Source organism: Salarias fasciatus, chromosome 22, assembly GCF_902148845.1.
Source record: "Salarias fasciatus chromosome 22, fSalaFa1.1, whole genome shotgun sequence".
Taxonomy (NCBI): domain Eukaryota; kingdom Metazoa; phylum Chordata; class Actinopteri; order Blenniiformes; family Blenniidae; genus Salarias; species Salarias fasciatus.
This window is the reverse complement of record NC_043765.1, coordinates 3,871,691-3,927,215: the sequence shown is the minus strand read 5'-3', so window position 1 is coordinate 3,927,215 and position 55,525 is coordinate 3,871,691. Positions and strand designations below refer to the sequence as shown.

General features: G+C 44.1%; 2 protein-coding genes across 2 annotated transcripts; both read left to right on the top strand.

Annotated features, from left to right (window-relative positions):
• The first annotated feature begins 373 nt into the window (after positions 1-373).
• On the top strand, positions 374-8,719 carry slc30a8 (solute carrier family 30 member 8). The gene is made up of 8 exons (XM_030120752.1): positions 374-518; positions 2,000-2,146; positions 3,340-3,493; positions 5,573-5,742; positions 6,155-6,267; positions 6,431-6,536; positions 6,637-6,771; positions 8,574-8,719. Exons 1-8 carry the CDS (start codon positions 500-502, stop codon positions 8,717-8,719), a joined length of 990 nt encoding a protein of 329 aa, XP_029976612.1. The 5' UTR covers positions 374-499.
• A 3,833-nt stretch (positions 8,720-12,552) lies between these two features.
• med30 (mediator complex subunit 30) lies at positions 12,553-54,485 on the top strand. Its single transcript, XM_030121183.1, has 5 exons — positions 12,553-12,650; positions 13,930-14,218; positions 16,876-17,034; positions 23,611-23,718; positions 53,876-54,485. The coding sequence occupies exons 2-5, from the start codon at positions 14,021-14,023 to the stop codon at positions 53,969-53,971; spliced, it is 561 nt and encodes a 186-aa protein (XP_029977043.1). The 5' UTR covers positions 12,553-12,650; positions 13,930-14,020; the 3' UTR covers positions 53,972-54,485.
• The last annotated feature ends 1,040 nt before the right edge of the window (positions 54,486-55,525 follow it).

Sequence of the window (55,525 nt, the reverse complement as noted above, 5' to 3'; positions counted from 1 at the left end):
CAAGCAAATGGTATTTTTTTATTCTTTTTTTTAATTATTGTTGAACAAGTTTATTCGAGTAACCAACGCACCCCTGAGCCCAAGCTGAGATATCAGTGATGATGTTATGAAAGCTGGTTGCTTTCAGTGCAGAATGCAGCATCTAGAGGAGCAGCTTTTTGGATATTTCACTGTGTTTTTCACCACGTTTAATTTAAATTGTTGCGATTGTAGTGATTTTCAGATGTAATTGTTTGATTTTATAAAAATTGTAGATATTTGTATCACTTATACTCTTGTGCCACAACTGAGAACAATGTTGACGTTTAAATTTAAAGGTCATTTTAGCACTATGAGTCCAGATGATTCTTTTTTTTTTTTGGGGTCCAGTGTACCTAAAGATGGCGGCGCCAGTGTGAAGCACTGCCATGACAACAGCCGGGCGCAGGAGGACCGGGAGCGGGAGAAGAAGGTGGCCAGGAAGAGGCTGTACGTGGTTTCTGCCATCTGCCTGGTTTTCATGATTGGAGAGACCCTAGGTGAGTCTCACATCTGTTTTTCTCACTTCAGAACCCTTTCCCATCACTTTTTTATGTCCTCGTCTCCTCTCACTTCCTCTTGCTCAAGTTTCTTCCTCAAGTTTAAACTAAACGAAGAACAAAGACAATCACAGTGGAAGGTAAAGACCATTAGAAAATTATTAAAACATAAATACTAAATACAAAACAGGCTACAAATAAAAAGCACAGACATGCAAATACTTCTTCACTTATATAAACATAGAAGGTTCTGAGCAGTACTCCAGTTCAGCAGGAGAGAAAACCTTTGTCATTATTGTCAAACACATTATGGTCATTAATGTAGTGTTTATCAGTGTGGATGCAGCAGCTCAATTGTCAACACTGAAGCAGATCATGAATCAACTCCTGTCGCTTTGAATCAAAAATGAAATACTTTATATAAATGTTCATTTGTGTTCTCGTATGTTGCGTAAAAGTAAAAAGTAGTGGAAAACAAAACTCAGTTAGAACTGGAATAGATAGAAAAACAAAAGATGTTTTAATCACCTGCAAATTGGAGAGTGGAAGTTGAAGCCAGCCAGTCTCAGGCCTGCAGCTCCACTTCCTGCAGCAACCAACAGCGCCCACTCGTGGCCCAGCAGGCTAACTACATCATTTTTTGACATTTCTGCAACTTCTAGTGAACAGACACTGTTTTCAAAGAGTTTTTTAAAGCTGCTGTAGGCAGGATTTTGCTAGTCAATGCTAATTTTTCTGTGTTTTCTTTGGATTAAATGTCAGAGTATCCATTGATAATCCTTTAGGAGTGTAGCATAATTGCACTACCGCGAGGGCACAGCGTTTCCATCTGTCTCTGTTCTGAGCTGAAAAGGAATCTTGACCGCTCCCGGTATCTTTGACCAATCAGAAGAGCCCCTGAGGCTCTAACCATGATTGGTCGAGGGGCGTTCGTCGCATGTTCTTGTGGGAGGGGCTTAACTTGCGTAAGGGCGTAATGTCAGAGAAAACAGGACAGGATTGGCTGTGCTGGGTTTCAAATCGCCATCTTAGATGGGTCAAATCGCCGGCGGAGATGCCGAATCCTGCCTACGGCACCTTTAAAGTAAAACGCAAGAACTCACTTGAACCCTCCAGTAAACAGGGTCTTGGAAACAGGAACGTTCCAAACAGACGCATCGGGGAGTTTTCCAGGTGTGTTTCAGGTTTCAGTACAGAACTGAACATTTTCCTGCTTTATCTTTAAAATCGCAAAGCAGGCAAAGCCCTGAGCCCCCCCCAAAGGTCTCTGGTGCCCTCCCAGTGGGGTCCTGGACCACAGGTTGAGAACTTTATTACCTCAGACCTTTATTTTCTGAGTTTAATCCTTTGTTTTGTTGTGCAGCTATTATCTTCTGTCTTCTAATATCTGCCGTTTTTACACAGAGCTGAAGCTTCCTGTGTGCTCAGTGAATTTGTGTGTGCGTGCGTGTCTGTGTGTGCGTGTGTGTGTGTGTGCGCAGGTGGGTATTTTGCAGGCAGCCTGGCGGTGATGACAGATGCTGCTCACCTGCTGGTGGACCTGACCAGCTTCATCATCAGCCTGCTGTCTCTCTGGCTCTCCTCCAGACCGGCAACACACATGCTCAGCTACGGCTGGCACCGGGCAGGTAACGTGCGTGCACACACACACACACACACACACACACACACACACACACACACACACACACACACACACACTCGCACACTCGCAGCTTCGTCTGGGCTTGTATGCTTGTTTTAAACTTCAGTTGGTGTTAAACTGTAAAACATTCAAAATTCACATGTTGAATCACATGCAGAGCAGATAAAAGCAGCAAATGTAAAGAATAAATGTTCAAAACAGTTCAATAACAAGAGGAGCAGAAAAACAGGTGATAAAAAACCTAGATATCTCAGCAAACAGGGCAGATAGACGTCAACGTCGTTGATCGTTTAAACTTTGCTCTGATAATGTAGAATAGAAATACTGAGTGAAAAAGGGAACTTTGAACTTTTCCATTATTATAATAAAGAGAAAATGACCACGACCTTCAAGACATGGCAGAATGTGAAGAGCAAAGACCTGAAAATAAACTCCCAGCAGCCCCGGGAGCTTTAGGTCTGGAGGCAGCTACGTAGGTGGGTAGTTAGTGTTACCAAGGTAGGTATGTTGTTGGTAGTTTAGCGTCTTTCTTCAGGTATATTAAAAGGTAAGTAGCTGGGTAGGTTGGTAGGGAGGTAGGCAGTTATCATCTAAATTGGTGCTGAGTTTGGTTGGTTAGTAGTCAGGTATGTCAGTAAGTAAAAACTGAAGTACTTATGCAGACCAGTGGGTCATTATAGGGTCTATACTAGGTAGTTGGGTAGTAATTGAATATTTAGGAAGTTAGGCAGTTAGGTAATTGTGTATTTAGTAATAAATTTGGTTGGTTGGTAGGTCAGTATTAAGGTGTGATTGTAGGGAAGACATTATGTAAGTAATTAGATAAGTATATAACTAATAATTAGGTAGATTGTTTTGGTTGTGATTTATTATTGAGATAGTTGGGTGGGTTAGCAGTCAGGTATGTTAGTAGGTTAGAAATGAGGTAGGTCGTTAGTAATTACACAGATACATAGTCTCCATGTATAAAAATGGGTCTTCTCGGCATAATACACATATCTACAGTAATTATTATTAACTTCTCATTGAAAGTCTTTGTTTGAGCTGGGATTCTTCACACCAGCAGCTTCTCCAGTTTCACCTGCATGCTGAAGGCTGAACTCTGCCGAGTTTCCGTTGCTGTATTTCCCGGTGATTTACCCGTCTCCTCGTCCCCCCGCGCCTCGGTGCGTGCAGAGATCCTCGGCGCGCTGCTGTCAGTCTTCACCATCTGGCTGGTAACCGGCGTGCTGGTGTATCTGGCCGTGGAGCGCCTCGTCAGCGGCGACTACACCATCGAGGGCGATATCATGCTCATTACCTCCGGCTGTGCAGTGGTGGCCAACATCATGTGAGCTAAAGACACACTCATTCCTCAGTTATGCAGCTTCTATGAAAATAGCTTCTGAGTATTTATAACAGTTCTATTTTTTTTTTAAACACATTAAAGTGGTTTTTCGTCTGAATTGGACCAGTTTCATGGATTCTCAGGGGTTTGAATTGCTCTGTAGGTTTGGGGAATGTACTCACCTTTTACTCCACGAATTCGATACGGAAGAGTAATGTAATCCCTGAGGTGGCTGCAAATTTTATATACATATTAGACAAACACAGTCCTATTGTTTTACCAGCCCCCTGTGTGTTATTTCTTTCTTTCTTACTTCCCTCTATTTATATTTTATACTTGTGCCTTTTAAGTCTGTTTTTCTTTTTCTATCTCTGCACCACCGCCGAAACAAATTCCTTGTATGGACGACTACATTTGGCAATAAACCTGATTCTGATTTTATCACTGAAACTTTTAACAGAGAGCTGCAGTCAGCTCTGGATGAGATCTCCCCTCTCAAAACAAAAATGAACTGTAAAAAAACCTTTTTCCTCATGGAGGAATGTAGAACTGAGGCAAATCAAAAGAAACTGGAGGCTGGCAGAGAAAACAAAATCACTATAAATCATCAAATATACCGTGAACATCAAACAATTTACAGTAATGCAGTAAGAAATACAAGAAATGACAATTTTGCTAATTAATCATGGATCACAAAAATAACTGCAAAGTCTTCTCAACAATAGAACATCAACTAAACCCTGATTTTAATAAGTCCAGTTTTAATCCCACAGACCTCAGTGCGAGGCGTTTGCAGACCTCTTCACAGGAAGGATTCCATGCAGGATCCAATATTTTATTCCTCTCAAAATAATGTATTTTAAATGCATCTTTTTACCTGATGGAACAACAGACAGTTTTGCCCTGGTTAGTAATAAAGTGTTCTCCTCGGTGAGGCTCACCACACGTCGTTTCGATCTGATCCCAACCTCATTTTTTTAACCTACTCTGTAAATCTTCAGGAAATTAACTTTCAAACATCACGAACAGCCTTCTTCAGACGGGTCTTTCCTGTTGCCTGTAGAGGGGCAGTGGAGCTGAAGAAGAGCAATTTAGCTTTTAATGGTTTTAATCATTTTAGGCTACACCCTTTTTTTTTTTCTTTTTTTTTTTTTAAACACTTTAACCTCTCTGGTGCAGATCACAAATGGTTTATGTTCTTTTTCACAGACTAAGACGTAGATGGTAAATCTGGATACTTGCTCCTCCAGGGTCTATACACCCTCCGCGGTGTTCCTCAGGGTTCGATCTTGGGCCCAGTGCTTTTTAATCTCTCTGTATTAACTGTATTTTAGACACCAAATCATGGGTGGCAAAAAACTTTCTCCAGCTCAACCTGGACTTAACAGATGTTGTAGTCATCGGTAATTGGGCCCAGAGAGAGAAGATTTCACCCAAACTACAGGAACGGTCCCTAAATCCTTTACCTCATGTAAAAAAACCTGGGCCTTATCTTTGACTCTGGCTTGACTACATATTAAGAATGTCACAAAAATAAGTTTTTATGAATTGAAGAATATAGTGGGAGTCTGCTCCATTCTCTCCAGCCACCACGGAGACGCTGATGCTTTTTCTCAACAGGTTCACCTTTACTCAACCTCATGTTCATGTTTATTATTTATCATTTGCTGTTTGGTTTATTGTTCATTATTTTGAGTGTGTGTGCATGTGAGTGAGGGAAAATGGATTTCTGTGGGGTATGGGAGATTAGCTGGGTGGAAGGGTTTGTTTTTAACTTCTAAAGCACTTTGAAAGCGTTTTATAAGTAAACTTTGATAAAAAAAAAAATGAAGAATGAATGAATGTCTTTATTTCGAGCCAGACAAAAAAAAAAAGAAAAAGAACAAAAGAAAAAAAACAAACTTCAACTTCGAGGAAACTAAAAAACAGCAACAAAGAAAGAAAAGAAAAAACGATGAATTAATCAGCTCCAGCTCGAAATGGAGTGGGCAGAAGACGAGCTTATTCAAACCCACCGCTTATTTACTGGAAATATTTTGTTTTGTTACCCATATCCATTAAAGGTGTTTCTTCTCTGCCCAGCATGGCGGTCACTCTCCACCAGTCGGGTCACGGCCACAGTCACGGCGGGTTGAGTTCTCACGGCCACGGACACAGTCACGACAGCGGAAAGGAAAAGATTCAGATGTCGGCAGGCGTCCAGTCGGACAGTGAGGAATGTGTGGACGTGGAGCGAAACGACAACGACCACGGTATGTTCCAACCCTCGAGAGCCGTCCGCCGTGTGAGGGAGCAGTTTGAATGAGTGATACAGGAGTGTCTGGGTCAAGACGTTTGCAGATGATACAGTGATCTAGAGTGAAGTAAGGAGCAAGTTGAGGGGAACTTGGATAAGTGGAGGTTTGCACCAGGTGTCGGTGATCACTTAAAACGAGTGAACGGGAAGGACGAGCTGACATAGAAATGAGGTTGAGACGATTTGCTCGTGTATGGAGGAAGAATGATTGCTCTGGAGAGAAGATATGATTAAGTGATGAGGAAAATGAAGGGAATTTGAATATCAGTGATTTTATCATCCTTTGCAGTGAACTTTAAAATGTATTAGACAATGATCGTGCTTTTATTCTTTGATTCATCGTGGTGTTTTTTGTTTTTTATCGTCAGCTCGGAGGAAACAGCAGGCCAACGCGAGCGTGCGAGCGGCTTTCGTGCACGTGGTGGGAGATCTGCTGCAGAGCGTCAGCGTGCTCGTCAGCGCCATCATTATCTTCTTCAAGGTGAAAAGTTTCTCTCCGTTTGAACCGAACGTCTGAGAGTCAAAAACCCCATGCGCAGAGACGAGGTGTAGAAATAAGGCGTGAAAACATTTTGATTGGGAAAAACTCTTCATTCTGACGAATGTTGGCATGAAGATTTAAAGTTTGAACCCTTTCCTTTCAGCCTGAGTATAAGATCGCCGACCCCATCTGCACCTTCCTCTTCTCCGTCCTGGTCTTATGCACCACCTTCACCATCATGAGAGACATCCTGGTCGTCCTGATGGAAGGTGAGATGTCACCACTCAGCCAACGCACCAAAGCTCTTTCCTCTCCAGGGGAGACGAGCGTCACGTGTTGCTCGTATTATCGGGCTCTCTCCTCCATCAGGAACTCCATCGGGAGTGAAGTACGCCGAGGTGCGAGACGGCTTGCTGGAGGTGAAGGGGGTCACGGCGGTGCACAACCTGCACATCTGGGCCCTGACCGTGAACCAGGCCGTTCTGTCGGCTCATGTGGCCATAGGTGAGAATGAAACACTTCCTCTGATCAGCTGGAGCCTGTACTGGAGCGGGACTTCATCCCCTCAGGACAAAATTACACAGGTCTGCAGTCTGATTGGTCACTGCAACGTTTTCCCGACACTCGATTGAGCTTTTTGTCAACTTTAATTGGTAAACTTGCTTCAACGATGAGATGAAACCCACTCGATGCTCACTTCAGACATGTCCAGGGTTTCTATGAATGTAGGGGGGCTCATTTCAGTATGCATCGATGAATTTGCACTTAGTCTCCTCCCCCCTTCTTCCATCGTCAATGTAATGAGTTATGATATGGTGTTATGTGAGAATGAATGAATGATGACGACACTTCAGCTGATGAAACGTCAGATTAAACTGCAGTAAACCTTCATCTTCACCATCAGAGCTTGTGCTGCTATCAGGGGACTGCTAAACACAAAATACCAAACAAAGTTTCTCTACTCTATTCAACCTCCCTGCTGTTCCTTAACCTTTGTCAAGCTGTGTTGAAAACGGGAAGCAGTGTCTTCAAAATAAAAGTACCAAACGCCCAAATCAGAAGTTGACCCCAGCTGACTGCAAACACGGCAACAAAATAAAACACATCGATTGTCCCCAGCAAACGAATAAATGCATTTATAGTAATTTACAGTATGATAATTTCTAATATCATGAGATCCGTTTTGAATAACAGAAAATACGATGAAATATAAAGGATGAGATGTAATTAAATGAGATGGATTATGATGGGAACGTCATGATGAGACGGCCACACTGCCTTCACATTAGCCCCATATGTACAGGAACGGTATCAGTATGTAGCCATAAACAGCACTCTGGTCATACTTGGAATGACATTTTCTATAATATACCTGATGTAAGTGAATGAAGGTGTTCATCGGGCTGCCGCTGAACAGCTGTATCTCAGCGCATGTGAAGGAGCTGTGGTGGCGTTTCGTCTTGCATGGAGGCTTCGGGAGCCTGACGGAGCTGTTGGAGCTCCCACAGTGCCGTGCAGGCAGAGGCGGATGTTGTCCATGAAAGCACAGCTACCAAACTGACTGATGTCACTGGATTATTAAAGACGGATAAAGCATTTTACAGGGGATTGAACCGTTATATACAGACGACTCAGCTGCTCGGCCGTGTTACTGCTGGAAGCTCAGACTGAACTGTCATTTCTGCTAACATGTGTTCTTTAAATACTATTAATACATGTTTCTACCAAAAGCGAGAGTGGAATAAACAGTAGTGGATTAATGTATTAATTACTAAAAATTTTATGTCTCAATTGATGTATTAATCATGTATTGCTGGTGTACACACTTGTTTTTGTGACACTTCCGCTGAGCTGTCACACTCTCAAATTCAGCTTAATGATCAGGTGAAGACACATCGGCTGGTTGGAGGGGAAACATTTTTTTTTTCATATGCAGCCAAAATAATATCACGTAAAAATCATCCGCCACGCTCACGTTATACCGGCTGAGGAGTGTGTGAGCAGAGCGGATGAGACGCAGACGCTTCCTGTTCATGGTGCTGACGCGTGTCGATGGTTGACTGTGGTTTTCATGCCACGGGTGCAGAGAGACACGAGTAGAAGAAAGGGCGCATACGTGGCAAAAAACAGTCAAGTCCCTTCACACAGTAAACCCAGAGCTTTTTTTTTTTTATTGTGGCCACACGAAGATATTTGGTCGAAGATACCATCTTATCTCTGTGAAGCGTTCGCACGCAGCCGTGTTTGAAGCGGTGTGGAACGTGAAGAGTCGGTCTTCAAACTGTTTCTTCCCTTCGCCTCCCCAGATGAGTCCGTGGACGCTCAGACCGTCCTCAGGGAAATGACGCAGGCGTGTTTCTCTTCCTACAACTTCCACTCCGTGACCATTCAGATGGAGCGGCAGGCCGACCTGAAGCCTGGATGTACCCTCTGTGAGGACCCCAAGAAGTAGACCCCTCTAGATCCTCCTCCGACCCCACAGACCGTTAGCTGCTGCAGCAAGTGGCGCCGATGATGTCGCCGCCGCCTCTGGTCTCTTCACCGACAGAGACGCACGTCTGTTACGTTGTCCTGTCCTAAAGAGACGACTCTTTAAACGTGTGGATGGTTTTTACCTGAGCTTGTTGTGTGTTTAACTTATTGCTTTCACATCAGACTCTGGATCCAAACCTCGATCTACACTCAGTTTTATACATTCAAACGTTGAACAGTTTCTGTATTTCTGTGCAGTAATTGCCGCTCTTGAGGAGTGGAGGTAGTTTCGTATTTGATCATAGCTTTCTTTTGACTTTCTTGAGCCATAAAGTAAAGGATGCAATGAATTATTCAATAAAATATTCCTTTTTTTTCAGGAGTTGTTCGAGTATACGTGTGATTTGTGTCATGAAGCTCGGGTTGCTCGTTTCCTTTACTTTCATTTCTTTCTGTTTCATGGTAACGCTTTCAGTTTTTGGTGCTACTGAGGAGATCATATTTCAGTGTTTGGGTTTCCTAGATATCATAAAGTTTTGTTTTAAGTGGTGACAGGAGGATAGGACTGGAAGGACATCGCTCAGTATCGGTTCAACAGCTCACTGCCAGGGAAAATCTGATGCCGGGAAACAAACGCAGAAATGGACCCGCTGTCACGAGAGGACACATAAATCCCCATTAACCGTCCACCACCTCTTTGACTTTGAGAGTTTGTGGTTTTTAATGTACCCTGGTGGCCTGTGAAACGCCGCGGACCTCGAGATGTTTACAGCTTGTCGGCTCTGACCTTCTCTTGTCCGTCTGTTCCCCGCAGTGAGAGCTGCAGGTGTCCGGAGCTTCACTGGCTCCTTCAAGGACGTCATTAATAACAGACTGACACCAAGCTGGCTTCAGACAAGTCCATTTGGAAATATCTACATTTGAAATAACTTTTAAACATTGTCAGGGAAAGTTTTTAGGCATGAGTTATCACAAGTTAAACATCTGGTCTATTGTTTTATTGATTGGAGTTCATGTCCCAACTTTATTGTGGTCAGGATTCAGGATAAATGAAACTGCATTGCTTATGAATTGTCTGTATCCATTGAATGGGAAGCAGGATCCTCGCAGGAGTTCTGACTCTGTTCTTCACATGCTCATTCAATATTTCTGTACATTCAAACTTTCACTCAGTGCAACGACAGACACGCCGCCACATCCCAGAGGTGTCTTACAAAGTGGCATAAAACTAAGTTAAAGTCACATATTAACCTTTTATCAGTGCAAAAATCTCTAAATGAGATTTAGTTTCCCTAAAGATCCAATTCTATCAATACAAATATTTATACCAAAAAAAAACCTGCACTGAAAGTTACTTTCTACATCATATGGGTGTAAATTTATCAGAATTTATTATGTAAATTTATTTTAACTGCTTGTGTTACTTTACAGGGTTTTCAGTCACTTTTTAATGTTTTTTTTTTTTAAATTAAAATTAGTTACATCAGCTGTGAAGAGATGTTTACTGAAGTAATGAAGTATTATCTTTTTCCCGTAGTCTCATAATTCCTTCAGTTCATGCATGGCTCATTCACAGGAAACCATAAAGATGCATCAGGGACAACATATGTTCACGTTCCTTAAAGTGGGTTAAGCCCACTTTATAGGACCGCTCAGAATTCTGCCTTTGCGCTGCTTTAATTTCATCCATTTGCTGTGAGCAGCTGGTTGGCCCTTCGCCTGCTGCTGCTGCCTTCAGAGGAAACGCTGCGCTCCCTCCTCTCTCCGCTGAACTCGGCCCCACAGGGACCAGATCAGTACCTATTTAATTAAAGCGTGAGTAATGCGCTAGGTGGCTACATAATCCGGATAGTTCCGATAGCCCCTCAGCTCATAATCATTACAGTGTTTGTGTTTCCTCACAAGGGAAGTCTGTTCTGTGGGGATCCTTTTCAGGTTCTCATCTCCTCCTGCACCGCTTCATCCAGCATTTTACCCTGCAGTAATTCCCTCTCTACACCGATTCCGGTGCCTGGAGTTCCTCTCCCACGACTCTTTGTGTGATATACAATGGTGCTACTTTAATATGTGTAGTTTTTGTCAAATGCATGTTGTTACGTTACCTTGTGATGGGTTTTCCAGGCCACAACCTGCCTTCACCCACAGTCAGCTTGGATCATCTCCTCCTCACGTCCCTTCAGTTAGATTAAATGGTACAAGAGATGAATGGATGAACATTACTAGGAGTTCTTATTAAATGCTGCCAAATATTGAGGTTAACCACATGCTTCAGTTGAGAGTTTAGAATAGAAAAGCTTTCAGTGTGTTGACATTGTTTTATAGATTTCAAAATACCACATGTAAATGATATTGTAGATAAAATGACAATACTCAGTGCTGCATGTTAACATTCTCATCACTGTTGAAGCGGAGCCCCTTTCTATTCTCTTGAAAAATCATTTCCATGGTTCCACGTTGTTAAAACAGTAAATTGAAGAAACAGTCCTCCTCTGTGTCAATCAATATCGTGTGATCATGTGTTATTGCTGGGACTGTCAGTTTTACTTCCATTAATCATAATTAATTAAAGTGATCGGGATTAATTAAAATAGGGCTGTCAACAACTTTTCTTTTCAACTGCAATTGATCACAGAATTAGGATTAGGGTTAACATTTGGCTCAACAAAAAGAATTACGAGAAAACAGGTTTGGCTGCATGCTATTGAAACTATTGTCCTGCTATATAATGCAGTATACGCAAGCAAATTCACTAAAAATGAAAAAGTTTGAGCATGTATTTGAAGACTTTCACACATTAACACCATTTTCACACATTATGATACTTTCAAACCTACTTGATAGGAAAAATTCAGTGCTCAACACACTGTTTGGATGAGCAAATTTAATTAATATTTGTATGATTGTCATCAATGTACCACTAGAATCTGAAAGACATGCAGAAGAGATTAAATGTACTGGCTAATGAAGAGTGCTGGACTCAGCAACAGAGCAGAGAGGATATATCCATCTCACTACCTGCCTCCACCCACCCACGCACCATCACTACTCCCTCCAATTAAATACACTGAGAAGACAAGCCGGATGAGGAAGTCATTTCCAAATGGCATGCCTCAGTTCTTCTGGCTGCACTGCAGATGGGATTTGTAAGACTAGCGCTCATTCATCCTGGAAAGCGAACCACCAACACTCTTTTTGCAATTTGGGAGTCGTGGCGTGAACGTGACACAGTATCTTTAATATCAGGATTTCATATTGTAGCGAGAAAGTAAATCAGTTGAGGGAAAATGGATTGGAATGAAGCCTGGTACAGACAGATTTTTAAAAAAATGGAAATCCAGCAGCCAGTAACCCCAACTTGGAATGAATGGCGTGAATTAAGTAATACCATCCTAATCTACTTTTTCAGGATCAGCCAAGCCTGAAGGAAAAACCCTCTCCTCTTTTCATTAAAGCTCATATTTCCAGCGTCTGCAAGGCAGGGCAGTGATTCTGCAGTACAGCAGAGCAAATGCTGAACAAAATACTTGTATAAGAAGTATCCATTGTAGGGCGCTGTTACCCTATAAAGCCTGAACATGTTTTTAGTGCGCATTGCTTTACCGTAAGCATGCCATTGATTTGTAAACATTTTAAAGGAAGACGCAAATTAAAAGCACAGAATAAACAATTCTGTAATGGTAAATACATATAAATAACGTTTTTAAGTTGGCAATATATGACTTTACTTTAGTGTTCAAGCTTAAAGTAATTAAGAATGTGTTTTGTATTGCGCTTTTACTACAGTCTTTATGATCTGTAGTCACGCTGTCAACATGAACTCTCGCGATACTTGGAGCAGCCGCAGCTGAGCTCCTAGAAGCAGAGCTGGAGACTTAACATGTCAACAAAAGAGATAAATTGTCACCACACAGGTAAAATTACACCTCCTATAATCTGCTTTTAGATAAACTGCAACATTCACAGCGTTGTTACTTGTAGGTTGGAGCCGGGGTGGTTAAATAAACAGACGGAGAGACGGCAGAAGGAGTCGTGTTGTTGGTGTTACGGATTAAGTGGTTTCCCTGTTAATTGGTGACTGACGTCCTATAACGTCACTTAGAATAGAAAAGAAATACTTTACTAATGAGTGAGGGTAATTTTTGTTGCTGTTAATAACAGCATATGTTAAAAAAAACTCGCCAGAAATCCATAGATGTGGATTTTAGTAACGACAGGTGTTAAAAACCTAAGCAACAGACACGCGAGAGGAAGTCAGTCACCAGTTAACAGGGAAACAACTTAGTCCGAAACATGGGACTGTCACTTAGCTTTGGGGACTTATTTCTTCACGTGTGCGCATATAACGGCTGTTTTTTGGCTCAAAATCTCAATTTGAATCTCTTAAGACCCGATACGACATCCAAAAGACTTTCACTGATGCGAAACAGTGTTTGAATGTGCCTGACGATTATTAATACAACTTATTTTAGATGCTATGACGTTAGCTTGCAGAGTTTATGTGTTAATGTCAGGCGCTTTTGGGCGAAGGGTTCGATCTATTGAAGGCGCTGCCCTATCAATAATCAATAACGGATCCTTGATTGAGGTTAGGCACAGAGCATCCATGTAAGATCCATGTAAGATTAACAAAGTGCGTACGATCGATAGATTGCGGAGGAACAAAGATAGATTGCGACTATTGCACAAATAACGGATCTATTATTTGCGCAAATCACACAAGTCGCCCAGAAGCGTTTTACATAAACACTACCAGCGTTTCATTTGAGCCTGTTATGAAACTTTAATTATGCTTTATTTACAAACTCGTACATATCAAAGCCAAGCATTGAGCTCATCTGCTCCTCTGATGTGATGTTATGTGGTGACTTATCTGCTGTGATCTAAGGAATTAAAGACCGTAGAAGTACAAACTGAACTAATTATCATGACTGGACTTTTAATAAACATCTAAAGTCGTATATGGGGCATTGTTTCTTCAAATTGAAGAAAACAAAACATTATAGGATCTCCAATTTCAGATTAACATACACTAATGTGGAAATAATGCACAAACTGGCAAAGGCTGACCGAAGAACAGCTTCTCTATCACTTCACTGTGATGAAAGAAAAAGTATTAAAACCAAATGATAAAATTCCGACCTCCTTCAGACGTCTGTTAACTGTTCTCTCATTCTCTTCCTCCTCCTCGAGGCATGTAAAGGTGAACTGGTGTGAAAAAGCCCCTCAGGTACCCCCACCTGGACCCTCTCTGCGTCCTCCTGCATCTTCGCCCACTGTAACCATGACGACCCCTCCCATCGTGACTCCGTTTGGAGGGCAGCCGCCTCCGCAGCAGCAGCAGCAGCAGCAGCAGCAGCAGCAGCAGGCCCAGGCAGCGCGAGACGTCAACACGGCCTCCCTGTGTCGCATCGGCCAGGAGACCGTCCAGGACATCGTCCTCAGGACCATGGAGATCTTTCAGCTGCTCAGGAACATGCAGGTGTGTGTCTCTCGCTCTACTTTTTATCGTTTACCTTTGTTCCGTGAATCACAAATACCTTCATGTAATACTTGGAAACATGAAAGTAAAAGATGTGGAATATCAAATTTCCTTCTTAAAGTTATCGCTGTTTTTTATTTTGTTTGACCTGTAGTTACACATGTAAGCTCATGGAGAGCAAAGCTTTCCTTTCAAAGAGAGAACTGTTGAAACACATAACTCAAACTTCCACAATATTATATAAAGTGACAGAATAGAAAAGTACAAGCACATATATTAGAAAGTGCAGTGATGATGTTTTCAGTATTTTTCTTTTTAATGATGAGGAATTATAAGAGCCTTCAGACACTCTCTGGAGACGTTTCAATCACTGTGAAATCACTCCGGGGAGTCAGATCGGACCGTTTCAGCTCCCGTTGGAGTTGATGGACTTGAAAAAAAATTGCCTTTTGTAAAATACTTTATTGAACACAGATGATGTTGTGTTAAACTGGGACAGATAGTTGTACTTTTTTTTAACTCTGTTTTCAGAATAACTTGTTCCTTTTCATTTTGAATTCCACTTAATTTTTGTCATTACTTTCCCAAATGTGGGGATTATTGAATAGAATATCTGTTAACAGTAAAACAATCAATGGTTAAATAAGTCTCTCCCACTCTGAGTAGTTGTGAAAATTTGACTTTTTAATTGAATATTTTCCCGATATCTATACCTCCAATTGCTTTGTACAAGTAGTTAAAAGTTATTTTTGTCTAAAACCTTCAGTCCTCTTTCCACCCTCTGCTGAGAGCGGCCTGCCTTTCACCCCGTGCCACAGAACGCTGGACGGACCCCATGTGGCCCCAGTTTGAATAAAGTGGGATGAAAGTAGGGTAGTTGGATTGATCTCATTTCTTTGACGGGCAGAACCCGTGGCCACATCGCTGACTATGAAACAGACAATTGAGCAGAGCGAGACCCTCTCCATCTCCAGCTCTGCTTCAGAAGGACGTTTGAAACCGGCAGCTAGAATAAGAAGAGGACTGGCCGGTGGAAATGTCCTCCAAAGTGCTCCTTTCATCTGTCGTGTTCAGACTAAATTCTAAAGCCTCTGCTTTTCACTTGAGAAGAGGAATTTAATCTGTATATCTACTTTTACCAGCTTACTGAGCACAAATACATCTACTTTCTCTCAACAAGGGATTAAGTGTACTTTTGGAAAATCTAACTGAATTTCAGTTCAGTTTTATTTATATAGTACCAGCATTACCATGTGATGGCACTTTTATACAGAATACCTCAACAAGAGTACTGGCAATACTGCAGCGGGGGAAAAAAAAAAAAAGCCTTTTACCAGGAAGAAACCTTCAGCAGTTCCAGACTTACAGTTGGCAGCTATTTTTGCCGTAGAGAGTGAGGTTAAAGGAGGGTAAGAGAGGAAAGGATGGAGGAGAGACGGAGAACAACAAATGAGCAAACAAGTTGACATGAGACACCTGGGGGCAGGAGGGACCGATCCGGAGCTGCTGGCTTCTGCAGAGATCATACAGGAGCGAAGGAAGGAAGAGAAAGAGAGACTGACTGCAGGAGAGAGCATGGAGACCTTGAGAAGAAAATCCAGACTATACAGCAGATTGAATAGACTGCAGCAGAGGTGCACAGACTTGAGGGAAAGAGTTGACCAGCAGGCTGAACCAAGAGAATGAGTCAGAGTGTCCAGGAGGTTTGTGTATCCAGAGAATAATCAGTATCTTCATGAAAACATAGCAAACACGCGTATTCTCAAACATCTTAGGTTGAGCATGTCAGGTCACTGGCAGATTTTATTTTCAAAATAAGAGTTCGTACAGATTGTCTGTGCTCTAAGGCGTACTTGCGCTCGGCTCTGGGTTCACATGTGGCTCGGCTCGGTGTCCTGAAAGCGAGGTCGGACCGAGTTTATCACGGACGTCTTCCTCCTCGGAGACGTTCCCCCTGCACCTTGTTAAAATCACAGCCAGAGACGGGCCAAACAAACACCCAGAATGCACAAACAGCATTGTAGTGACTTGTTTTTTTTATTTTTTATAGATCACTGGCTGCTTTTGCACTCATAAAAATTCTTCTTGTAGCTTCTCCTCGTCTCGTTGTGTCTGCCTCTCCGAGCCTCTCGCTTCACTTTGCGTGCCCTGAAGGCAGGCTTGTTTCATGCTATGTAGGATGTTTATAATCAGACGCCGCTGCCCCAGAGGCTCGTCTATCCCCTCAATAAAAACATGTCTTGTTACTGTTTAACACTCATTGTAGTTAAAAGCCAGCGGTGCCGCCTCGGTGCGAGAGTGAGAGGAAACATTCAAAGTGCAGCGGTGGAAGCTGTTTGCCGTTTGATGCTGCCGCGTTTGAGTTCGGCGCTTTAAATTGGGACTTTGTTTCATCGCTATCAAAACCTTGCAGTTGCACAGACACAAACATGTAAAGGACACTTTTGAAATGTCAGTGCCGTCCATTACTTTCATTCTTAGGCAGACTGTGTTTTTTATGAGTGTAAATAAAAGTACATCTCCCGTGCATTAGAGGAAGACTTCTAATGGTCTGTTATCGGCGCAGGATTTGTAGCGCTCTTGGATCAATGGCTGTTGCTTTTTATTGGAGGCGTGCGCTTTGTTGATCACGGCATTTCCTCTGCGGTTCCTCCCAGCTGCCTAATGGAGTCACCTACCACCCCAACACCCACCAGGACCGGCTGGGGAAGCTCCAGGAGCACCTCCGGATGCTCTCCGTGCTCTTCCGGAAGCTGCGCCTCGTCTACGACAAATGCAACGAGAACTGCGCCGGGCTGGAGTCCATACCGCCAGAGGTGAGCGCGGGACGCTCTCAGCGCTCCCCGAGATGCCGAACAGCCTCCTCCGTCACGCCATCGTGGCGTCAGGCCCTCTTTCAGTCTCCATAACCTGCTTTTCTCATTTTCCAATAGAGTTGACCGGCAAGGATTCAGTCTCTGTACCTGCTGTGCTATTATGAACAGGAACGTAACCTTTTCTGGAGCATAAGTTCAACATGAGTTACCGTAGCAACCATTCTCTGTAAAGATTTCACCTTAGTCTGATCGGGAAAGCCAAGAGTTTAGCCTGAAGTCACCAGGCTACTCCAAAGGCCACAGAATACCTGCACACTGGGTTTGTCAGTAAATTTAACACATTTTAGACTGAAACCTGCTACAGATATTCACAAATAGAGAAATTTGTACAAGTTGCTACTTGCATTTTGTTAAAATTGGTGTTAAAACATCCAAATTAAAGCCAGAAGAAGAAGAGTTTCTTCAAGCTTTGATATGTAGAGCTGCTGAAGAGCATCCTGAGCAGAGCAATAAGAAAAAATAGCTTTTATTTCTATGGCATTTTTAATAAATCTCAGACAGGTTTTCCTGTTTAAAAGTATAATAATAACACTCCCTTCCGTTTTAAAACGGGAATTAGTGTGTCAAGCTATTTGGAGCTGATGAGTATTGACAGAGACAGCGGTGCATCCGGGCAGGTCCAGGTGCTCCTGGAGTGTGGTGCATGTCAGGAACTGCCAGTGTAATCAGCCACAATTAGATTAGTCAAAAAGCACTGGCACCATAATTATACTATGTAAACCTTGCTGCTGGCAGCGGCTTCCTGGAAACTCACGGAATGAGCCTCTCAGCTTCACTCACCAGGAGGAGGAGAATCACCTGTGCCCAAAAACTAACTCTAAATTGGACACTTAAGGAGCTTTTCTCCAGGATTGTGTGCACAACTGATCATGCACTCGCAGCCTAATTATTTCCTCGCGCTGCTCTTCAGAAACCTGATTGCTAAACAGCACACGGCAAACATATTTATTTAGTGGAGACGACGCCGGAAAAATAAGGCCTTCTTAACTCAAGTGTCATTGAGCGAAGACGAAAGTCTTTCCGACACGCCGAGGGGAAGTTTTATTTGTTGTTTTCATTTATGAGGCAGATAAATTTAAACACTACCTCCAAAGGTTTGAACACAATAACAAATCCAATGAAATGCAAATTTCACAAACTCGTATATCTCAGTGGGTAGAACAGGCACAAGGTTGATAGAGTGTGTGTGTTTGTTTGAGATTAAGATTGTTTAAGTGACTGTTTGAGAGTGGAACTGCTGAGATGGAATAAACTCATTAGAAAATATATATATATATATATATAAAAATAGCTAGAATCTTACATCAGACCAGAAATTGTTCCCTTCACTCGTCCACCCTCCTGCCTGTGTACTAACTGTCATTAATTATCCCCGGTGCTGCTGGATCCTAATAGTTTGTGTGGTGTGAGGTGAAGCACATTGGGGTTTTGCGACACAGAAATGCAGAAAACTAAGAAGCTTTAATGTTTTTTTCGTACTTGATCCTCCATGTGTCAGTTGCTTTGGATAAGGCCCATTTCACATGACAGCGTTTCAATTATTAGCATTTTAATTTACGTGGGAGAAACTATCAAAATGATGCAGTTTTCATGTCGGGCCACTAGTGGGCGCTGTTGGCTGTTTTTGTGATGAAACCACCACACCTGCTCATTCTCGGGAGCTCCGAGTGTTTCCAGAAAGTGTCGTTTTCGCCCGTCTACACGATGACGGAGTCAGACCTTTTTCACACGGCTGTTCTTCCACACTCTCTAAAACAGGACCTAAGACACTGAACCATGACGGTGTGTGTGAATGTGTGCAGAAAGCGGTGAAAATGACCATTTATAGCTTCTTACCTCTATACTCTTTACACATAGTTCCAACCTTTTTGGAATTGGTGCTGTATGTGTGTGTGTGTGTGTGTGTGTGTCTGATGTACTGCATCTTCAGATTTATTACATAACCACTCAAACGGCCGCAGTTGTGTTTGCCGACGTGTTTCATTTTGTGGTGATTGATTGATCCCTGCAGACTTGATGTTCTCGTCTTGACTCTCATTTGTTAACGTTTCCAGCCGCTGCCTTATATAGCCGAAGCTTTTCCACGCCGACTGTCGGCTAAATTAGGAAGCTGTTCGTATAAAGGAAGTGGGCCATTGTTTCTGTTACATCTTAGCACCTTGCGCGCGCGCGCACACACACACACACACACACACACACACACACACACACACACACACACAGAGAGGCCTCGTTCCCCTGAGGGACTCTTATCTCACCCACTCCCTCAGGGTCTGTCTCTTCCCGGCTCGCAGCAGATTCATCGGTGTCTCCAGGTGAGTCTCCAGAGTCTCTTTACTGCTGGTTACCGTCTCCGTCCACCTCCGGGCGCCGCGGCGCTCCTGCTCGCCCGGCCTCCCACCTCCTCCACCTGCGTCACTCAACACAACACAACACAACACAACACAACACAACACACAGCCCGTGCACGGATTTGTCCGACTCAAGAATATAAGTGGTTGCTAAATATAAAGCTTCTCTACGGTATGACATCAAGGCACGTTTACACACACACACACACACACACACACACACACCCTGAGCGGCTGTGTGCGAGGCGCCATGCAGGGGTACAGTGAGGCTATCCACCGCTGTTTGATTGGATTTATGACTGCGGCAGTCCCTTCCCAATTTCTACAGATTGGCTCGGAGCTAATCTCTCTCACCAGACTCTTACTGAGGATAAAGGAGGGTGTGGGAGGAGACCGGCCTTAAATTGGAACAAATTTGCGATGGCTGCCACCGTGTACATTTTTGTGCTTTGAATAAAACGGCTGCACAGCCGCGGTCGGCCTGGTGTGTTCCCCGGGTGTTCGGCGCCGCTCCCTGCCCTTGGATCGGAGTGCACGGCGGGCCCTGCTTGACATTTCCCTTTGCTGCTGGGGCTCAAGCCCTCCCTGTGCCGTTACGCCGCCTGGCTGTTTTTCTTCAGCCCTCCGCCTTCTCCTTCCGTCTTCTTTAAATGTTTATTCATTTCCCCTCGAGGCTGCGGGAGCCGGTCCGCCGCTGACCGGCCAATGGCTCGACTCGGCTCGGCTCGGCTCGCCTCGCCGTGTTTGTCTGAGTTCGAGGGTTGTTGATTTTGGCCCCGGCGCGCACGCCATTTATCATCCCGGAGAATTCAGGTGCGTGTCTGACAGCCGCTCGCTATTGGCCGCCTGAAACAGGAAGTGGAATCGATGAGCCGGGCGCCGTGACCTCATCGCAGCCTAATTAGCAGCAGAGCCGTTTAATGAACAGCTGGACCCAAACGCACACGTCAGCGCTTTCCACGGCTTCTCTCCAGCTGTCGTTTGTTGCACCTTTTTTCCCTCCCTCTTTCTGTCCGTCCCGCTCTCTCTCCCTCTTTGTGCCCCTCATCACTCTTTTTTTCCACTCTTACAGCTGCTCGATATCGACTCCCCCCTCATTTCCTCGCATTTCCATCAGTGTATTTGTTGCCGGTGGATGTATTTTTCCTCCCTTTCTGTTTTTCTCTTGTCATTTCCTGATTAGAATAACTGTGTCCATTTCATTTCCCGCTCTTGGTTACACGTTCACTCTGCTATTTTCTTATTATTTCTTTTCTTTTCTTTTCTTTTTCTTCACTTTGCCTTTTCTTACTCTTTTTCCCTTTGTCTCAGAGGCAACCTGGAGAACTTCATTAGCCCATTCTTCTCTGTCAGCCAGGAAACCACATCCATCTTTTCTGTGGAAGAGGCCAGTGTTATGACTCACACAGGCGCGCGCGCGCACACACACACACACACACACACACACACACACACACACACAATCCGCTCGCCATCCATCTTTCCCCACCGTACTCAGCACATTTCATTTTCCCCCCACGACCTGCCAAAATCAGCCCGCTGCTTTTAAAATTCGATATGTCATTGGCTTTGGCCTTAAAATTATCTCATGAAAAAAAAGAAAAAAGAACTTTCATCTTTTCCTACTTAAACTTCCCCCGAGTCCGAAACAAGCTCATAGTTTGTAGATATAATGTCCTACACGTGTCCTTGCTGAGTTCAGCCTCTGCCTGGAAACTAGCTGGAAAGTTTTCCACCGTATTCTTTCCTTTCGCTCTTCTTCCTCCTTCCAGTCCGTCTCTTCTCTTTTCTCTTCTTCCTTTTCATGCTCGTGTCCCACATCTGCCTGTCCTCTCACGCCCCCTCCCTCTTCCCCTCTTGGCGTTCTGCCTTTGCAGTCTCTTCTCGCTTCATTTGTTTCTATACTTTGCGATCCACCCCTCCATGTATTTATTTTTTTATTTGGCGCTAGTCTTTTCCTTGGTGGCGACCCGCTGCGCTCACACACGAGTCGAGCCATTGGTTCCAGATGAGTGGGACTGTTTGGATCATGGCCTCGTGTCTGCAGGGCCTCGGGTCCAGCTGCAGCACCTCGGGCCAAACGCTGCAGTCAGCCCTCGCACTGGAAGGAACTTTGCATTATTTAGATGAGCGTCATGCCAAGTTGTTATTGGAGCAAGGTGTGTTTTCCCACCGTGTGGCTTTTTTTTTTTTTATTACTGGCTCCGAGTTGTTTGGAGACTCTCCGCCTAATCTGTGTTTGTGATCTTGTCTGGTATGACAGTCTCTGTTTTGGAAAGGAAAGTGATGTTAGTTTTGGGAGACGATTCATTGTTTTCGGTATTATGAACTCCTTCACAGCCTCATTAAATGAAACCTGTGTGTGTTTTTTGTGCATGCTCTGGTATAGTTTCAAACTATATTTCAGTACATTTACAGCACATGTGCTTACAGTAGTGTGTCTTTTTTTTTTCCTATGAGAAAATTCACTTCTGCATCAATACATCAATCACACAGGCCAAGTGTTGCTTCTTTATGTCGTCCCCCCGTGTTACACCGGGAACAATCTGTTCTCCAGACATTCATAGATAACTTGATGTGTGACTGCAGCAGAAGCCCCCTGTTCCGCTCCCGTTGTTGTCCAGATGAGGCACTAGGGGGCAGTGTGATGCAGCGCGGCGGGCAGCGGTCCTGCCGGCTCTCAGGAACGCCGCCGCCACCTCGCCTGAAGGCTCTCGCACATCAGCTTCACTGTAGTGTCAAGCAGACAAGGTCAAGCACACACAGCGTTTAAAAATGAATTAATCTCCCACTTGCTTTCTCTCTCTTCTCTCTTTACGTTGAAGAGAGTCAGGCTGCATGTGAGAGAGCTCCCACAGAATCCCCCGTTCTTCACCACTTCACGGGAGCGGACGGCGCGCCGATAGCTTCGGCAGAGCTTTCAACATTTTCCCTCCATTTGTGAATCTGTTCGGAAAGTGAAAACACACCGCCGTCATTGTAATTTACGTGAACCCTGGGAGGAAGACGAGAAGCTCTGCCGGCCTCATGAACTGCAGTGAAACCCCGAAGCAGCCCTCCGTGTTTAGAACGGCCGGGCCTCCAGGCCAGAGGTCAGAGGTCGGTGGTTATGTCCCCCATCTCGCTCTAACTATGAGTCAAGGCGTCTTTCAGAAAGTCACTGAACCCCGAATGGCTCCTGATGGTGTGCCGGGGCAGCCGTCAGCGCTGGTGTGTGTGTGTGTGTAAGATACTGATCATGTGAAGTGTGCTGCTATGAGGATGCCCATTTCAAAATGTTCACATCCAGCAGTAATTTTTGGTTGAAAGCCACGTTCTCTCCTGTTTTTCACAGCGTCAGTAGCGGTGGGACTTAATTAAAATAAAAAACAAATCTCAATAATTAGACACTTTGTAATTAATTACTCACAACTAACCACATTTTAATTGCATCTCAGTTTTTGATACAAGGAGCTAGATTTTAAATTCCAGCTGATTTTAGTCGGGCATGTTTTCGTTATTTAGTCCAGACCTTTCAGTTTCTGATATTTGAAAATGATGTTTTGTTTGAGCCAACCTCTCGCCACAGAATGAGGCTTTCATATGAATCTAAAATGGGAGCTGCTCACTGATTCTGCCCTCATATGTTTGTGATTCTGCAAAATTTGATCTCTCATTGAATAAAGGAAATTACCCAATATATAACCTATTAACTATTCATGAGTAAATCCAAAAGAAATATACAGGCGCATCTCATAAACTGATGGATTTGTTTGATATTTACACTCTCAACATTGAAACAAGATTTTATCATATTTTGATAACGGTAATTATGATTGCTTTTCAAACAGAAATAGGAAAAACCTCAAGATTTTATGAACTATTGTAACACTCTGAGAGGCTTTATTTGGGATTTTTATGGCTTAAGAGCTGAAATGTCAAAGTATGAAACAAAAAAAGACAAATATTTCCATGTATCTGTCATACATTTGAAATACATGTGAAATTCACAATTTGACTTAAGCATGGTGTAATTTATAGCTGGTGATCTGACTTCCTTGAAACAAAATATATTTCCTGACTCTCTGTGAGGCATCTGGATTCTTCCTTTCCTCCTTTCATCCCCTCACATTTGTCTTGTTTACAGTAAGTAATACGTCCAGGTTTGTGTTTGCTGTCGTTCCAGCAACTGATCCCCTTCGTGGAGGATGACGGCTCCAAGCACGAGGAGCGCCCAGCCGGGCAGGGCCGCCCGGCCAGCGAGGACAGGAGGGAGATCCTGGAGGTCAACAAGGTACGCGGCGCTGTCAGTCGGAGTCCTGGCTGCTGGAAGCAACAGGAGGAGATAAGGTTACAGATCAAACTGATCATAGTCTTAACGGTTGAGGCTGAGGCGCTTCAGTAATGGTTGAATAACAAGAGTTCCCTATATCATGTAAAAGAGTAATTCTAAGTGCAGGGTGTGAGGGGCTGCAGATGTGTCCGCAGAGGAAACACTGCCGCTGTTTTGACTCTGTTCTATTTTTCATGAGCTTTTTGGTGAGTTCTCCGCTCCTTAAAAATAGCAGCATAATAATCTCATTGCACAGCTGCATTGTTGAAGAAGTCAAAGAAGTTATATTGCAGAAAATGTATCGGAGCAGCTCTTCAGCACACACACTCTCTTTTTCACGCCGACATTCAAATGCCAGAGTGAGCGCAGAGAGACCTGGAACCGCAGTGTGAACTTGGGTTAAAAGCAGTGACCACACCACCAGAATGAGCTCAGTCTTCATCCCAGGCTGTACTGAGTGCAGTACCTGGATTAACTGACCGGTGTTTTTGTTATTGTTTCTGGAGAAGGGGATTCTGTTATTGGGGTGTCGCTCCGCTTCACCTTCCTTAGAAACACAGATACGTACGGAGTGGAACTTTTCAGGCCTGTATCCTGTTACTCCTACCTGACCCCAGCTTGACTTTATTTGCTTTTGGTACCAGACTTTTTCTTTTCTTTCCGAAACGCACCGCGCCTTAAATGGGAGCAGCTGGCTCTCTATGCTATACTACATTTCCTTCAGCGTGTTACACACATCTGTTCAACCTTGAAAATTCAGATCTCAACTCTAGACTTCAAGCTAACTGATTGCTCGGATTAAAGCTGCGCCTCTATGACCTTTAAGGTCCAGCATGCAGGATTTAAATTCTGCCAGGCGGCAGCTAGTGAGTTGCTGGTTCAGTAGTTTCCTGTTAGTTGTTGCCAAAACCTCAGAACTTTTCCAATTTCCCATTTTTCTGGTGCCAAAATCTGCTGCTTCTTATTTTTCTGTTGTTGTTCAGGAAAACATGTAGAGTGACTCAGTACACCATCTAGTGGTACAAAGTGGTATTACATGATTTATAAGGTTGTGCCTTACTGGTTAGCTTGTTAAATTCAGACTCAACTGCGATATTTTATTTGATCTCAGTTTGCTTCTTTAGGTCTCTTTATTTCAGGCAGTGATTTGAGCCGGACTTGGGCAGGAAGATTTTTTTCTGGCCCCTCTTTGCTACAAATAGATTATAAAAAACGCACTAAAACCAGAATGTGTCTGTCACGGTAAACGCGATGCATTAAATGTTTACGCCTGTTAACATAGGCTGTAGTTTTTTTGCACACTGAACGCACTCAAAGAAACACCTAATGGCCTAGTGGCCGTGTTTTCACAAAATGTATGAATCATCTATTATCTTATGGTTCTAGAAGAAACAGTTATGGTAAGATTTTTATGTTTTTCTCCATAAATTACAATTTGTAGCCTGAAGACCAAACTGAAGATCTTCATCTTCAAAGCTCTCTCGCTCTGCGGTGTTGAGACCTGGAGAGTAACCAGTAACCTCACGGACCGGGTCCAGGTGTTTGTTAGCCGGCGCCTGTTTTCCATACTCGGGATCCGATGGCGTTTGGTCATCCTTAATGAAGATCCATGGGAGATGACCAACAGACTGGCATAACATCACCAGATTAGCTCAAGGAGTTACGGTGTTAAAGGTGCTGTACGCAGGATTCCGCATCTCCGCCATCTTGCTTAGGGTTACCTAAGCAAGATGGCGATTTGACCCATTGAAGATGGCGATTTGAAACCCAGCACAGCCAATCCTGTCCTGTTTTCTCTGACATCACGCCCTTACGCAAGTTAAGCCCCTCCCACAAGAACGTGCGACAAACGCCCCTCGACCAATCACGGTTAGAGCCTCATGGGCTCTTCTGATTGGTCAAAGATACCTGGAGCTGTCGAGATTCCTTTTCAGCTCAGAACAGAGACAGATGGAAACGCTGCGCCCTCGCGGTAGTGCAATTATGCTACACTCCTAAAGGATTATCAATGGATACTCTAACATTTAATCCAAAGAAAACACAGAAAAATTAGCATTGACTAGCAAAATCCTGCCTACAGCACCTTTAACTAACATGTAAAATAGAAACTGACCCAGTCTCTTCTGTCAGATTTCCCAATACATCAACACCAACAAACTAAAGCAGGAGTCTTGGAAGTGAAAGACTTGGTAGATTCCTAGGATTATTCTAGCTTCTAGAAAGTGTCTAATTTAGTTTTACTTTGACATGCACGCCCCCGCCGAGGATCCCTGGTGGTCTCCTGCTTCGTCCTGGACTCTGAGTGAGGAACCACCGTGTGGCCTGAGCCGTAATGAGCCTGATTAAGACCAGTTATACCGACATGCCTGATTCCCACTCCTTCAGAGCGGGAGGCTTTGTGATGCTGATGTGCTTCAAAGAGGAAAGCAGTAGTCTAAGTGAGCTAATCAGATACGTCTGTAGTTTATAAATATAGTTCAAATAGCAGAGACAGAAGCGCTGACCAGCTGCTACAAAGAGCTGAGATGAGCAAAATAGAATCTGGTGGCATCTTAAATATTAACGGGAAGAAAGAAGCGATGACTTGATTTTTTTTTTCTTTCTTTTTCCCTCCACATCTTGTGAATAAGGTGTTCGCTTCTCGAGTGGTTTCAAGTGTTGGACATCAAACGCACCTAAGAGCTTTTTTAAATTTATTCACTGTCAGATATGTTTTTTCTCAGTTCGGATGGAGAGGCTGTTTCATAACAGTGAAAGGCAGAGCGGGGAGCTTTTCTTCACACTGACACGCCGTGTCAGTCAAGTCGGGAGGATTGTTGGGTCGAGATGTGATCCTGAGTCACGACTGTCAAATTCTAAATGAGCCGAACTCAAACATTACAGCGCAGACAACGATTTCACACATAAACAAAACAACAAACAAACAAACAAACAAACCCAGTTATAGACAAGGTGCAGAAAATACTCTAAATGAGGCTGTAAAATCATAATGCAATCATTGTTTGGGGCTAGTTTTTTAAATGTAAAGTTTAGAGACTCAGTCTGATCGATTTAGTGGCATTGCTACTGAGAAAGCCATATTTGCACATCCAGAAATGCATAAAAATAAGATAATGTCTTGTTTTTCAGGCAGATTTATTGATGGAGCGTTGATGTTAACCTTGGGAATAGACAGTTTGTTCCCAGTGACTGCTTCACAGCTAAATCCACCTTGTGCTTCGGGTTTGTTGGGTTACACTTTGCAGTAAATCAGCATCTGGGAAGAAGAATCTGTGTTTTAATCATCAACAGCCATGCTTGAGCAGGAGCATATATCATCAGACAGACCTGGATCGAGGCTACCCGGTGCCCGTCGTTGATCTAAAGTACACAGACTTCTGACTATAAAAAGCTTAGAAATTACAGCTGAGGTACAGAATCATGGCACACATGTACAATCAATCAAAATCCCAAGGCCAAATTTAAATCTAGAACTCATTTATCACTTAATGTTTTAATTTCCATTATAAAAAACCTTTTTTTTTCAATTTCTGCATAGACTCTATATAAGATGGATTCCTCAAACATATACACCAAATCATCCTCTCTTTCATTTTTAAAGCACTGGTTGATCCTTCAGTAGACTTGATTCTGTGCTGGCTGTCAGCACACAGGTAAGACATGGATTTATCTTCACGGTTGAATGATTTCTGATCCAGTCTTCAGTTGCTTGTGAGCCACATGTGCTGATATCAGCAGTGCGGCTTGGCTTCACTTCCTCTCTGGTGGCGAGGGTTGTATTAGAACACGCCTCTCTCATTGCATTTGTGGCATTGTGAGGCACCGACAGCAATATTTTCTGAGGAGACGCTGAGAATCCTACTTGACTTTTCAGCCGTTCCCTGAATGTTTTCGGCTTGAACCGGTCCTAATTGAAACGTTGTTTAGCCGGCAGGGATGTCGCCGCTTCAGACGCTCTTCATGCACCTGTGTGGTATTTTGAGCCGAGCAGCGAACACACAGAGACGGTGGGAGTGAAGAGGTGCGAAACAGGTGGGCGGCTCAGTCAAACGAATTGTCAGTGTTTTAGCACAAATTGTGTCTAATATCTCACACCGGGAATAAACTCGACAACACATCTGAAACCTGCCGTGACGTGTACAGTAAAAATAAATCCGTAGCCATCTCCGGATTATTTAATTTTATCGCCCATGCACGCGTCCATAAAAAGCCGGAACATCTGTGTGTGGCTGCGGATCTGAGGTGTTACATCTCGCTCTTGCATTTGCCGCGCTATTGTCGTGGCACATTGCTGTGATCGGCACAGCTGTCTCCCAGCGATGAAAGCAGAGATGTAAATAGCTTGAAGTGGTTTTATCACCGTCGCCCTCTGAATTATATTCAACTCAAATGATGTCGTTTTGCATATTGACCAGCTGCACCTTCATCGACTCAAATATCAGGCTGCTCGAAGACAGTCGCACCGTCGCTGTATCTGTGCTGTTAAAAGACAAAAGCTTTTTTTCTGTTCTAAATGAATGGCCCGACTTGATTTTTAAGGGAAAAGTTCATAACAGCCCAGCACAACATGAATGTTCTAATAAAATGAAAGGTTTTCTCTTTAAATAAAAGGAATCTCTGTATGAGTTTCTTCCGCCTCTCTGCTGCCGCGTTCAAGTTCAAAACGTCCCGTTGTGCCCTTCACTTTGTTAGCTGTACTGCTGATAGAGTCAACACCTTATGCAACTAGCAGTAAATTATATATGTTACCTTCAAATGTTGGAATAATCCTCCGATTTGATCTTTTTTTCTTACCAGAGGCAGTAAAGCAGAGCCCATATTTTTGTAGAGATCCAGACTGTTTTTACTATCTGCTCGTGAAATGTTCTCCATAAAAAAACATCAGCATTTTTGGCAAACAGTAGTTGTGCCTTTTTTGATTATTTACTAGAGATGTGCAGATAACCTTCAATCATTATGTTGGATTTTTAATGCCGCTGAAGAACAAAACACTTGAGTTCAAGTAAAAGATGTGCGGCTTTGTCCTCTCAGACCAGGCGGGGTCCTCTTGAACCTCGACTGATAGGTTTTACATTTGCAATCCTCATGTTTGAATTGTTCAAACTTTCAGTCCGGATGCCCTTTTCAAAAACTCTGCACCAGTGATCCTCCATAGGCAGGTCTAATTATCCGTTAGATTATTGGAGGACTCAAACGTGCTCTTCTTTTTTTTTTCCAGCTTGCATTACGATGCAGGAATGATCTTGAAAGGTTCCCATGAGTACAAACAATAAATCACTCCTCTATTATCAAAACAAAGACAGGATAAAAGCCTTGTTTGTTTGCACGTTAAACACAATGCAGGGTTTGTCGTCGCAGTGCCGAAATGGCCAGTGAGGCGCGACGCGGCCGCTCTCCACACTGTCAAACCCTTGCCCCTTGACGTTTTGGCATTTGTCACCATAGATTATTTTTGAGTCCGGGATTAGGTTTTAATCTCTCCCTGGAAACAGGCCCATCAAGATGACATTAAAACGCCGTGCGCAAATATCAGCTTTGGTTGGATGAGATGGAGATCCTCCAGAAACGTGGGTGAAATAAGCAGTCGGCGGCAGCCACACACGGCGCCTCCCTGCAGCTCCTATATCTCGCCCGACTACAGTAGTTATGAACAGCGCGGTCTGGCAGGGATTCAGGTAAAACACGTCATGCATTATTTAGGAGGACTTTTTAGCTAGCCTCATCTCTCATGGATTCTTTTCCTCGTGTTTGTATATAGAGTATGTTTGTGTGTGTGTATGTATGTGTGTGTGGGTATATATTGAGTGAGAGTAAGAGAAAGCGCTTTTGTTCTTTCCTCAGAGAGACAAGATTGTATTTGCTCTCACTCATGCTTTCTGTGTGTGTGTGTGTGTGTGTATACGTGTGTGTGTGCGCCGGCTGAAGCCCTTCTCTCTTCCCTCTCTTTGTGTGAGCATTGTGCCGGCCCGGCGCTGTACAGTGCACGGTGCATCGTGCATGCCAAGCCGTCTGAGTGTGCCGCAATGATAATGGTCCAAGGTCAGAAGTGTCAGCGGCAGAGATGAGAATTGGTTATTTTTAAGAGCTCGGCACAGCTCCCCTGGCTGCTTTTAAATGTTAACACTACAGTGAAACATTGCAGTGAACCCTGCACTCCGCTGCACTCAGCCCCTTCCAAAACAAACGGCTTCTCCTTTCCACAGAAAACCCGGCACACCCATAAAGAGAACAGTAAAAGCCTGCTGATGCTCTGCCAGATAAATAACCCAGTTCTTATTCCAGTTCTTTGCAAAACTGTCCTGAAATACTAAAAATTGTTTCCATCATTTGTGCAAAAAGGAAAAACGAAAAAAATCATTTCAATTTTTTTTTTTTTGCTTCTTTTGTGACTTCCAATGACAGTACATAAATATTAAAGCTGAAAGTGAGTGTAATTTCATCCTATTAGAGACCTTTGTATCAGAGTGATAAATAACCTTGTTTGTGATGTGACCTTCCTTCTATGCAAAGCATTAGCATGCAAATTGATTTCTGTCAAATGATCCTAGTATATCGAGATTGAGAAGACAGACTACCATAATATGCTCAAGGCGAGCTCTTCCCACGTCCTGCAGACCTGAACACACCGCAGACCCTCATTACGCCTGATAAATAAAATAACAGCTCGTTCTACTGTACAATTTAAACATTAGATGAGCCATTAATCTAAAGTGAAATATATCACACCGAAAGCTTGGAGACTCGTAAAAACACGGTGGCGGCTTTCAAACATGTCTTGATACAACAAGGAGGCTCATTAAAGCAAGATTAGTTTGGGACATTTATTCCTCACGTTTTTACGGTCACATTTATTGTGATTTGCAAAGTTAATTTATGTCCAACAGTATGAAGCCTGCGGTGTTTACATGCACACTTTTTAGCTTGTTGTCTTTCTTGAAACAGTTCGTGAAACGATAATAATGCGGCTAATGTGTATCGTGTCACACACACGGCGACGGGACGCATTATGACCCGCAGATCGAGGAGCGGTTCAGCCAAATGAATTACACTCGTTAGTCTCTCAGAACGCCTCTTTAAGATCTCTGATTCGCCAAAACATTACACTGAATCTCATTTTGTCCATCACACCACTTTACGAGATGATGATATAATGTGGATTTTCTCCTTTTTGTGTGTTTTTTTTTTTTCTGGAAAAAAACATCAGCTGGGTACTTATTGCCATTCCTTCCTCTGGAGCTGAGGTAGAGCTGTCTTTTAGCACCACCGCCGTCTCGTCGTGTTTCAGCTCTGCGAGGCTGTAAATGGACTCCACTCAGGTCTCCGGTCTCAGAGCGCTTCACGATTTATCGTTCACCCATTCACACATTCACTAAGGTGTTTTCAATGCGAAGAGCTCTCAGCTTGAGGGGAAGCTGGGTTTCGGCGCGTCCGCCGTTAGACCAGAGGACAAATCAATCGACCGCCCGCCTCTCCAGCTCAAATTTTACTCCACTATTTAAGAAATCAGTCTTTATTCATTTTGACTTAGAATTAATTTAACATCTGCCTGATCCAGCTGTTGCTTGGGGCCCGTTTACACAACGTTTCAAGTGAAAATGCTTCGTTTTTTCTGGTTTTGTTTCAGAAAAGCTTTGCGTTTATACATTGACAACGCCCTTTTACATGGAATCGACTGAAATGCTTACAAGAATGTAGCTTCCATTTCAGGCTGGCAGTGCTTATATTTATCATGAAACCACACTTTCCAGTGGGGCAGATGTTTTTCATCTGTTTGAATGTAGACTTACCTGATTTCAGCGTCTTAACCATCAGAGGTGAAGGTTAACGTTTGGTTAACGTTGTTATTGCTGTGTAACCAAACCGGCGTGTGGCTCGGTGCATAAACCGTGACTGAAATACAAAACCCACAGTGGGAATACTGAAGCCGCAACGCAAACACAAAAGCAACAGTACAAATTGCTCCACTTCCACTGTGGTTTTGTGTTGTAACATTAAGCACATGTGGTTTATTTGGAACTGTGCTGATACTTTTAGGCCTCTGTTAAATCATCATACGAAGGAAATGATATCGAAAAAATCCAAACCAACCATTTCTTCCTACTCTTTTTTTCTACATTTCGGTTTTGACTCTTCATGTTGATTAATATTGATTGCTTTTATCCCAGTGCACAGCATTTGGACTCCGTGTAAAGGCGGTTATGATGCAGAACCAGCATTAGGTTCCGATCCAGTGTTGATTTCCAACCAAGAACTGGGCATCTGCTGAACTTTGTAGTCCAACATTATTCTCTTTGATGGAGGCTGATCGGCGGCGCCAGTTTGGCTGTTTGCTGTTGTGACTCTGGATCAATCGCTTTCTGTGACGACTGCTTTTCTTCTCATATCAGAACATTAATAGCAGGTGGTCTGTTTAACTTTCTCAGTTCTGATTCATCACAGTTTAAGGTTTTTTTAGTCTGTTTGAGCGAGTCTGCCTAACTTATGTTGACATTTTTAGTTTTTCCCTCAATCTGCTGTTACCCAGAGGTTAAGAGTTGAACTCATGACTCGCATGCGTTTTGCAATCTGCCTCTTGCATTTCCAGTGCACGCCTCGTGCGCTTGCAACATATTTAGCTGTGATTCTGCCCAGGCTGCCCAGCTGCACATTAAGGCAGCAGTAAGGACAACAAGCTTAGGGGAGTTAAAGCGGTTAGCCTGATCAGCAGAGGGGAGATGTGGCGGGACGGGGGAAGCAGATGTTTGTGGCCTGGCTACATCTGCTGCAGCCGCTCCAGCCAGATAGGATAGTTCTGGATGAGAGGACGGGGAGGAGGGAGAGCCGAAAGGCAAAGAGATGTGAGAAGGAAAAGGCTAAAGGAGTAAAATGTGACTGATTTGTAAAAAAATAAAATAAAAATAAGAGGAGGATGGGTGAGTGTGAAGGCAGAGACAGAGATGGACTGCTCAGGTGGGAAAAGTGTTTGAAGACGGATGAATGACCAGATAGCCGTGTTGTCAAAGAGAGCCGATGTGTGAAGTGGAGAGTAAAGGACAAAGAAAATGGAAAGGGGGCGGGGGGGGGAATCATAAAACCGTTTAAAAATTCAAAAACATTTTGGGGTTGAAATGAAGGAAATGATGTGTAGCAGCTGCAGAGAATAAGCGGCGTGTGGATGTAGAGGAGAGAGACAGGTAGAGAGACTGATTGAAGAGCGGACTGATAGATGTGTAGACAGCTGTGGATTGTCAGAGTTAAGCCGTCCCCATTCAGATAGCGTCTTCAAAAGGAATAACAGAAAACTGATGAAATTCAGCGGCGGCATTGAAAATCGGACGGCGTCTGTAACGGGATGCTGACAGCGAGGGGAGATGGATGCATAAGTGAAAAGATAAGTCCAAGCATGCTGCACACTCTCCTGCTGATATGTCACACTGGGTTAGCTTCATAGTTCATCCTCGGGAAATCCAAAAGTAGGATTTTTTTTTTTTTCTTTTTTCAAAAGATGCCTTCTATCAAATTTTAAATTCTCTCACAGCTGTAAATAATGAACAGTGATATAAACCGTCTTCATGGGCCGGGGCGATAGGCAGCCTGATAGGACGGCAGCGTAATAGGATTCCGGGGATTTTTTTCCCCCCGTACGCTCTGTTCTGAGCGAAATAACCTTGGAACAGACACTGGCCTTGTTACCATTCGACAGAAGAGCGTGATCTGAGGAGCGCCATTGAAGTGTCTGCTCTGTTCTCACACCAGAGAATAATGTAAAGCGGGACGCTCAGCCCAGCTCTCCACGCCGGCCAATCCTCGCCTAATCCCCGTCTGCAGCCTCGTCCCGGAAGTCCAGCTTTCTGCTTAAGACCACCGCAAAATATTGACATAGGTTCAGCTGGCATTACCCAGGAGACGTAGCGAAGCCTTACGCTGTGTTCAGTCCTGTCAGGTTTGTTTTTCACTGAGGGTGAGGGGAGCCATTCAGCCTTTCTTCCTCCACATTTTGTTCTCTTTAATAAAGCTTTTCTTTTTCTCAGTTTTCTTTTGAGTGAAGTGATTCAGGTTTTGGTTTTTTGAGGGTCTAGATATTGGCTAAAATTGTGAATCGGGGTTATTTCAGACAGAGTGGTGTTTGCTCAGTGCGATCAGAGCGGGGTATCCCCGCTAAATGACAGAAGAAGGTGGAGAAGGTATATTAATATTTGCAAATGCCTAAAGTGACTCATAGACTCACGTACTGAAGTACTGTTCTGATTGGTAATGACAGGAAACGAGGGTTTATTTGGTCAGCATCCATCTCACCTGATGTGCTCAGATAATTAGCAAATTCACTAAAAGATCTGGTGATATGTGTAGAAAAAGAGATGTTATATATCTATATCTGTTTACATACTCAAATATGGTTTCTTCAAATATTTCAGTTCATAACAAGCAGTGAACACATCAGTGTTTTTCCAGGACATGAATATCATGCAGCGATAAGGACGTTGTTCTCAAGTTTGTGTAGAGATTAAACTACGAGTTGTTAAACACAACCACCTCCGTCCATTGAAAGCTTCCAACGGAAGACGGTCACATTAACATTTTCACTTCCACATAATGGAAAGAAGAAAATGAGTCTGTAGTTCAGTTCAGTGGGTTTCTGTTATCAAACCACAGCAGGAGTGAATTAATGACGTTCATCCTGATTGTTGAGTGAATTAATTTGAAGGGCGTTACCCGGTTGAACATCAATGAGGATTCACATCTTTTATGTATATTACATTTCATTCCTAAAGGAAAATTACTCAGTTTGAAGTGTTTTGTTTCACCCTCTAGTTTCCCTCATGCATAATAAAGCAGGTGGCGTATTAGATCCTTCTGCATGTTAAGTAACCTTGACCTATGCAGTTGCTGTTATTTCTACCCAATTTCCTCCCATTTCCTTAATCCCACGCCTGTGTGGAGTGTGTCTTGAAGCCTGAAGCCCACCCCTAAGCTGCCGGCGTGAACAGGTAGTGGAGATCAGAGTGGGCTGGGGCTGGGGGGGGGCCGTGGTGGCTGGCGGAGAGGCAGATGAATGGCTCCTCCATGGTAATGTCTGGCTGCTTTATGGGCCGTCCCGGCTGTGAGTGATAGCCTTGCTCTCGTTATCTGTCGATTGGGGTAATTGCTGTTTGTCGGAGTCTGGCTGACGGATGGTGATGCAATCTGCCCGGAGTTGGAGAGGGGAGGGGGTGGCGGCGAGAGGAGGCGCCGCTCCCATCACTCTCCACAAGTGTCTTGACGAGGACACACGCCGTGTGACGATATGTATTTCCATTTAAGCGTGTTTGGATGTGCGTATTCCCCAGCGTGCACGCCAGGGGGGAGGGAATGTCTCTTTATCCACATGGCCTGCATGCATGTGCACGCATATGTCTGCGCCCCTGTGTGTGTGTGTGTGTGTGTGTGTGTGTGTGTGTGTGTGTGTGTGTGAGTAGTTCAGGTTTCCCATGCCCACGTGCAGCCGTTTGTAGGTTATGCAAATGTGAGTGTGTGTGCGAAGAAGTTCATTTGAGCGTGTGTGAAAGTCAGCTGTGTTTGCATAAATGTTTAAGATGCATTAGCCATAATTCATTGGTGCCTAATGGGTTGCGATTGCTCAATCTCTGTGCCGCAGACCTCTTGTGCCGGAGACTGTGATTGTGCATATCAATTCAGGGTCCCCAGTTCCCCCACATGTTTCTGCTCCAATCATAAAAAAAAAAAGAAAGAAACTCTGCAGCACCCAAGTGACCAGAAATTACAACCCTACATTACTGGTCACACGCCAATTAACGGAGGAAGGAGGGCTAAGAATATGAGAAATGGATTAGCCAGCGGAGTTTTTCGCTGATCTGGAGCGAGCTCTGTGAGTAGATTCCACTTCCTCCAGCTGTCTGCGGCGAGCGTCGTCCAAGTCGTTGGGAATCGGCCCCGTTTCTGGCCGGCTGGCGGTCTAACGGAGTGACGGTGCAGTTTGCAGAATGGAGGACGGATGATTCATCGCGGCTCTCTGGACCACTTGATAATCATTCCATCTGGGGCGTGGGACAGGCTGTCTTGTCAGTGGCACATCACTCATCGTTTGTTCTCTTCATACATCCTTTCGCCCGCTCCCTCCCCCCGTCCCTCCCCCCTGTCCCGGAGGCCTTGGAGATGACCCTCCATGTGGAGCGGCGGTGGTGGCGGTGGTGGGGGGGTTGTAACAGGGAGCCTGTGCGACATGGCAGAACCCCGCCGTTTGCTCTGCTCTACCTGCGCCCCCCACCCCCCCCCCTCCCTCCTGCGCCGCCTCTGCCGCACCCCTGCTCTGCAGCCTGCCACTGCCACTCGCCTGGCGTTTGATTTAATACCAGCCTAAGTGTGAATAAATTCCTGTCACAGCCCATTAAGGAGGCCTTGGAGAGATCTGGCCTGTTATTAATTCTCCACAGCTCCTCTCTTTCTCTCTCTTCCCTTTAGTTACTATCTCTCCGTCTCCTCTGCCTCCCCCTGCCTCCCCCTGCCTCCCCGCCACTGCCTCCTCCTCCACTGCACACTGCCTGGCTTTTTTAATACCCTGTTAATTACCGTGTCTGTCCTCTTTATTCAAATGAGAAAAGGAGAAATTAAAAGCAAAGGGGGATGTTTGTAATTTCAAATGGAACAGGAAGCCACAGTCTGCTCTCTCCTCTCCAGACCCGCGTGAGCGAGCTGTCGGCTCGCCGTGTATAATGAATTCCAGTGGTACCGGCGGTTAGTTTTATCTGAAGAGCAGGCGGGTAGTCTGCTGAGGCCTGATGATAAACAAACTCCTAACTGTAATAGGACCAGGAGAGAGGAGCACCACTTTGCTCTCTCTCTCTCTCTCTCTCTCGCTTGCTCTCTCTATTTTCATTTCGTTCGGTTTGCTCTCCGTCCTGCTTTCCGTGTCTCCCCTCTCTGTTTCTGTCTCAGAAGCATCACCCCCCTGCTGTGTGGCTCTCCCTCTCTCCTCCATCCCTCTCTCCCTCTCTCCCCTCCGTCGCTGCGTTCCCGTCCTCCACGGCGACGTTCGTTCCTGGTCCGGCATTAGTAGGCTGTGCACAGCAGGTGGCCGCACCTCAGTCTTATTAGCAGCCTCATATGTGGCCCATTAGAGGCTCTCTGTATGCCACGGGCTTTTTAATTGTTTTTCTGGGGTCAGCGGGGCAGTGTAGCCGCTCTGCTCTTGCGGGGGAGGCATCGGAGCGGGTTTTTTTCAGGGGTGTGTGTGTGTGTGTATGTGTGTGTGTGTGGACTACATGCTTTCCATGCATTTTGTTGCGTTTAGTGTTAAGTGCAACCCCAATTATTTCTGCTTTGTGTTACACTGTTTCGGGGCTTTGTAAGCAATTAAAGGCATTTTTTTTAAGTGAAATATTGTTCCTGTGTGCCGCAGCGCTCAGGAATATTGTTTACACCGGAGATAACATGAGAGTTAGAGAGGCCTTTTGTTCGGCTTGTATTGTGCACATAAATTGTGTTGTTGTGGGGTAGCTAGGTCGCTTGTGTAACGTAAGTTAAGATCACATTAAAGGAGCTTTTATGCTTTTCTTTTTTTTTTTTTTCCTTCCTCTCGCTTTTGAGACTGCTTTAAAGACTGTCGGATGCAGACTTGAGCTCACATCAAACGGAGGTCAGTTTGTGTGAAAGACCAAAGGTTCCAGTGAAGAGAGATGTTTTTAATTTAGTTTTAAAGAAGTCCGGGTCTGGAGCAGCTTCGGGTCATCAGACGTCCACTGGGAAGGTAAAAGACAAGGCGAGGCAAAGTCTCACCTTATTTAAACAGCTCAGAAAAAGTGAGAGAAGTAAGTCACTGTATAGAGGTTTGGGTCTTTATCAAGGCTCTTTGGGCAAATAATTTATTTATCCGTCGGTGGAAGTAAAATTTCAGTAAAGACTGGTAGTTGACTCACATTGAAAACATAATCTCTTAGTTAAAATTAAGCACAGTTTACGGTTAAGAGTTTTAAACATTGTCCCTGAAAATGTTTTGTGCATTAAGAGCCCTTCGAGGCTTTTATACACCACCTTCAGCAGTATTTCTCCATGTTTCTTTAGCTCACTTGTTATAAACTAGTGACCAAGCAGACGTTTACTTGAATAAAACTCTAAACTGCGTTCACCGTCGGGTGTCGTTCAACAGAATAATCACGTGCATTGTTAGTCATAAAAAATATGGTTATTTTGATATCTGTTTAATGAAATCTGAGGATGTATGAGATTGAAAATAGTGGTGAAATATATATAATTAGTTACATTTATAGAAACAGTGTTTGTTCAGAAAGGCTTAAAGACAAAGGTCCTACAGATTCGAGCTCAGAGTTCAACATGTTGATGGACAGGGAAAAAAAGCTTTTCCTTTTTTTCAAGATTCGAAATTAAGAAAAAAAATTGCACCAATTTTGTACAACTATTAACAAATAAGTAACACATTTTTTTAGCAAATTAGATCCGTCTCTTGCTGCATTCATGCGGCCGGGAACTGGAATAGTTACCAGTTGTGAAGATCCCATCTGCAGCGTTTACGGCGTTTGTGTGACGATAACAAACCGGTAACTGCCAGCAGCTCCTCTTTATTGTCGTCAGAGTCCAGAGAAGAAACGAGAAGGGGGCTGTAGTTTATTTTCACACTGCATTTACGCACAATTACCGGGCAGCTGTTACTTTGTTGTCCGCTCTTAACGTATCTATTAAATATTATAACTGTTGCTGTAAAGCTTTACAGTTACAACTCTAATCCACTGAAGTGGTGACAGAACTCCTTTCAGCAAAAATGAGGTGAATGGAAATAAATTGAGTGTGAACCAAGGACATTAACTAATTTTAACCAAAGCAGCTGTTGAGTTAAGTCACAGCCACTTCCTGGACCTTTCAGAAAAAACCCTCCCACTCTCCCAGTAGAGAATGGGAAGATCCCAGTTTGACTAAGTAGAGGGAAGTTTGTTCGTCGGTTATATTACAATTTTTGATCATCTCCACCATAAACGACTCATTCTTGATGCATTCTGGATGTACTTGCCCTCACACTTGAAGCACTGCTTGATTGCAGTACAATCAGCTTCATGAAAGTGGTATAAACACTACATTATATGGGTGTGATGGTTTTGTACTGAACTGTAAAATCTCTGTTTGGACGACACTCTTTCAGCCAGTGAGTTTCTTGTTGTCAGGATCCATTCACATTAATGCTTATGTGGTATTTCCTCATGTAAAAAACCCCTGAAAAGATCATTTTTGCATTGCACTGACAGTATTTAGTTCAAATATCAGTGAGAAAATGTTAATGCAAACAAATAAAAGGCACCGACATTCAAGTAAACACTCCTGGCTTTTGAATAGGTAACATTTAACAAATGCTAAACACTGAAAAAGCTCCGTTATAAATATTCCACACATTTATTTACAGTGAGGGGATGATCAAGGTGAAGCACGGAGGCAGTTCTTGCATGTTTCAGTCTTTATGATTAACAAACACATTGTCTCACATGATAATTTCATCTACATACAATTAAAGACCGACTGTAATGTAAACAGAACAACCTGATCCCTCTATCAGAAGGAATTCAGTCAGATCGACATGAAGGAAGAAAAGGGGTAAAACACAAACATCCAGGTTTATCAGCCCGCCCTCCTACAACCTGAAGTTGTTTTTATAAGCAGAGGTTTGATCGTTGAATCAGATTTTAGATTCTCTAAACGCTGGAATCAGTTTGGACTCGTCTGTTCGGGACGGGTGTCACCGAGCCGGATGAACCGGCGGCTCCTCGGCGGCGCGGTTAAGCTCATTTCAGATCACACGGATTTACGATTCAGCGTTCGGCAGAAATACCACGCCTAATATCAGAGGCAGGAACACACGGAGCACACAACAAACGGCGGCGGTCTCTGTGGCGCGCTGCGTCAGGGATGCGGATGGTCTGATAAGGTGCATTTGTTTCCAGATTTAGCTGTAGTCAGAGCTTGTTGTCAGGAGCTGATTGAGGATCTGTGGCTGTGCTTGCCAAAGGGCATGTTACACCACCTGAAAGCCTGCTATGTTTTGTTTTGTTTCGCTTCAAACCCTGTCATCACTTTCCATTCCACTTTTGATTTAGTGAAAGGGAAAGCTGCTTGCTCAGGTGCTGGCAGAAATGTTTACATTTGAACTTGAGAAAGTGCTTTGTGTGGATATGAAGGGTCTATTAGAGCTGTGAGGAGGGCGAGGCACATGCAACGCGCTCCTTCTCCCTTCAACCCGCTCTCTCTCCCCTGCACTCCATAAACAACACCTCCTGCCAGTGGATTGGAGGCTTCAAATTGGAATTACCTCTCTTTTATCTCTACACAAATCTGCCCGCCTATCTGTTTTCTCCCCCTGCCGCCGCCGCTGCCGCCGCCGCCGCCGCCCCTGCCCCTGAAAACGACAGAGGTAATTAGAACCAATATTACTTTGCTGGAGACGTGCCACAGGAGAGCTGATTTTAAGTGTGTGTGAGTGATTGTACCAATTTAACACATCAGTGAGTCACAAGATGCTTCTGACGTCTGAAGAACTGTTGTTGGAACCTGAAGAACATTTAAATCAAAGGGTTTTTCCTTTTTTTCTTTTTTTTTTTTTCATCCTCTTAGGAACCGTCCACTGCCCATTAAAACCCCCTGAAGTATGGTGTTTACTGGGTGTGAGGAGTGTTCGGCTTGGCCTCAGATGATAGAAGCTCCTGACAGACATCTGAGAGAGATAAAAGAACGGCATTGAGACGACTGGGCATCGCTCGAAAAATGCTGGCTTCCAGCGCTGCTCGTGCACGGTTTACATTCACGCAGATAAATAGACCTAATAACACTCACACATCATCTGCCCTCAAAGCAAACCTTCAAGCATCGTTCGCCGCCGCAGCTTCTTCCACAAACAGGCTAGTTAGCGGCACAGATGTCAAAGAGTAAAAACCTCTAATTAGGCAGAAGGAGCAGGAAGCTTCAGCCGTTTGACACTGTTTAATGGTGACGCAGCAGCTAATCCCTCACCTTGGTTGCTCTGACTGTGTAAAAGTTTAACGCCTGCATGGGCTTTGATTCCATCATGTATTCCCAACAAGAAAAACCACCTGATTGGTTTCAGTAATGCCGTTCGTATCGCCAGTGTATCTGAGTTCTCTCCTTGGATAGATGAATGGGGGGGTCCTGGCACTCATCAAATAGCCACGCACAGATCTCAGCATCTGAGGGATTACGATGTAGAAATTAATCGGCATACATCCACAAGCGATCAATGGATAATCCTGAAAAGTGTTTTAGGGAAAGCTTTTAGCAAAATTCCTTCAAAAACCGTTCACCTCAAAGAATTTTTCGGTGCTCGAAGTCACTGAAAATGTTTTGAAAACTTCCCGCCATCATTTCCTTGGAAACGGCAAACTCAACTTTCTGAAGCGTTTCTCCTTCTGCTGCGCACCGAGGTCGTAGCAGACAGTTCCTCTGCACATGCTCAGCAACAACAGTCTATTGTTTCTCTGTATGTAGTTTCATTACAAACTCAAACAACAGCACCCACTAGTGGCCCAACACTAAAACTACATGTCTCGATGTTGCTGATTGTTACTGAGCTGTTCTGTTTGTGACGGACTGGATATGCGGTTTGCCAAACTTGCCACGTCTTCTCCCAGTGAAATTCAGGATTATCCAGGATATTGACTGTTGTTGAGGGGTTGCCGTCCCCTCAGGTGTGGCGTCTCCTTCTCCTTTGTTCAAGACAAACGTTGAGCCGACACACATCTTGTTTGAAGCTTTGGATCCATGAGGCGGAAGTGTCTGGTTGCTGTGGAAATAAAAGGGAGTTTCCAATCGTTTGGGATCTGTCATCAATGAGCATTTTTACCTCAGTCAAAATCATCTTCCGTTTATTTCACGTGTCAGTGAGTTTCATGCAGTCTTTATCTGATTTTCATTGCATTTATTTTTCTGTGAACGGTGTATTTTGACCATAAAAGAACTATAAACGCTTTCTGATGCGATTGTTTAGCCTCAACAATTTACTGTCATTCAGTCCTCTGTCCTCTTCAATACTAAAGTTTATTGTTCAGCTGCATTTTTCCTGTTTTCTGCCTCTGTAGATTTTCAGTGACTCTTTAATAGCGTGCTGCAGGGAGGATTTTCTTTCTTTTATTTATTTTACCTCGGCCCGCTGCTGACTTCACCTTTTTGCAAAAGCGAGATCTGATTTTCACTGGATGTTTGAAAGAACACGCCTCGGTTTACATTAAAATGCTTTTTCAAACAAGATAATCTTCACGGTGATCTGTCCAAACATCTATCAGGATGAAATACAAACGCTGGCACTCAGTTTTCTGACGTAAGCACCTCTGAGATTTCATCTAACCTTTATTGAATGACTTCACTTTCTGTTTCCTCTGACAGGCGGTCAGAGGTCGAAGGAGACTTATTTTGTGGTTTTCTTTTTAATGTCCCAGTTCAGGCATCGACTTGAAGCATTCCCAGTTGAAGCTGTAGTTTAGACACAACCCGTTTTTAAGTGAGTTATTGTTAGAAAGCTGCAGATTAACTGTCTTTACGTCCGTCGGCTGCAGGGGGACGTTAAACCGAAGTGCTGGCCAGAAAAGGAAATACTTTTCATCTGCGTAGAAAGGTGCCAAATGGATTGAAAAACAGCTGATTGGCCTTTCCAGAGAAGACTTGGTTCAACCCACGTCGTCAGCTCTGCCCCTCTTTTCACAAATGCACCTTGCTTTCCAATGTTGCGCCACTGAAAAGGTAAAAAAAAAGGCTTTTCAGTAGTTTTAGATGTAATCTCAACAATAGCTGCATAGCTCCAATGATAAACTATCAACCAAACACATAATTTACTTATCTTTTGTTGTTTATCAGTGCGAATTGGAAAATCTGAGCTATATTATCTTCCAAGGTCTGTAATGGCGGACCAGCTCGTGTTTGTGATAACAGCCTCCGTGGGCTCATTCAGCCGCGCTGCCTCTTTTTTTTTTTTTTTTTTTTTGAAGGCACATAAAAGCTTCACAAATCAGGAGAATAGGAATGTGAAAATAAACAGAGCTTGCATCAGATATCTCCGCTGCGATTTCAGGACCAGGGAACTGGAAGTGCCTCAACGCCACCTGATTCACAGGTACAGGGACTCAGCGCCGCGCCGTCAAAACAGCAAGTCGTTTGGATCCGATCTGCTCGCTGTGTCCAAAGGTTCAGGCGGAAAAGAGAATAAAAGCACTATTTTGTGAAATAGGTGTTTTTGTGAAATATTGATGAGCTTTTTATGTGAGGTCCAGTTCCTGGTCACTAAGTTGCGCCTCCTGCTGTTTGTTTGGGCTTTACAGGCTTTTTGCATATCCAGTCAATACATTTTGAAACCCATGAGGTTGTGATTTGAATTTCAATCTCCTTATCATCCAGCTGCTGTGTACAAATTAACCTCTGGGCTCTTCATCAATCAGGTATGAACTTCACCCAGACGTCACAGCTCGACCCCTGTGCTCGTGTCTCAAAAAGATGACGACTGTGTGACTTCTTCTTTATCGTGATATTTTCTTGGTTCATAGTATTTACTTTATTATTGTACTCAAGTAGATATTTTTTATGTGTGCGCTTCACTTGTTTTTAGTTTTACTCCCTACATCTGCACTTTCAAACATGTTGCTCATTTTAACCTTGACGATGACGATAAGAGACGAAACGAGGGAGAGTCGGAAACAGAGAAACTAAAGCTACACAGAGAAAAGCAGCAGCTGTGATTCAGACTGGCTGAGAGAATCTTCCGGCCTTTCTGGCAAAGAGACTAAGAGTAGTAATAACTCTGTGTTTTTGTTTTCCTGCTTTGACCCTTTTCTTGGTTCTCAAGAGTCACAAGTTTTGTTTCGCTAGCAATAATTGAGCTCGTATACTTATATATTTATCTGAAACCATTTAAACATTTAAATATGAAGTTATGGAACATTGAATTTCGTTTAATGCTTTTCTTTTTGCCGTCTACATTAAGCAACTCCGTTCGCCATCTTGTGGTGTAAGCTGGTATTACAATATTGAACAGGCTGTGGCGAGTTGAACACTTTCAGATTTTGGTCAATGTACCTGCAACACATCACTAATCTGTCTTTGAGATGACTTCAGGGCTTTTTTGTCTCATTCTGCTCATTATTTACTCTTCAATTGTTTTCACATTAAACAAAAATCCTGCAAATTTGAAGAAATTAGTGAAATCAGAACCTCTCTGAGTTTCAGATACTTGTTATTTCCACCTTAGTAAAGGATGAGTTTGCCCCCTCTGCCTTGGACTCAGCCTTTAACTCGATGTGTTTACTCTGGATTTCCTCTGATGTGCAGCGTAGCCGATGGCTGCGTTGCTCGCATGGCTGCGCATCGCCGCCTTTAAAGCAACGGCACTCCCACCTCCTCGCCCCTCATTTATTATCAGTGGGAACCAAATCACAGAGGAAAGCCCAATCGATGGGGCTACCTGGCAGAGGCTCAAGTGCTTAGGAGGGAGCGAGGGGGCGAGCGGCCTCAAATGCCCCATCGATCGCGGCCGCTCCGCCGCAATCGGCTGACACTGCAGGCTTTCCACCTCAGTGCAGGGGACGTATTGAGAGAACCCCGTCGGTAGGTGTATGCAAGGATGACAACATGGCTATTGTATTTCTGCCACCCCTGGAAAGAGAGGGCTTTTATCTGTCTTCAAAATCCCTTTAAAGAGCTTCTTTCCCCTGGGAAGGCCCATGCCAAACACAGAGCGCTCTGCCACTTAAAACCTTCCCGTTGAGAGAAAGCCATAAAGTTTCTAAAGTCAATTAAGGCTTTTTTTTTAAACTGATGTCAAGCAAATTAAGGCAGCTTGGCCCAGCTCCCTGCGGGTATACTGTCAGATGGTAAACCGGGGCCCATTTAGCGTCACGGGGTTCCCCAGGCAGGGCAGAGAGCAGTAAGCGGCTTACTTACCCCCAACTCACTTCTGCTTTTTACAAGTTCTCTCAGAGTGCCAATTTGTTTTTCCTCTTCAAGTGACATTTCACTCTAAGCCCAGGCGTGCTCTCACATCATCGAGCACAATCTGGGGACGTTTATAATGAGACCACATTCATATACATTAATCAGCTCGGATGGTTGAGAGGGGGAAAACAAAAACATGTTTGCTGCTGATGGAGCGGATGCGGAGTGGATGTTCTTTATTTCTGAGAGGCAATAAAATCCTTCTGTTTTCATTGTGCGCAGGGAGAATATGCAAACTCCACTCAGAATCTAACCGCGGTCTTCCTGCAGTGAGGCGGGAGTACTTACCGCTACATGGGCCTGGAGGCTCCTTCTAGAATCGTATTAGCTTGGACTAATCACGGATTTCCTGTTTCAGTCTCACTTTTTGTGAAACTGAAAGTCGATCAGATTTCTGTCAGATTCTGTCAGTAAATATCCGTACAAGAGGAATCCCGCATGTCAACATCTGTTACACTCCCATTAATGATGTCTGTGCAGCCTCCAAACGCTCATTATTTTTAATTCACGTCATGTTTTCAGACGAGCTGCTGCCAGTTTTCCTTGCATCACCACCGCTGCTTCTCTCACCTTCGTCTTCTGCTGCTTGAAAAGCCGCTGCTTTCAGTCTCGGCTGAACTCCACTCCAGGGCACCTGGACACCGGCGAAGTGGGTGAAGACCTCAGGCTGTTTCCCATGGATTGTGATATAATAATAATAAAAAAGGGAAGATGATAAATGAACGTTGTTGTATCCTGGCGAGACTTTAACCTTCACCCATGTAATAACTGCATGAGCCCAGATTACCACGGTGGAAAGAGCCTGACAGTCTTTCCTGAAGACGCGCCCGCTGCTAAAAGTGTTTTCCCCCTGAGTTTGGTTTGTCCTGGTTCTTCTTCCTGACGCGGAGTCACATCTCCTTCAGGGCATTTGTCTTTTCTGCATAATTTAGGGGAAGCAGGCTAAGTTTCTGGAAAAAGCAGCCCTCCAAGATCTTGTCGCACTTGAAATTCTGCCTCCATAGTCCAGATCTCTGGAGACCGGCGGCGGGGAGGGGTTTGTGTTTTATCCCCGGTAAACCATTAGAGGAGGACTGGAGCCGTTTTCTCCTCGAGCTTTATGAGTGTGTGGACGCCGCAAACGGAGGCTCGTGTGCGGTGATATAGGAGACGTACAGGCGCGGTTGCGGGAGCTGCGCTCATATTTCACGAAAAATCCATACATGCGATGTGACGGCATGCAAGGTCTCCTAACTCACCGAGACTCCGTTCCTCCCTTTCTCCTCCTCTTCCTCACTTCTATTATCTCCTCTTCCTCAGCTCCCATCTTTTTCTTCAGCTTTTCCTCCTCTCCTCTCGTCTCCTCGTCTCGTCTCCTCTCCTCTCCCCTCTCTAATCCTTTCCCCTCACTCACAGACACTTACACTTGTAATTCCCAGCCAGATCCGTTGGAGTCAAAGCTGCGATTTGAGTCACCAGCGACACGGCGGATTAGCAGAGGAATCCTGAGTGAAGGCACGTTTTCACTCTTCTCGCTATATTGCTTCGCCTCTCCCTCCTGTTCTGCTGCTGCGTGTCTTGGAGTGTGTGTGTGTGTGTGTGTGTGTGTGTGTGTCTTGTGTGCGCGTGCATTTTAATCTAAGTCGTTTCATCCCCACCGTTATCTCAAAGCCCCTCGTCAAAACAGAGAAGGCGACGGCGGGGTTCTTGACGTGCTCGCGGAGCGTGGTGGCCATGTCTTTAATCGTAGATGAAACGGGTTAAATGGCTGAGAAGCAGATGAATGCTTCATCTCACTCATATAATAATATAATTACAAGATTAGCTTGATGTTTCTATAACGTCTAATGAATCAGAGAAACCCCTCCCCAATCAGCTTTAATGTGCAGATAATGCAACAAAATTAATTAATGTGGCAATGGCAATTACGGAGCTGGATAAGCCCTCAGCGCCCCGCTTGATGGCCGTCTGACAAACGACTGTTTACACATTCCCGTGTTCGTATAGCTGGGAGTTCAGTGGATGGTGATGTCCAGATTCTCCGAGGCTTGGTAGTTTCCCAGTCGACGGTCACTCGTAATAGAAATCCCTTCTGAAACCAAAACGGCAAAACGGTGCATTTCCTCTTTGAGCCGCCGTCGTGGAAACGCGTTCCGAGGTTCCGTTGGCCTCTCGGCCGTCTGCGGGTGTGGCTGTGAGTGTGTATGCGGCCGTGATGGGCTCCAGCACCGCACAGCCCTCCGCCGGGCGAAGCGTCGGCGGAGATGGATGGTAGTTAGAGCTCCTCTCGTGGAGCGGAATTTTAATGCGGTGATTTCGATGAAAAATTCAAGTTTTTTTTTTCTTTAACTTCTGTCTTTCACCCCTCTCTTGAGGACAGGCGCTTTGATCTGATGTGGAGCAGAGGGGGAGAAAAGGAGCACGATGAAGGGAAATCAGAGAAGGGCTTTTGGAGAGGAGGGGGGAGGCGAAGATGGAGGAACAGCCCTTCACTCCTGTCATTTAACCAAACTGGTAGCTCAGAGCGTTCTCTCCATTTTCCATTGTTTTTTTTTTTTCTGAAAGGCTTTGGCTAATGGCGAACTGGCTGTCCTCTACTTGTACATGCAGTCATTTCTCTGCGTGACCTTTGGTTATTTTAACATTGGGAACCAAACTGATGAGGCTGTCTTGAGGTTGATGGCGAACGAGGCTTCAGACGCCGTCGTGAGGAGAATAGTCACAGATGGGAGGAACTCGTACCGCTCTGGATCCATTTCTCATCAGGGTGTGACTCAGAGGACACGTTGTACCTATTTTCTTTACAGCTGAGCAGATTTCAAGGAAAGAGGCTTTGACACTTACTGGTGCTGCTTACTCTGACTGCGCTGCCTGAAAGAAAAGTGAGAAAGAGTAACCAGACTTACTTTCAACAAACATCCGGGATTCGATCGGTACAGGTGAAGATGAGTAATCTGGACTTTGTTCAATCAGTAAAAATCTGTTTTTGAATCCCGGGGAGTGTTTTCACGCTGGTTAGTGCGAAGCGTCGGTTTTCTACCTTGTACTCAGAGCAGTTTGGATCCACTCCTGCTCCTGTTGCTCTCATCCAAACGTCTCCTGACCTGGTGGAGCGTCACGTTTTCACGAGCGCCAAATTTACAGAGACGCGACATGTGTTCGAGTACGCAGTGTGAACTGCGTTTTCTTCTCATTCGCCATCATTCCCAGTTTTATTAAGTTCATTGCACACTTTTTTTTTTTTGTTATCGTGCACAATGTGAAGGAAACTACACTCAGCTTTTGTATGTTGGTGAGAGAATGTCTCTCCCTCACTTTAATGCTCATTTAGTTTTTTCATTCATGGAAATCAAGTTAAATAAATTAACATGCTTTGGCATTAATTATTCACAGTTTGTTTTCAAGGGTAGAAACGAATTAAAATGCCTTAATCGGATTAAAACATTAAAAACAAATAAAAAAACAAACTGAATTGTTACCATTTCTCGGTGTGGATGCTTGATTACTTTTACCTTTAGGTTTGTATTGCTCATGATATTGAAGTGTTTTATACCATTCAGAATAATGTGAAATAAAAACAAAATCATAAAAGGATATTTTATTATTGAAGAAAGCACAGAAATGGAGAGTTATATTTATTACAACCTTCTCAATAACACTGTCTCCTGCAGAGGTTGAAGCAGAATAATAATTAATTAGTTCTTAAGATAAATTAACATCAGATCACCTGAAAATGTGTTGCTTGGGTTTGCCAGAAATTAAGAGAATCAAAGACGTGTTCTGGTGTTAAAAAATATCCCCGGAAATCCCAAGGGTCTAGAATTGCATACTTTATGAGTTATCACTTATTTAGCTTTGTCATTTTTTAAGCAGTTATGGGATTTTGGTGTTTATGCCCCACTTTCAAAGCCTCCAAGTATATATACACATTTTGCACAGAAGTTGGTGGATATGCTGGTATTATTTAGTAAATTTGAGATCGTCATTGGGGTCAACTTCCATCTTTCCTGGGAGTGATGCTCATTTTGAAAACCACTGGTTGACTTTGTAAAATCAATTATACTGTGTTAACAACAATCGTCCGCCACGACCAGCCAACAAGTCAACCATTTAATCAGTCAGCCAGTCAGCAAACCAAGCAATCAACCAACCGGTCAACCAGTTAGCCAGTCAGAAAACCAACCAACCAACCAACCAACCAACCAACCAACCAACCAGCCAGTGTGTGACTTCTTTATGAGCGTTGGTCGGTTTCCGCCTGGTTCGATCTGAAAACAGATCCCAGCCGCTCTGTCCTCTGCCCAGATGTTGTGTCGGTGCACCTGAGAGTTTCCTGCGGTCGGACACAGATAATTAACATGACCTTCTCTTCCTGGCTCGCGCATTGCCACCTTACACACACACACACACACACACAGCGACACGCTCTTATTATGTACACACACTCAGTTTCAGCTCACACATTCTTCAGGTGTGAATTCATTTGTTTGACCCGTTTTGATTGCTGGTCTGGCAGAGCTGCTGCTTTTTCTAACATCAGGTGCAGGGGCGGAGCGTCGGGGGACGCTAGGAAGGGCAAAGGGACATCGAGCCCCCCCCCCCCCCCCCCGATGAGGGGGTAATTATAGTGCCTGGTCGTTGCGGTGTGGTGGATTAATGACTCAGACTATCTCTCTTTCCATCTTCCCATCCTCGTCTCTCCTTGTCTCTTTGTAAATCTACCTTTCTCCCTCTCTCACTATCACTCCCCATCTAATCATCCCGTTCTCAGTTTTTATTTCTGTCCTATTTCATCATCTGCGTCTTGTTTCTGGCGACATGTCTGTTTGTTTGCCAGTTAGGAAGGTAATCTAAATAAACCGTCCTGGATTTTGTGTTTTACTGAGGAACTGAACGAGCCTTGCCAAGTCGCCGCGGTGAGTCGAAGCCTTGTTCAAACAGGGGCGGTGCTAATAGACAATAAAGCTGTAATGAGTTTGACCCCTCCGCTCCGCGACGTTCGAGATGAGTTTCTGCACAATCTGCTCATCCGTCAGTGCTAACGTGCAGCGCTCAGCCAGGCCGTCACCCTCACACCCTCCAGCCCGCACGCCGCAAGATGAACACACACACACACACACACACACGACACGTACACACACACACACATATTTTCTTCACCGCATCTCCCCTCCGTGCGTGCCAATCACCGTTTGTGTTCCTTCTCGGGTCACCGTGCTTTTCTGCTCGCTGCGCTGTCGATTCTCTGACGTCTGCCAGTATTTCCAGGTTATGCGAGGCGGGCAGGCAGTCTGCCAGTCTGCAGGAGGCCATCGGAGACGGCGGCTCAGACAGCAGCGCCTTGTTTACTTTCATGAGTTGTTGACTGGCCACCCTGCAGCGGCCGAGGCAGCGCCGGCGCGTGTTGGGCCCGCTGTGGACGGAGAAGCCATCTGAACATTATTTTGGTGCTCAGACGTTGAGTGGCAGGCCGGGAAACGAACAAGTTCATCCTCCGGATTCCTGCAGGTGTGTTTTTCTTCCTGTGTGTGTGAGAGAGAGCCACTCAGACAAAAAAAAAAAAAAGAGTGATGTCTCAGAGCTTTTCTACTCTGCTTTATCCTCTGTAGTACACCCTTTTTCTAAATATCGTATTATAGGTGTGAAGGATTAGAGTTACGCTAATTACGAGGTTATGAATGGAATTAGATCTCCCTGAGGTTGCAGAATCATTACTGTGATAATAGCAGCCTTGTTATTCATATATCAAGATATGCCAGGGAGCCTTTTGTAATGAACGTGCTGCGAAAGCCTCGCCGCCGCCGCGGTCTCATTTCCACTGTGAGAAATGTGCCATTTCACGTCTGCTCTTGAAAGAAAAGCATTTTGGTGGAATTAATTAAAAAGAGGAGTGAAAAAGTAAAATCTTTCAAGCCACATTAGTCTGTTTTTGAGGTCAAGAATGAATGTGTGTGTGTGTGTGTGTGTGTGTGTGTGTGTGTGTGTGTGTGTGTGCAGCTTTGTTTTGAAAGCTTCATATGAACATTTGTTTTGTTGTGTTCTTGGTTTACAAAAGACGGAGGGTCTAATCTCATTAATAGCAGTAAATGACCGAGTTATTTCAAGAGTTCCTTGTCTGCATAATGAGGCTTGTCCCATGTAACACACACACACACACACACACACACACACACACACACACACACACACACACACACACACACACACACACACACACACACAGCATGTGAACGCAGGAGGAAGACACAAAGGAGGAGAGATGCGTTTGTAGCCTCCCAGAGAGAGAGAGTGAGCGAGCGAGCGAGCGAGGCCTCTACGTGTTCCACTCTGGAATATCTTCAAGGACAATCAGCTAAACAGTTGATATTAAGAAAGCTGTGTGAAATCGATTGCTCAAGGTGTTATCAGCGCTGCAGAAATGGCTGGTAATTAGTCATGGCTAAAGGAGTGTTACGGAGAGAGCGAGAGAGATGGATTTAATCTTAATAGATTTCACTGCAGTGCCGATACAGTAGCTCCTGAGTGAAGGAGCTCGCTCATCTCTCCTCCTCCGCCGCCGCTCGGCCTTTCTCCTCCGGCAGCTGGAAGAGTCGATATTTGTTCACGTGAGAAGTTGAGGCGGTGAGACGCTCCGGTCCAGACTGATGACTTCCTGGATGTGCTTTCGGACCAATCAGCAGATAAAACCCCCGGCGGGAGCTTTTCCTGTTTGCTCCTGCGTCATGTACCCGAGCACCTGTTGGCCAGATGTGTGTGTTGGTTTAGCGATTGGTCAGGTGACCCGAGGTGGACAGCGTCAGGAAAGAATGCTTCCAGCAACTCTTCTGTTGACTTAATGAGTTTTAAATTAAAAGGAGTCCCAAAAAAAGGGAAATTTTGTGCAATTTATAGCCGAGTCATGTCAGCTTAAGTCAGTTTATGCATTAATCTCAGTGAAAACAACTCTCATTAACTAAACAGCTGCACAGATTATTCAAAGATAAAATAGAAATACAAAGAATAAAGATTAGTTTCTTAATATCTTCAAGAATTAATATCCAAATCTTATTTTTTTCCAAAGCTTTGGGGCAGCGACAAAATGCTTCAGTCACTTCCATGCAGATTGTGGATTAGTTTTTCTGCTTTTTTTTTTTTTCATTTTCTGTCTGAAAGTATTGATAATCTGCGACGGGGATGCAGGACCTCGACTTAAACTACGGGTTACTGCAGTCCCAGCAGTGGACCGACGTCCGACAGCGAACATGTGGCGATAATATTGATGGACAGCTGAGCAGCGTCAATAAAGCAGGAACCTACTAAATATTGTAGGAACTGACCTGCGAGGGGCCCGATGTTTAATCGTTTCCTAAAAATTCCTCTGCGTCTCTAATTTATACAAATGGGACAGAAAGAAAAGTGTTTTAAATGAGGTGAAGCTAAATAAATGAATGCTCTACGCAGATGACACTAAATAAACTTTAGCTAATGAAAATCCAGATCTTATCTACCGTTGTTGTTTTTTCTAGTCTGCTAGAATAAATGCTGTAGATGCCGCAGGAGCAGATCATGTGGAAGCAGCGTTTCGCTGACCCCAGAATCGGTTCGATATGTTGCCATAGGTACTTATAGAAACTGCTGCAGTACATCGTGTGAGACACTTATAGAGCATCTTGACGTCAAACTCTCAGTCTGAGCAGAAAACTCACAGGCTCTGAATCATACACGGACTAAAGGTTGCACTGACTGGAGACTGTTTACAGCTGTGGATTAATCCCCATTCGGGTTTATCTGGGTTTTGCAGGTAATTTAACGTAGGATTTACTCTAATTAACCTTTAGTGGGACTTTTCAGAACAGATCTGAACTGGTACTTTACATCACCTGAGACCTCCAGCTTCATGTGTGGTAAAACTGAAACACCCTCTGGATTTCACTGGAATAAAACAGGGAAGGGGGTGTCAAACATAAGGCCCGCAGGCTAAAACCAGCCTGCAGGAGGCTCCAGTCTGGCCAAATGGTAACTATTAAAACAAAAGAAAAATGTAAGTTTTCAAGAGAAACGGACAAAAAGACAATAAATACAATATAAAATTAACTTTATATTAAGATCGTTATCATTTTGGTCAGAATTGTTTGTTTTTTGTGAAAAAAATAAACATTTTCATCACCAATACTCTGCAACACCACAATAAAGTTTAAATTTAGAGATTATAACTGAGTGTATATGGGCTCTGAACTAAAATGTGTTTCAGTTGATACGTTAGCAATAACAAAAACAGATCACTTACTTTCTTTCTTTTTTCCTAACTTTATTGTTGCCTCATCGGGGAAAAAGCTGATTCAGCAGGACGTCAGAGGGTGAACATACCGCCCGTGACTCATTTGTGTGTGTTTTTTTTCCTGATTCTGTGGCAACAGTGGAGTTCGGTAGGAAAAGCTTTGTAATCGCCAGCCTTTTTCCTGTTCAGTGTTTCTGAACCACGCCCAAACCGTGGCAGCCGCTCTGAATCGGCTCCAACGCCGGAGAGCCTGACTGCCAAGCGGATAAAAACAACATTGTATTGTGTGTGATTATTTCAACATTTCATGTGATTTCAGAATAATTGAGACTAATTGTGGGTTTGAAAATGTTTCCCCTGCAGGGCAAAAACCCTCCCCGTTTTATTGTCACACGGCAGCAGTCATTAAGCATGAGATCACATCTGGAGGCAGTTTCCCTCCGTAGCATCGTTGACTCAATTATATTTTACAAGGACTTGAGTCTGAAGCGGAGTCGATCACTTCAGAGCAGGTCGCTGCAAACTCACCGCTGAAAATATATTTGCTTTGTCAGTTCTGACATCCTTTGATCCGCCTTTTAATTGTTTTAGCTGACAAAAGGTTTTTTTTAAGGTAGCCGAAGCACTCCGCTGCTCATTTTTATGATCGTTTTGTCTTATTTTCCGTAGAGAATAAGATGCTTTTTACGGTTTTGCTCATATTTTTCTTCTTACAGGTGACATATAAACCATTTTCTTATTTTAACTTGAGGAGAAAGAAAAGAAAGACGCAGGAAAATTAGACTTAGTATCTTAAAAATCAGCCACAATTCAGAAAATGCATTCATTTAAAAACGTTTTTTTCTTGAAACCCATCAGATGAAAGAAAATGTTTAGTTTTATTCTCCGTTTTTTTTTTTTTTTTCCTCTCTTGTGCAGAAGTTGAAGCAGAAGAACCAGCAGCTGAAGCAGATCATGGACCAACTCCGCAACCTCATCTGGGAGATCAACTCCATGCTGGCAGTCCGGAGCTGAGCCCCACACTCACACACACACACACACACACACACACATGGAGGGAGGACGGGGGACGGGGGGTTAACTGGACGTGTGACAGGGTACCTCGGCCAGGCTGAGGCTGCACTTTATGGACAGACGATGGACTTCCAGACCGGGCTGAAGGCGGCGCACTCCGCTCTGTCTACCTCCACGAGTTCTGCATTTCAATCAGCATCGAGACTCCTGAGCTGAAGATATATTTGATATATTATGGTTTATCTATTTGTAGATAATAGCTGGTTAGAGAGACGGCTGCTGCTTCTAGAGACACATCGATATATTTAATCGTCATATTGATAGTTTCGTAGTAGCAGAAGCAAAATGTTTATATTGCCCAAAGAAGCTTCAGTCAGACAGACGCACACTGTGGCTGAGAATCAGCGGCTTCGTTGTGAACATGTTGTGCTTTATTTCAGTTTGATTGTGAAACTTTCGATTGGATTTCACGTCGTTAACAACTGCTGCTGATCAATAAAACCTGCTGTAAATTAAAGCGGATGTTTCTACACCACTTTGTTGGGTCTTTATCTGACAGTTTTAAACATTTATTTTGATTTTCTGTCTGCAGGAGGCCGTTTTTTGAGTCTTGACAGCTTTTTGACAGGCCTGAGGAGAATGGTGTTACTGAGTCTGGCTGTAATGCAGGAGTCCTCCGGGCCGCTTCACTGCCTGAAACATGAACGCGGTGCGGTTTTCGTGTGTAGTTTTTGAATTCCCCACATGGCATGATCAGAGCTTTGGTTATGAAAAGTGTTCCTGTTAAATCCTGTCAGCGATGGCAGGATGGGAACAAGCGTCTTAAAAACTGCATCCTCAGCTCAGGAACATGAAGAGTCACCAGCTTCAGGACTGAAGGACCTGGGAGAGGAGAGAACATGCAAACTCCACACTGTCAAAAAGTTGAGTTTTCAGTGGCTGTCGTGTAAAAACGCTTCAACAGTTTTCTGTTTCATCTTGAAAACATTGTCACGTAACCGGAGCCGTAGGAAACAATAAAGCTCCGAACAGGAAGCAGAACGCCATGGAAACGAGGCTTAAAGTGACGTTGTGTTTGTTAGAACCATTCATCCATGTTTTACTGGAAGACGTGATTCACACAGGATTCTTTTAACCTGAAACATGAGCTAAACTCTCTCTCACACACACACAGTCATGAGAATATCATCTGTGTGTGTTTAATAATTCAGGACAGAGGTGGGGTCGTATCTGGGCGGCGTTATGAGGGGAAAAACCCACTGAATCAATGAGTGGTGACTAATGAAGCCGTCCTCGGCTGGTTATGATGTCTCAGAGGGCAGCGTCTCATGGAGGGGGTAATGGGCAGAGGTCAGAGGTCAGCAGCTCTTGACGGTGACGGTGAGCTCTACAGAGAGCAATCACAGAGCGCCAGCAGGCCTGCCGCTCACTTTTTCATCATGTCACCAGTTTCACAGCAATAATGTAGAAGTTTGTCGTCTTTCTGTGGAGTTTGCATGTTCTCCCGCGGTGTGGGTGTTTATTTTCCTACAGTGATGGGCCACAAAACCGTTA

What these genes read in the sequence shown, in the direction of transcription:
- med30 (XM_030121183.1), top strand. Translation starts at nt 14,021, where the DNA reads ATGACGACCCCTCCCATCGTGACTCCGTTTGGAGGGCAGCCGCCTCCG. An exon ending in TGGAGTCCATACCGCCAGAG is followed by an intron (nt 17,035 to 23,610) that starts GTGAGCGCGGGA and finishes CTGTCGTTCCAG; the next exon opens with CAACTGATCCCCTTCGTGGA. An exon ending in AGATCCTGGAGGTCAACAAG is followed by an intron (nt 23,719 to 53,875) that starts GTACGCGGCGCT and finishes TCTCTTGTGCAG; the next exon opens with AAGTTGAAGCAGAAGAACCA.
- slc30a8 (XM_030120752.1), top strand. An exon ending in CTACGGCTGGCACCGGGCAG is followed by an intron (nt 2,147 to 3,339) that starts GTAACGTGCGTG and finishes CGGTGCGTGCAG; the next exon opens with AGATCCTCGGCGCGCTGCTG. An exon ending in CCTGGTCGTCCTGATGGAAG is followed by an intron (nt 6,537 to 6,636) that starts GTGAGATGTCAC and finishes CTCCTCCATCAG; the next exon opens with GAACTCCATCGGGAGTGAAG.